Source organism: Pseudoliparis swirei, chromosome 9 (assembly GCF_029220125.1).
Source record: "Pseudoliparis swirei isolate HS2019 ecotype Mariana Trench chromosome 9, NWPU_hadal_v1, whole genome shotgun sequence".
In the NCBI taxonomy this organism is placed as follows: domain Eukaryota; kingdom Metazoa; phylum Chordata; class Actinopteri; order Perciformes; family Liparidae; genus Pseudoliparis; species Pseudoliparis swirei.
Genome location: NC_079396.1, coordinates 25747170 through 25816594, shown reverse-complemented (window position 1 = coordinate 25816594; position 69425 = coordinate 25747170). Strand labels below are relative to the sequence as shown.

Genomic DNA, 69425 nt, shown 5'->3' with positions numbered 1-69425 from the left:
CCAGTCCTACGAGGACCTGGTCCAGCGCCTGGAGCCGGTGATCATGGAGCTGGAGCGGCAGGAGAACGTTCTGGTGATCTGCCACCAGGCCGTGATGAGGTGTCTGCTCGCCTACTTCCTGGACAACACGGCTCGTGAGCGCGACACACAGACGCTCTCCTCGTGAGCTCACGACTCCGATGTCCGTCTCATATTCATGTGAAAATGATTCATTTGCTCCATCACAGCGGTACTAGCTAACGTCACGAGCTAACGCACTAGCTACCGTTGCTCGCCATATGTCTTTATGTGATGCCGTGGCTCCTCCCCCTCAGATGAGCTGCCCTACCTGATGTGTCCTCTGCACACGGTCCTGAAGCTGACCCCGGTGGCCTACGGTAGGTCCTCCACCCTCAGCTGCTCCACCCACGACGATCGCTACGTCTTCTCAGGCTCGTTTGCTTTCGCTCCCAGGATGTGAAGTGGAGTCCGTCTTCCTGAAGATAGAAGCTGTCAACACGCACAGAGACAAGCCAGAGGTACAGGAAGTAGTTAATGTACACACAGAGACAAGCCAGAGGTACAGGAAGTAGTTCATGTACACACAGAGACAAGACAAGCCAAGTACAGGAGTTATACACACAGAGACAAGCCAGAGGTACAGGAAGTAGTTCATATATACACAGAGAGACAAGCCAGAGGTACAGGAAGTAGTTCATATACACACATATAGCAGGGCTCTCAAGTGTCACGCATTGAGCGTGAGACTCACGCATTTCGGTCTTAAGTCACGCACTCCTGCCACACATCGTATTTCTCACGCTGAAAAAAACTCTCAGCTATTTAATGTTTTAATGTGCCGCAGCGCGCCAACATGAGCCGCGCTGCCCTCACCGTGGAGGAATCAAGCGCTCCCCTGGAGTTCTGCTGTGAGGAGCCACTTATCAGCCAATCAAAAAGAAGAAATGGGCTCCACAATAGCCAATCAGAAAAAACCTGTATCTATTGTATCTGGGTAAGATTTAATCCAGCAACCAATGAAAATAAAGCATCCTGGAATTGCGCGCGACTGATTGATATCCGAAAATTTCTTTCTTGAGAGCCCCGCATAGAGACAAGCCAGAGGTACAGGAAGTTAATGTGTGTGTGTGTGTGTGTGTGTGTGTGTGTGTGTGTGTTATCTCGTCTATTGTCCAATGTTCTGTGAGTTAGTTGATGAACTTTGAAGTCGTTGGTCTCTTCTTCAGAACGTGGAAGTGGACCGAGACCCGTCAGAGGCTTTGGAGACAGTCCCGGACCACATCTAGAGACCACTACAGACCACATCTAGAGACCACTACAGACCACATCTAGAGACCACTACAGACCACATCTAGAGACCACTACAGACTACATCTAGAGACCACTACAGACCACATCTAGAGACCACTACAGACCACAAGCCCACTATACCACATCTCAAGCCCACTACAGACCATATCTCAAGGCCACTACAGACCACAAGGCCACTAGACTACATCTCAAGGCCACTACAGACCACAAGGCCACTAGACCACATCTCAAGCCCACTAGACTACATCTCAAGCCCACATCTCAAGGCCACTACAGACCACATCTCGAGGCCACTGCAGACCACAAGGCCACTAGACTACATCTCAAGGCCACTAGACTACATCTCAAGCCCACATCTCAAGGCCACTAGACTACATCTCAAGGCCACTACAGACCACATTTCAAGGCCACTGCAGACCACAAGGCCACTAGATTACATCTCAAGGCCACTAGACTACATCTCAAGGCCACTACAGACCACATCTCAAGCCCACTACAGACCACAAGGCCACTAGACCACATTTCGAGGTCACTACAGACCACATCTCAGGAGTTGGGGCTCAGGGCGGCCATGTTGTTGCGCACCGCGGGCTAACTCCTCTCGTCGCGCCGTCAGAAGCTGACATTCACTTACGACTCGTAGTTTCCATCAGGATTCAACAAGCGATATTGAAAGAGTTCTTAGGGAAGCTTTTGGAACTCGTTGGATTGGGTTTCGATCTTCTCGTCTTGTCTCGGTGAAGGAAGCGAACGCGTTTTCCAAACTTTTCCTTAAATTAATCGTTTGTCCTCTTACCTGCAGCTCTATTCGTCAATCTAGACGGTTTTAATGTCAGTTGGAGATATCGGCCAGGGGGCGACTTCTGATAGAAGTCTTTGCTTCATGTGTTAAAGCTGCATTCTCTCTCCTGACCACCAGGGGGCGACTCCTCTGATAGAAGTCTATGCGTCATGTGTTAAAGCTGCATTCTCTCTCCCGACCACCAGGGGGCGACTCCTCTGATAGAAGTCTATGCTTCATGTGTTAAAGCTGCATTCTCTCTCCAGACCATAAGGGGGCGACTCCTCATGGTCTGGAGGGTCCCCCTGAGACCCTGACCCCCGTGGTAGAGGTCGTGACCCTTCATGTCAGGCCATATTAACGTCACGTTGCTATGAATTGTGGGTAATCCACTCGGGCAAGACTTACGGAAAGTGTTCATAAAGTGCTACAAAATGTCTGAACCACTGGAACATGGACGACGTGATTACCCACAATTCATAGCAACGTGAGACGTCATAATCATTGAGGATTAAAGATGGAACGTAGAAACATGAACTCAGTTTATTCAAAGAGGAAACATTTTATATTCTCTATATATCCATGTAGAGCTGTTCATGCCCAGGCCCCTGAGGGGTCAGGGGGTCTCTGGGGGATCCGGGTCCAGGTCAATAAAACCTTCTGAACGTTGTTTGTGTTTAACAGAGCAATGAAATAAAAAAAGGACACCTGAACAATTGTGTGTGGTTCTGAATGTTTTTAATAAAGAAAAAGTATGAACGTACAAGTATGTACAATCTGTATTATGGGATGTCCTCTGTTCACTATGAACAAGTGAACTAGGAGGAGGGGCATGGCTAAACATCTGGATCACCTCTGGCTGCTGCTGGCGGTCTGCGAGGAGCTGGACCCGGAGTGGGCCTCCCGGTGCTGCTGGGTCCAGGTCTGAGGGTCCTGGTCATAAAGCTGAGACACAGGTACTCTTATTGTGGAGTACAAGTACTCTGCTTTTCTAATAGACGAAGTATACATGAAGTATTCATGAAGTACAACATACTCACTTGACCCATGAACTCCAGGATTTTGCTTTTCGACACTTCCACATCGGCTCGTTGACCCCAACGGAACTCGTGTTCCACGGGTTCAGTGTGAGGGATCCTCCCGTACTCCAGGTACCTACAATGTTTAGATATATGTATATATACACATATTTATATACACACACACTATATATATATATTTATATCTCTGGTTCTTTCCTCTTGAGACTCGTAAACATCGTTCTCCAATGTAGAAACTGCATTTAAAAATGAGGTAATTGTTGGATGGTTCTGGTCCAGCCCACTGCGCTGTGGTGGTCTGGGTCCAGCCCGCTGTGGTGGTCTGGGTCCAACCTCCTGTTGCTCTGTGGTGTGGTATAAACCAGAGTCTATGGGCTGAGAGACTCTGGCTCTGATCACACCAGTACACACTGTAACACACTGTAACACAGTCACCCACAGCGGGGTTTGAACCGCCAACCTTCTGCTCACGGGTCTGGTAGTTTATGAACAAGCTACCGGAGGGAACTGGGTTTACAACGACTCATCTGGATCCTTGTGGGTGAGTTAGATCTGAACTCAAAGTTCTTCCAGTGTTTCCCATCTCTCATGTCCCGCCTCCTGTCAATCATCAGTGTTTCCTGTCTCATGTCCCGCCTCCTGTCAATCATCAGTGTTTCCTGTCTCATGTCCCGCCTCCTGTCAATCATCCCAGTGTTTCATGGTTATTTCTGCTTCAGAACATAATGCGTAACCTTCTCCCTTCACTCGCTCTGGTCCCTGAATCGATACTAAAAAGCGCTACACGAGTTGACGTGTTCGACCAATCGGTGACGTCGGTACTGCAAGCCCCGCCCCCGATGCAGGGCCTAAACTCAGACCTGTTCCTGTGGTCACAGAGAGTCCTCATCGGGTCCCTAGTGCGTCAGGAAAGTTCAACTGAAGATCTGTGTACTCAAACTACAGTATCTACAAGTACACAAAGTACAAGTACACAGAGTACACAAAGTACACAGAGTACACGGCTGATCAGTAGCAGCTCGTCTCACCTTTGACGCACAAACTCGTCTGTGACGAGTCGCTTCACGTCACCGAACTCCTCGTGTTTCTCCCTGGAGACGAAGAACACATGAGACACAAACACAGACACACACACACACACACACACACACACACAGAGACACACACACAGAGACACACACTCACCCAGGGTCAACGCGGAGTTTCTTCAGCGTGCTCCAGATCAGGTCTGCAGCACAAAAGTACAAACAGACGTCTTCATCACAGACTACAAGCAGACGTCTTCATCACAGACTACAAGCAGACGTCTTCATCAGACTACAAGCACACGTCTTCATCACAGACTACAAGCAGACGTCTTCATCAGACTACAAGCAGACGTCTCCATCACAGACTACAAGCAGACGTCTCCATCACAGACTACAAGCAGACGTCTTCATCAGACTACAAGCGTCTTCATCAGACTACAAGCAGACGTCTTCATCAGACTACAAGCACACGTCTTCATCACAGACTACAAGCAGACGTCTTCATCACAGACTACAAGCAGACGTCTTCATCACAGACTACAAGCAGACGTCTTCATCACAGACTACAAGCAGACGTCTCCATCACAGACTACAAGCAGACGTCTTCATCACAGACTACAAGCACACGTCTTCATCACAGACTACAAGCAGACGTCTTCATCACAGACTACAAGCACACGTCTTCATCACAGACTACAAGCACACGTCTTCATCACAGACTACAAGCACACGTCTTCATCACAGACTACAAGCAGACGTCTTCATCACAGACTACAAGCACACGTCTTCATCACAGACTACAAGCACACGTGTATTTCCTGCTGTCACTCACTCTCTCTGACCACGCCCCCTTTCATAAACACCACACTCAGGATGACGAACAGCAGCCCCATCTTGGGGTTGGTCGGGCTCCTGCACACACAAACGACATGTTTATCATCTCGTGACTGTTCTTGAATATTATATATTGTGGGGGGGTCACCCACCTGAGGGTGGGGGGTCCCTCTCCCGGCTCCAGCTTGTTGATGAGGATGTACATGTGGTTTTTGGCGTCGATCTCAATCATCTTAAGGCCAAAGACCTGAAAGAGGTTGTTGTTGTTGTTGTTGCTCTTGAAGTGTGACTCCAGCCTCCACTCACCTGGTCAAAGGTGCGTGCTGCTCTCTTCATGATCTCAGGGTAGATGTTTCTGTACTCCTTCACCACGTGTTTCACCAGCTCTGAAAACACACACGGCTCTCATTGACCCGTGACTGGCAAGGCGCTCCTACAGGCCACGCCCCTCCGCGTGAGGCCTACCTGCCCGGCGCACTGGGATCTTCTTCTGGTCCTTCACCAAGAAGTACTGCACCACCTCGGCCGTCTGCAACGCGGACACAGCCGTGAGACGAGTGTGTGTTTACGGATCTGAAATAGTGTGTGTGTGTGTGTGTGTGTGCACGTGTCTGACCTTCTGGTCCACCTGTGCAGGTGTGAGCTTCTCCATCCCCCTCTGCACCTGCGTGCTGCTCGGCTGGGTGAAGGCCGTGTCGTCGTTGTCCTCCCGAGCCGCCGAGGAGCTGGACGGCCTCTACGCGACACATGCGACATGACGTCATCACGACGTCCACTCGGCTGCTGAGGCTAGAGCCGTTGCCTAGCAACGCGACTCCCGTTGGCAAAAGAAATAACCCGCGCTCCAACAGACAGCTCGAGGCGTGTGCACGTGGTCTTCGTGTACACATGCAGCGTGTGCGCGCCTCGTGCACTCACCTTGCCCTGCGAGGGGTTCGGCGTGTTGGACAGCCGCTTCCTCTGCGACATGGCGGAAGTGACGCGGACCTGGCAGCTAACAGCTAGCTGCTGCTAGCAAAACAAAGAGTAACGTTCAACTCTCGTGAGACTATTTACTTAAAACCAGAGTAACGTTGAACTCTCTCGCGTCAGAGTATTCACTCACTTTGTAAAACAATTAAAACAGAAACTAGGGACACGTTTAACTCTCTGGTGTCAGACTATTCATTCACTTTGTGAAGCATCTCTTTTAGTCGCTCCTCGTCCCGCGTCTGCGCTCGTCGGCGCGTGTTGATGACGTAAAATATGCGCGCCGGAAATGAGTTTTCCTTTTCTTTGTTGAAACCTTTTATAAAATACAGTCTCAAGGAAGTAAACTGATAAACGGTCCGTGAAGTGTTCATATATTTTGTTTATCTTCATACAGTCAACATTAACACATCTGGAGATACGTGGTTTTACAAGAAGAGGATGACACACTGACATAATGTAGTAGAAGTAAACATGTGCCTCTGAGATGAAGTACAGTAAAAAGTACAATATAGGCTTTCAAAATAAAGTACTATGTGTTGGTACTTGATGTACTTATGTTCCTCATTGGATGCAGGAAGCGGGAGAGTAAGTAATATCACAATGGCAAACAAATACAAAAAGAGCAAATAACATAAATATTGATAATACAAGAAGTAAAATATATGAAATGGCTCATTACGGAATAGTATCTTATATTATTGGTATACTGTAATTAGTGATGCATAACTAATCAGCTTTTTTGGTAATGTGTATTAATCATCTTACAGTTGTTCTCCATTGCTTTGGCTCAATTCTTGAAACAGAAATGACATTCTCAAAACAACTCGTGCAAACCTCCAAACCACTGGGCACTTGTTCACAACAGATTTGAATTTCTCATTCCTTTAATCAAATTGCAATTGTTTTAGAAACTCCTTGCAAATGACAAGTACAATTGCTTACAGCTTGCACACATTTCAAATGAATTAGCACATCTGTGCAGACGGTTCGGTACAATTGCCTTCAGTTAGCCCAATTACCAATTGAATACATCTTGCTGGTCTAAACCGACTGTTGCTTCTCAGTCAAGTGGTTGTTCTCTGCAAAACATCTTGGCATACTTTCCTTGTGTACATCATCACCTGCACAATAGTTCACTCCACTGTCAAAATCGTTCAGGCACATAATACCATGAAAAACGTCATGGTATATTCTGTAATATGGATCTCTTGGATCATCGTCTTCATTTTCAGGTGCAACTAGAACTTTACTCATCAAGGGGGAGTTTCTCACATCCGATCACCAATCACACAGTAACTTTAGTTTGCTGACAGGTGCTATCCAGGGGTATAAATGCTTCCATCAAATATCTAGGGCTTGACAAAGTTCAGTACAGTTTACAGTATGAACATGTAAGCACCTGGCCAGGTAAACGAACAAGGGCAACTGCCTGTTCGAGGAAGAGGAGGAAGAAGAAGAGGAAGAGGAGCAAGGGTGTGTGGTGGTGGAGGGTGTATGAGCATCGGGCTCTAAACCAGAGGTGCCTTCTCCAGGCAATGGATGCTGCTTGTGCCGATGTCACAGCAGATGGTTGCGGCATGCACGGCGATTCTTCCCCCGTTGCATCGCAAGGGAGAACATCAGATGCGATGTTGACGAAAATCTGTGGCCAGACAGACGTGAGCGCGAGGATGAGCAGGAGAGTGAGGATGAACTCCAGCTTTGAACTCCAGCTTTGCTTTACTTTCCTACTGTATGTTTTGTTACAGTAGTGTAGGCTATACTTCATTTTATTTTTGATGTGCTTTTTGTTTGACACTATTTTTTGCTGTACACATTTTCTGTTTCTGTTTTTCAATTACTGTAATAATTTCCATGGCAGTATAAGTGCAATACAGTCTGTGATGTGAAACCTTGTTGGCTCCTCTTGAATTAATCTTTTTTCTGTTTGATACACAAAGTATTCTGGAAAGAAAACATCTCCTACAGTAACCATTCAGTGTCAAAGGACTAAGCCAAGATTGAAATGTGCACATGAGGGATATTTCTATGGTCCACTGCCATACTGACAAAACATCTAAACATTTTGACCTGCAGTGTTTAAACAATGACGAAGGGACTTTTCATTTTGGGGGCACTGACTATTTGTATGAGAAAAAGAATTAGTTTTGACTGATGAGTTGTCTGTTTTTGGGAGAGATATGGCCTTTTGCAGGTGTGCCATAGTGTTTTGCTAAACCATCTAGGTTATTTTGGCAAATGTATTTAAAGCTTTGAGAATGTCCTTTTTTTCAAGAGAGAGATGAGCCACAGCAATCGAGAAGGAATTTTTCATTTTGGGGGCACTGACTATTTTGATGAGAAAATGATTTGGGTTTGAAGCTTGAGTTCACTGTTTTGGGTGAGATATGACCTTTTGAAGGGGATCTATGGAGTTGTGCTGAACCATATATGCTATTTTACCAAATGCACTAAGAGCTTTGAGAATGTAATTTCTGTTTCAAGAATTGAGCCAAAGCAATGGAGAAAAACTGTAATGAAAAAATTAATAAATTATTTTATTTTTTACAGCAAAAGCAAAATATTGGTTTCTAAACTGTGGAATATGAGAATGAAATGGAAATACTTCAGTAAAGTAAAAGTACCTCTAAATTATACCTGAGTATTTGTAAGTGTACTCATATCACCGCCAGATAGCGCTGTTTGTATGTTCCCGTCGGCATGTATGTTGTTTACCTTCGCCTTCACAGAACAGAGTCAGAGTACACGTGTTTTGTATAAATACACACAGACGAGTACCTGGTCTAAAGAGTCAGAGTACACATGTTGCAGGGGCTGAGGGCAAAGTACACAACTCAAGAGAAGCAGACAGACAGAGAGACAGAAAGAGAGACAGACAGAGAGACAGAGAGACAGAGAGAGACAGACAGAGAGACAGAGAGAGAGAGAGACAGACAGAGAGACAGAGAGACAGAGAGAGACAGAGAGAGACAGAGAGAGAGAGAGACAGACAGAGAGACAGACATAGAGAGAGACAGACAGAGAGACAGAGAGAGAGAGACAGAGAGAGAGACAGAGGGACAGATAGAGAGAGAGAGAGAGTGACAGACAGAGACAGACAGACACACACACAGACAGACAGACAGAGGGACAGAGAGAGAGACACACACAGAGCGACAGAGAGAGAGACAGACAGACAGAAATAGAGATACATAGAGAGAGACAGACAGAGAGACAGAGAGACAGAGAGAGACAGAGAGACAGAGAGAGACAGAGAGAGAGAGAGAGACAGACAGAGACAGAGAGAGAGAGAGAGATTCAAGATTCAAGATGTTTTATTTGTCACATACACACACAGGGTGTGCAGTGAAATGAAAGTGGCAATGCTCAGCAGGAATGTGCAAGGGCAACAAGTACACACTATTTACAATAAAAAACAACACAATATTTACAGTAAGTGTGTGTGTGTGTGTGTGTGTGTGTGTGTGCCTAAGAGGGGCAGTTGTGTGGGTCTATGTGGGGGTCCTGGTGAGGTCGGAGTTCACAGTCCTGATGGCCTGAGGAAAGAAACTCCGTCTCAGTCTCTCTGTTCTTGCAGCGTGACTACGGAGGCGCCTGCCTGACCGCAGCAGCTGAAACAGTCTGTTGTTGGGGTGGTGAGGATCCTTCATGATCCTGCCGGCTCTGGTTCTGCACCTCCTGGTGTACAAGTCCTGCAGGGTGGGGAGTGTAGTTCCAATAGTGCGTTCAGCCGAACGCACTACTCTCTGAAACCTTCCTGTCCTGAGCGGAGCAGTTGCCAAACCAGGCTGTGATGCTTCCTGTCAGGACGCGCTCTACAGCTCCAGAGTAGAAGGACTGAAGGATCCACTGGGAAACTTTAAATTTCCTCAGCTGCCTGAGGTGGTAGGCGCTGCCTTGCCTTTCTCACCAGAGTGTCTGTGTTTGTTGACCATGTCAGGTCCACGGTGTTGTGGACTCCCAGGTATTTATACCGCTCACCCTCTCCACAGTAGTCCCGTTAATCCCCAGTGGTGAGTACGTCCTCTGTTGTTGTACCCTCCTAAAGTCCACAATCAGCTCCTTAGTTTTGGTGACATTCATGATGAGGCTGTTGTCCTGGCACCAGAGTGACAGATCAGCAACTTCCTCCAGGTAGGCCTTCTCGTCGTTGTCGGAGATCAGGCCCACCACCACTGTGTCATCCACAAACTTGATGATGGTGTTGGAGCTGAACCTGGCCACACAGTCATGTGTGTACAGGGAGTACAGTAGGGCGCTGTGGACGCAACCCTGGGGATCCTGTGTTCAGGGTGAGGGATTTGGAGGTGTGTCTGCCCACCCTGACCACCTGTGGCCTGGCGGTCAGGAAGTCCAGGATCCAAGCACACAGGGGGGTGTTCAGTCCCAGCTCAATCAGCTTGCCGGCCAGTCTGGAGGGGACTATGGTGTTGAAAGCTGAACTATAATCAATGAACAGCAGTCTCACATAGCCCCCCCTCTGGCTGTCCAGATGAGAGAGTGTGGTGTGCAGTACCTGGGAGACAGCATCATCTGTGGATCTGTTTGGGCGATAAGCAAACTGCAGCGGGTCCATGGAGGAAGGGAGGAAGGCGCAGATGTAGTCCTTTACTGAACAATGCCAGACATGCGGGTCGTACCATTGTGCCTTTCACTCTTTAGACACCTCGCATGTTTACACGTGTTTGCGGAAGCGCTGTGCCAACGGCTGCTTGTTTCAGTAGTGGCGTTTTGCTTTTATTTTATTGTCTTTTTTTTGCACTTTTCCTCTCTTTTTCTTTTTCTTTTCTTTCACGTTTGTCTTAGTTACGGTCGGACACTGGACCATAACTACTTTTTTCGATAATTCTACTGTGGCTTTTGTTCACTTTGTCGTGAGTATCGGTGAGCCACAGCAAAACAATGACGGGGACCGTCGTCTACTCGCGTGCTCAGCTGATCGCGCTGTGCAGGCCGAAGCTTCTGCCTGGAGACAGACCTGTGATCCCGCTGGAGCTACGGAGGAGGGCTCGCGGCTGCAGATCGGGTGTCAAGCGGAGGGCTAAAACGAGGAGATACAAACCCTCGGTACCGTCGATCATAACGGGGAACGTGAGGTCTTTGGCGAATAAGACGGATGAGCTCGGCGCGCTGGTAATGACCGAGAGGATCTTCCGTGAGAGCAGTCTCTTGTGCTTCACTGAGACGTGGCTACACGCGGACTATCCGGATCACAGCGCGTCTTTGCCCGGCTTCAGGACTGTTCGGGCTGACAGAGACGCTACACAGAGCGGTAAGATGAGGGGGGGCGGGATCGCTGTTTATGTGAATGAACGGTGGTGCCATCCGGACCATGTGTGCGTGAAGGAGCGCTTCTGTAGCCCGAACATTGAACTGTTGGCCGTGGGGATGCGCCCGTACTATTTGCCGAGAGAGTTCACGTCCGCCATTGTGGTTGTCGTGTACGTGCCGCCATCAGCTGACGCTGAGGAAGCTGTGGACACCATCCATTCCACTGTGTCTGCTCTGCTGAATCATCAGCCTGGAGCATTCATGGCTATCACTGGTGACTTTAACCACACCACATTGGAAAAAGCTCTGCCAACCTTCCATCAATACATAGACTGCCCAACAAGGAACAATAAAACTCTGGACTTGCTGTATGCTAATACTAAGGACGCATACAGCGCCACTGCCCTTCCCCCCCTCGGCAGGTCTGATCATGACCTGGTCCGGCTGACACCCAGGTATGTTCCTCTGGTGAAGAGGCTGCGGTGACCACCAGGACTGTGAGGAGGTGGTCTCTGGAGGCTAACGACGCTCTACAGGACTGCTTGAGTCAACGGACTGGGATGTGCTGTGTGGACCGCACGGGAGGACATCAACAGTATGACCGACTGCATCACGGAATACATCAAGTTCTGTGAACACACCACCATCCCATCACGGACTGTGCGCTGCTTCCCCAACAACAAGCCCTGGATCACCAGGGACCTGAAGGCGCTTCTTAACATGAAGAAAGCTGCTTTCAGGTCTGGAGACAGGGATGAGCTGAGGAAAGCCCAGCGCAACCTAAAGGTGAAGCTCAGGGAGGCAAGGACTCCTACAGGAGGAAGCTGGAGGCCAAACTCCAACTGAACAACACAAGGGAGGTGTGGTCTGGCATGAAGCAGATAACTGGCTTCAAGGTGGGAGGGAGACAGCCAGGGGCTCCCTGGAGAGGGCCAACGAGCTGAACTGTTTTTTCAATAGGTTCAGTTCACAGCCCTCCCCCGTCTCCTCCACATAGCACACCTCCCAAACACCTCCTCCCCTCTGTCCCCCTGCTGAGCTGCACATCGACCGAGCCCTCAATAACAATGGGCTCCTCCCCCCCCCCCTCTCTCTGTGACGACTGACCAGGTGAGAAGACAGCTGGAGAAACTACACCAGCGCAGAGCTGAAGGTCCTGATGGCATCAGCCCCAGGGTCCTAAAGACCTGCGCCACCCAGCTGTCTGGTGTCCTGCAGCGCCTCTTCAACCTCAGCCTGAGGCTGGGGGAAGTCCCGGTGCTGTGGAAGACGTCGTGCCTGGTCCCTGTCCCAAAGAAGTCAGCACCATCTGGCCTCAACGACTACCGACCGGTCGCCTCACCTCCCATGTGATGAAGGTGCTGGAGAGGCTGGTCTTGGCCCACCTCCGGCCGCAGGTGAAATCATCGTTGGACCCTCTGCAATTTGCTTACCAGCCTCATGTGGGAGTGGACGACGCCATCATCTACCTGCTGCGAGCTCAGTCGCACCTGGATGGAACCGGTGTCTCTGTGAGAGTCACTTTCTTTGACTTCTCCAGTGCATTTAACACCATCCAGCCACTGCTGCTGAGTGAGAAGCTGCGGTGGCGTGTGGACGCGTCCACCATCTCCTGGATCACTGACTACCTCACAGGCAGACCACAGTTTGTCAGAATGGGCCGTGTGCTGTCTGGAACGGTGGTCAGTGATGTTGAGCCCACAGGAACTGTTCTGTCTCCTTCCTCTTCACCCTGTACACCAGTGACTTCCAGTACAACACGGAGTCATGCCATCTGCAGAAGTACTCTGATGATTCTGCAGTGGTCGGGTGTATTAGGGATGGACGGGAGGAGGAGTACAGGGCAGTGGTGAGTGACTTTGTAAAGTGGGCGATGAGAACCACCTGCGGCTGAACGTGGCCAAGACCAGAGAGATGGTGGTGGACTTCAGGAGGGAGGCGACAGCTCCTACACCTCTGTGTGTCCTGGGTGTGGACGTGGACATGGTGGAGGTACAAGTACCTGGGCGTCTCCATCGACAGCCGACTGAACTGGAAGGCCAACATCAACGCTGTGTACAAGAAGGGATGAGTCGACTCTTTTCCTGAGAAAGCTTGATCCTTCAACGTGTGCAGCAAGATGCTGGAGTTATTCTACCAGTCGGTTGTGGCCAGTGTGCTGCACTTTGCCATTGTCTGCTGGGGAGCAGCATCGAGCCGGTGACACCAGCCGTCTTAACAAACTGGTTAGGAAGGCTGGCTCCATCATCGGCTGCCAGCTGGAGCACCTGGAACAGGTGGTGGAGAGGAGGTCGTTGAAGAAACTGGTGTCCATATTGGACAACCCGGACCACCCTCTCCACCACCTCCTACAGGGACAGAGGAGTACTTTCTCCAGACGTCTCCTCACGCTCCGCTGCCACAAGGAGAGATACAGGAGAACATTCCTGCCGACGGCTATGAGGCTCTACAACAGTTCACCTCTTGCCAGATCACCCTAACCCTTCTTATATTTTGTGTTTTGTTTTTTTATTCTTGTGTGTTGCTGCTACTGACTCGACAAATTTCCCCTTGGGGATTAATAAAGTATATATCTATCTATCTATCTATCTATCTATCTTTATCAGCCTCTCAAAGCATTTCATGACCACCGAGGTGAGGGCCACCGGTCGGTAGTCATTCATACATGCTGGAGAAGCATTCTTGGGCACAGGGACAATAGTGGATCTCTTGAAGCAGGCGGGGACCACGGACTCAGCCAGGGAGAGGTTGAATATTGTGGTGAACACTGGAGCTAGCTGGTTAGCACAGGTCTTCAGTACTCGCCCAGATATGCCATCTGGACCTGCAGCTTTCCTGGTGTTCACCCTCAACAGAGCCCTCCTCACACTGTGCTCGGTCACAGAGAGTGTGTGTTCGTCCCAGCGGTAGAACTCACCTCGGCTACGCTAACGGTGTTGTTGTTAGCGCGAGCTAGCGCTGTTGTTGCTAGCCTCAAACCGTGCATAAAATGAGTTCAGGTCGTCCGCTAGGGATGCGTCGGCACTCACCATAGCGCGGGGTCTGCTCTGGTAGTCTGTGATAGTCCGTAGCCCCTGCCATAGGTGCCTGGTGTCGCGCTGCTCCATCTGTGATTCCACTCTGTCTCGGTACCTCCTTTTGGCTTCCTTCACCGCCCTCCTCAGTCCATAGACCGCTGCCTTGTACTCGTCCATGTTGCCGGATACGAGACCGGAGTTATAGGCAGCAGTACGGGCGTTCACAGCTTCACGGATGGATCCATCAACCCACGGCTTTTGGTTAGGAAAGACCCTAACTTTTACCGTGGGGACGATGGTGTCCGCTAGCGTTGCTATGAGGCTCATTGCTACTTCATAAACTCGCTGGCGTCACTGGAACTGGATTGGATCATGTCCCAGTCAACGACACGCAGAGCATCATGTAGCTCAGCAACTGATTGGTCAGACCACCGCTTCGTTCCTCGTCACTACCGCTTCCCGCGATCTTTTGCGGTACCCGGAAGCAGAAAAATGGCGGCATGGTCTGATTTCCCTAACGGAGGAGAGAGACAGCCTTGTAGCCTCTCTTGAATGGCGTATAGCAGTGGTCCAACGTTCTTTGGCCTCTGGTAGCACACGTAATGTGCTGGTGAAAGTTCGGCATGACTTTTTTTAGGTTAGCCCTATTAAAGTCCCCAGCCACCACCACAGCCGCGTCGGGATACTTGTTCTGATGCCGACATAACACATCATGTAGGTCCGATAGTGCTACGTCGGTGTCCGCTTGTGGTGGTATGTAGACGGCTGTGGTGATGACCGAGCTGAACTCCCGGGGAAGGTAGAATGGACGGCATGAGATCGTCAGATGTTCCAGGTTCGGCGAGCAGGAACGAGAAAGAGTCTTAATGTTCTTGGGGTCGCACCACATGTTGTTAGTCATGAAGCAAACCCCTCCACCCTTAGATTTACCAGACTCTTCCATTCTGTCTGCACGGAAAACAGAGAAGGACTCGGTTGGGCATATGACTCGATCCGGCACCAGCGGAGTCAGCCATGTTTCCGTCAGACAAAAGATGTTACAGTCCCTCATGTCCCGTTGGAATCTGATCCTTGCCCTAACATCATCCATCTTATTTTCCAGAGACTGGACGTTAGCAAGAAGGATGCTGGGCAGAGGTGGACGGTGGGCTTGAACTCTCAGTCTGTTCCGAATTCCGCTCCGTTTCCCTCGATGTTTTCGTCTCCCCGTAGTAGCGGCTCCACTGTTGTTGATGTGGTTCGCTCGTACGATCTCTGCCGGCCACGCTGGATCGATGGAAAAAGTGGACAAAAACCCTTGTTTTGCGCAAAAGTTTATGTCCAAAAGTGTGCTGTGGTCGTATGTTGTTAGTGCCGATGTGTTTGTGGCAAAGAAAACATTAAAAATAAACACAAAAACTAAAAGAGCGCACAATCTCCGCGGAGCTACCTCGACGGCGTCTGGACACAGACAGAGAGAGACAGACATAGAGACAGAGAGAGAGACAGAGAGACAGAGAGAGAGAGAGACAGAGAGAGAGAGACAGAGAGACAGAGAGAGACAGACAGAGAGAGAGACAGAGAGAGACAGACAGAGAGACAGAGAGAGAGAGAGACAGAGAGACAGAGAGACAGAGGGGCAGATAGAGAGACAGAGAGAGAGAGAGAGTGACAGACAGAGACAGACAGACACACACACAGACAGACAGACAGAGGGACAGAGAGAGAGACAGACAGACAGACAGAAATAGAGATACATAGAGAGAGCCAGATAGAGAGGCAGAGATAGAGAGGAACACAGCCAGACACACAGAGAGACAGATAGTTATATAAGCAGACAGACAGACAGACAGGCAGACAGACAGTCCTAGAAGCAGGCAGACAGGTCCCGGGGCGCTGCAGCGGGTCTCAGGATGCCGGACGAGGAAAGAGTTTCTCCGCTCAAGAACTTCGTGGCTGGGGGGGTCGCCGGAGCCTGTCTGCTGCTGGCCGGACACCCGCTGGACACCATCAAGGTACTAATACACATACGACTGAGTACTAATACACATAATACTACTACACATACGACTGAGTACTACTACTATACTACTGAGTACTAATGCATACACGTGTACCTGGCGGAGAGGACATGCTTCAGGCTTCTGGTTTTAATCCGTTTAAAGAGTTTGAAGTCAGTGATCAGAAGAAGATGTTGAGATTATCGATCAATTTACCGCGTCCGAAGGTGCGCGCGCAACTGCGGGTCATAAAGAGGATTATTTACCATAATGATAGAAGCTCGAGGGATGTGGTTCTAAAGGAGATATGTTTTATATGTGAATATAATATTTACGAGAAGCAGAATAACACAAAACTCTCTTAAAGGGGACGTCAGTCTGTGTAGTTCTTAACGGGGACTGTAGTTTCAGTCCATGTGTAGTTCTTAACGGGGACTGTAGTTTCATTCCATGTGTAGTTCTTAACGGGGACTGTAGTTTTAGTCTGTGTAGTTCTTAAAGGGGACTGTAGTTTTAGTCTGTGTAGTTCTTGAAGGGGACTGTAGTTTTAGTCTGTGTAGTTCTTAAAGGGGACTGTAGTTTTAGTCTGTGTAGTTCTTAAAGGGGACTGTAGTTTTAGTCCATGTGTAGTTCTTAACGGGGACTGTAGTTTTAGTCTGTGTAGTTCTTAAAGGGGACTGTAGTTTTAGTCCATGTGTAGTTCTTAAAGGGGACTGTAGTTTCAGTCCATGTGTAGTTCTTAACGGGGACTGTAGTTTTAGTCTGTGTAGTTCTTAAAGGGGACTGTAGTTTCAGTCCATGTGTAGTTCTTAACGGGGACTGTAGTTTCATTCCATGTGTAGTTCTTAACAGGGACTGTAGTTTTAGTCTGTGTAGTTCTTAACGGGGACTGTAGTTTTAGTCTGTGTAGTTCTTAACGGGGACTGTAGTTTTAGTCTGTGTAGTTCTTAAAGGGGACTGTAGTTTCAGTCCATGTGTAGTTCTTAACGGGGACTGTAGTTTTAGTCTGTGTAGTTCTTAAAGGGGACTGTAGTTTTAGTCCATGTGTAGTTCTTAAAGGGGACTGTAGTTTCAGTCCATGTGTAGTTCTTAACGGGGACTGTAGTTTTAGTCTGTGTAGTTCTTAAAGGGGACTGTAGTTTTAGTCTGTGTAGTTCTTGAAGGGGACTGTAGTTTTAGTCTGTGTAGTTCTTAAAGGGGACTGTAGTTTTAGTCCATGTGTAGTTCTTAACGGGGACTGTAGTTTTAGTCTGTGTAGTTCTTAAAGGGGACTGTAGTTTTAGTCCATGTGTAGTTCTTAACGGGGACTGTAGTTTTAGTCTGTGTAGTTCTTAAAGGGGACTGTAGTTTTAGTCCATGTGTAGTTCTTAAAGGGGACTGTAGTTTTAGTCTGTGTAGTTCTTAAACGGGACTGTAGTTTTAGTCTGTGTAGTTCTTGAAGGGGACTGTAGTTTTAGTCTGTAGTTCTTGAAGGGGACTGTAGTTTAAGTCTGTGTAGTTCTTAAAGGGGACTGTAGTTTTAGTCTGTGTAGTTCTTGAAGGGGACTGTAGTTTTAGTCTGTAGTTCTTGAAGGGGACTGTAGTTTAAGTCTGTGTAGTTCTTCAAGGGACAGTGTTGTGTTTGTGAGAACCCTCTGAGCGGGTCAGGGTGAGAACCCTTTGGGACCTTCATGTTTGAGTCTTTTCTCAGAATGTGAGCGCTTCATATCTTTAACTGTCAGACGCCTTATCTCACTTCTCATTGGTCCTCCCTCCAGAACACACACGTGTTTGTGTATATCCGTGTATGTGTGTGTGTGTGTGTGTCCGTGTGTGTGTGTGAGACCTTTATAACACCTCCTGTCCTTCAGGTGAGGCTCCAGACTCAGCCCAAAGCCTCCTGCGCTCAGTATGAGATCTACAGAGGAACGTATGACTGCTTCTGCAAGACCGTCTCCAAAGAGGTGAACACACACACACACACAGACACACACATACACACACACTACTTATTAAAGTTTACAGTTAAACCCTGAAAATCTGAATACAAAATGTGTGTGTCTGTGTGTGTGTGTATGTGTGTGTCTGTATGTGTGTGTCCAGGGTATCCTGGGCCTCTATAAAGGAATGGGGGCTCCCCTGTTAGGCGTGGCTCCCATGATGGCCATCAGCTTCTTTGGGTTCGGCCTCGGGAAACAGCTCCAGCAGCCAGACCCCGACCAACCCCTCACGTTAGTAACACACACACACACACACACACACACACACACATACACACACACACAGTGGGTAATACCTGGAATGACAGCTATATATATAATTGTCCGTCACACTCAGCTCTCATTGGTCGATGTGAAGCAACACCCCCCTCTCCTCATGCCCCCCCCCCCGACCCCCACCCTGACCCCCACCCTGTCCTCAGCTGCTTCTCTATAAATATGACACCCGACCAGTGGCTGTAGACTCTTCCTCCTCCTCTTTATACACATTGTTTATATTTTTATTAGTGTCTTTATAAACACTGTTGTTGTTGTCTACTTGTTTGTAAACATCGTTGATGTTGTTGTTGACCTGTTCATAAACATGTTTCCTCTGCAGCCTCATGCAGCTCTTCCTCTCCGGCTGCCTGGCCGGCGTCTTCACCACCGTGATCGTGGCTCCAGGAGAGAGGATCAAATGTTTACTACAGGTGAGCTCCTCGCTGTGGACTCAGAGGGTCACATGTTTACTACAGGTGAGCTCCTCGCTGTGGACTCAGAGGGTCGCATGTTTACTACAGGTGAGCTCCTCGCTGTGGACTCAGAGGGTCACATGTTTACTACAGGTGAGCTCCTCGCTGTGGACTCAGAGGATCCTGGTTCCAGTGAGCCCAACATGACACGCCCACTTTCTCTCAAGCCAATCAGGAACCTGGTTCTGCCTGAAGCTGCTCTGGACTCGAGAGGTTTCCTGTAAAGTCCAACGTGTACTGACAGGACTGCAGTACCTGAACCCACCACCGGAGAGGAGTTCTCTCTGTGTACTCCGTGGCCTGAGGATGACGTTGTGTGTTGTCCAGGTGCAGGCCAGCCGGGGGGAGTCCAGGTACGCGGGTCCGGTGGACTGTGCGGTCCGGCTCTATAAGGAGCAGGGCCTCCGCAGCCTGTACCGGGGCACGGTGCTGACCCTCATCAGAGGTGAGCTGCGTCGTCCTCATGGAATAATACTTTAATAATAATTTTTGTTTGTTCACTTTTTGGAAAACACTTTGAACTTTCACACCTGTGTGAAGACTATTTAAATATATATTTTGTTTTGCCTCTCTCTTCAGACGTGCCGTCTAACGGTCTGTACTTCCTGACCTACCAATGCCTCAAAAGCTTCCTGACACCTGAGGGTCAAAGGTGAGTCCTCATCTCAAGAACTGGCGTCTCCTTTCCGGCCCGTGAACCTCACCTTTGTCTCCATGCCTCAGCGTCTCTCAGCTCAGCACTCCTAAGATCATCCTGGCCGGCGGCGTGGCAGGAATCCTAAACTGGACGATCGCTCTTCCTCCCGATGTCCTCAAGTCCAACTTCCAGACCGGTGAGAGACCAGAGTCCATAGTTTACACTTTAAAATACTTTTATAGTGATACTTTTATTATTAATGTCCATACCGTCATCAGAAGACCACACCACTACCACTTTAGTCCACAGGGGGCGCCAGAACCAACACTACCACTTTAGTCCACAGGGGGCGCCAGAACCAACACTACCACTTTAGTCCACAGGGGGCGCCAGAACCAACACTACCACTTTAGTCCACAGGGGGCGCCAGAACCAAAACTACCACTTTAGTCCACAGGGGGCGCCAGAACCAACACTACCACTTTAGTCCACAGGGGGCGCCAGAACCAACACTACCCCTTTAGTTCAGAGTGTGCATGTGTGTGAATGTGTGTGTGTGTGTGTGTGTTGTGAGCGGGTCAGTGGTTAGCGGTTTGATTACATGTAATATAATGTGTGTGTGTGTGTGTAGCTGCAGACGGGAAGTACTCTGGCGTGGTCGACGTCCTCAGGACTCTGCTCTCAGAAGAAGGCCCTAAGTCGCTCTACAAAGGGTTCAACGCCGTCTTCCTCCGAGCCTTCCCTGCCAACGCGGTAAACTCTTCTTCTGTTCTCATATTATACTAATAGATATATACATTTATATATATACAGCATATATAAATATATATATATATATATACCACATGAGTACATTCTCCTGGACTTCCCGTCACTCAGGCCTGTTTCTTGGGGTTCGAGGTGGCCTTGAAGGGGCTGAACTGGCTCGCGCCCACCTGGTAACTCACAACACATCAAAGTGTTCGGGCCAGTCGGGACCAGTTTTGATCACTTTGGACGAGTCGGGACCAGTCTGAACTGGTCCGGACTAGTCTGGACCAGTCTTGGACTAGATTGGACCAGTCTGGACCGGTCTGGACTAGTCTGGACTAGATTGGACCAGTCTGGACCGGTCTGGACTAGATTGGACCAGTCTGGACTAGATTGGACCAGTCTGGACCGGTCTGGACCAGCCTCTCGTAGACCCATTCATGAAGTTGTTAGATGTTGCCAATCAGCCAATCAGGAGCTCTCTGTAAACACTTGAATGAATGTATGATTTTGAGATATTGCGTAATCATGAATATATATTTGAGCCTTTTCTTCTTTTATTTATGATTTTGTAAAGTGTCAAATATATATATATACACTACCGTTCAAAAGTTTGGGGTCACTTAGAAATGTCTTTATTTTTCAAAGAAAAGCACTGTTTTTTCAATAAAGATAACATTAATCAAAAATACCCACTATACATTGTTAATGTGGTAAATGACTATTCCAGGTGGAAACGTCTGGTTTCTAATGAAATATCTCCAGAGGTGTATAGAGGCCCATTTCCATCAACTATCACTCCAGTGTTCTAATGGTACATTGTGTTTGCTAATCGCCTTAGAAGACTAATGTCTGATTAGAAAACCCTTGTGCAATTATGTTAGCACAGCTGAAAACAGTTATACTGGTGATATAAGCTATACAACTGGCCTTCCTTTGAGCTTGAAGTTTGAAGAACAAAATTAATACTTCAAATATTAATCAATGTCTTGACTATATTTTCTATTCAATTTTCAATTCATTTGATAAATAAAAGTGAGTTTTCATGGTAGACACGAAATTGTCTGGATGACCCCAAACTTTTGAACGGTAGTGTATATATATATATATATATATATATAATGTATTAATTATATAATAATTGGTTTATTATTTATTATTTATATACCAAAATAAATCTGACATAATTTATGATGGATGTTTGGATTCTTTTGGAAGATTTATGATTAAATAAAGGACTACACTGAGGTCTCTAGAGGACCAGGACTACACTGAGGTCTATAGAGGACCAGGACTACACTGAGGTCTATAGAGGACCAGGACTAAAGTATATTTCACATCGTGAGCTGCTGCTTCAAGAGGAGGTGAAGACGCTCCTCAGCAGGAAGGTCACATGATTACAGGCTAATCACGGTCAGCCAATCAGGGCTGAGCGCCCTTGAACACAACACACGGAACACGGGAGCGTCTGCAGCCGCGAGCGAAGACCTTCACAGCATGGACCGGAACCAGAGCGGCGCGCCCCCCCAGAGCGGCGCGGCCTCCTGCTTCTTGGTATTCAACTGCGCGGTGTTGACCGTGACCTTGGTGTTGGGGTCTCCCGGGAACCTGTGGGTCTGCTGGGTGGTCTTCAGGACCAAGAGCCTGCAGACCTTCACCAACGCGCTGCTGGTCAGCCTCGCCGCCGGCGACCTCCTGAAGTGCGCCGTGGACACGCCGCTGCTGCTCGGCTCGCTGCTGGTCAGCATCAGCGTGGAGCGCTTCCAGGCCGTCGCGTTCCCCTTCCAGGCCGAGAGGAGGAGGACCCGGGTCCGGCTCTGGATCCTGTCCATCTGGGCGTGCGGCGCCGTCCTGGCTCTGGCGTCCCTGGCGCTCTCCGAGAAGGCGCTCTTCTACACGCTGTGCCGTCCGCACCTGGGGGCGCGCCTCCCGTACTCCGACCCGTTCGGGCCCTGCGTGCTGGTCCCGCTGTGGGGGCTCTCTCTGGCGGTCATCGTGGTCCACTACGTGCGGATCTTCAGAGTCGTGAGGCGGCACCGGAAGAAAGTGTTCAGTCGGGGGGTCCAGCTGAGGCCCACGGTGTCGGAGAACGTCTGCGGGTGGCTGAGCGTCCCCGCCTCCGACCGGCGGACCGCTCCGCCGGGCTCCTCTGGCCCGCCGGTGCCGCCCCCCCGCGGAGCGGACCGGAGATGGTGGGGGCGGTGTGTCTCCTGACGCCCGGCGCCAGGGCGCGGGGCAAGAAGCAGGTGGAGGGCCGGCTGGCGCTGCGCTTCGGTTACATCATCATCGCCTTCACGCTCTTCTGGGTTCCCCTGGTGGCGGTTCTGCTGGTGCACGTCGTCTCGTGGAGGGAACCGAACACAGTGAGTGTCGTGAGGCAATGAAGGCAATGCATTTAAATTAATGCAATACATTTAATCAATGCAATGTTTGCAATACATGCAATGAATGCAATCAATGCAATGCATTTAAATGAATGCAATACACTTAATAAATGCATTAAATGCAATGAATGCAATAATTTCAACGGATGCTTGTTTCTCTTAACTCCTGAAACACGGCGCGTTGTGCAGAATCTGATGAATGACAAACAGTTCTAAGAACTTTAAAGATATCAAGTCTGCATCTGGTATTTTAGATTAAACAATGAACAGATCACCCAGATGAACTCCGTCTCTTGTGTCTCCGTCTCTTGTGTCTCCGTCTCTTGTGTCTCCGTCTCTTGTGTCTCTGTCTCTTGTGTCTCTGTCTCCTGTGTCTCCATCTCTTGTGTCTCTGTCTCTTGTGTCTCCGTCTCTTGTGTCTCCGTCTCTTGTGTCTCCGTCTCTTGTGTCTCCGTCTCTTGTGTCTCCGTCTCTTGTGTCTCCGTCTCTTGTGTCTCTTGTGTCTCTGTCTCTTGTGTCTCTGTCTCTTGTGTCTCTGTCTCTTGTGTCTCTGTCTCTTGTGTCTCCGTCTCTTGTGTCTCCGTCTCTTGTGTCTCCGTCTCTTGTGTCTCCGTCTCTTGTGTCTCCGTCTCTTGTGTCTCTGTCTCTTGTGTCTCCGTCTCTTGTGTCTCTGTCTCTTGTGTCTCCGTCTCTTGTGTCTCCGTCTCTTGTGTCTCTGTCTCTTGTGTCTCCGTCTCTTGTGTCTCCGTCTCTTGTGTCTCCGTCTTGTGTCTCCGTCTCTTGTGTCTCCGTCTCTTGTGTCTCCGTCTCTTGTGTCTCCGTCTCTTGTGTCTCCGTCTCTTGTGTCTCCGTCTCTTGTGTCTCTTGTGTCTCTGTCTCTTGTGTCTCCGTCTCTTGTGTCTCTGTCTCTTGTGTCTCCGTCTCTTGTGTCTCCGTCTCTTGTGTCTCCGTCTCTTGTGTCTCCGTCTCTTGTGTCTCCGTCTCTTGTGTCTCCGTCTCTTGTGTCTCCGTCTCTTGTGTCTCCGTCTCTTGTGTCTCCGTCTCTTGTGTCTCTGTCTCTTGTGTCTCTGTCTCTTGTGTCCCCGTCTCTTGTGTCTGTGTCTCTGTCTCTTGTGTCTCTGTCTCTTGTGTCTCTGTCTCTTGTGTCTCCGTCTCTTGTGTCTCCGTCTCTTGTCTCCCCGTCTCTTGTGTCTCCGTCTCTTGTGTCTCCGTCTCTTGTGTCTCCGTCTCTTGTGTCTCCGTCTCTTGTGTCTCCGTCTCTTGTGTCTCTGTCTCTTGTGTCTCTGTCTCTTGTGTCTCCGTCTCTTGTGTCTCCGTCTCTTGTGTCTGTCTCCGTCTCTTGTGTCTCCGTCTCTTGTGTCTCTGTCTCTTGTCTCCCTGTCTCTTGTGTCTCCGTCTCTTGTGTCTCCGTCTCTTGTGTCTCCGTCTCTTGTGTCTCTGTCTCTTGTGTCTCTGTCTCTTGTGTCTGTCTCTTGTGTCTCTGTCTCTTGTGTCTCTGTCTCTTGTGTCTCCGTCTCTTGTGTCTCCGTCTCTTGTGTCTCCGTCTCTTGTGTCTCCGTCTCTTGTGTCCCCATCTCTTGTCTCCCCGTCTCTTGTGTCCCCGTCTCTTGCGTCCCCGTCTCTTGTGTCTCTGTCTCTTGCGTCCCCGTCTCTTGCGTCTCTGTCTCTTGCGTCTCCGTCTCTTGTGTCTCCGTCTCTTGTCTCCCTGTCTCTTGTGTCTCCGTCTCTTGTGTCTCCGTCTCTTGTGTCTCTGTCTCTTGTGTCTCTGTCTCTTGTGTCTCTGTCTCTTGTGTCTCTGTCTCTTGTGTCTCCGTCTCTTGTGTCTCCGTCTCTTGTGTCTCCGTCTCTTGTGTCTCCGTCTCTTGTGTCTCTGTCTCTTGGGTCTCTGTCTCTTGTGTCTCCATCTCTTGTGTCTCTGTCTCTTGTGTCTCTGTCTCTTGTCTCCCTGTCTCTTGTGTCTCCGTCTCTTGTGTCTCCGTCTCTTGTGTCTCTGTCTCTTGTGTCTCTGTCTCTTGTGTCTCTGTCTCTTGTGTCTCTGTCTCTTGTGTCTCTGTCTCTTGTGTCTCTGTCTCTCTTGTCTCTCTGTCTCTTGTGTCTCTGTCTCTTGGGTCTCTGTCTCTTGTGTCTCTGTCTCGTGTCTCTGTCTCTTGTGTCTCTGTCTCTTGTGTCCCCGTCTCTTGTGTCTCTGTCTCTTGTGTCTCCGTCTCTTGTGTCTCTGTCTCTTGTGTCTCCGTCTCTTGTGTCTCCGTCTCTTGTGTCTCCGTCTCTTGTCTCCCCGTCTCTTGTGTCTCCGTCTCTTGTGTCTCTGTCTCTTGTGTCTCTGTCTCTTGTGTCGTCTCTTGTGTCTCTCTCTTTGTCTCTCTTGTGTCTCCATCTCTTGTGTCTCCCTGTCTCTTGTGTCTCTGTCTCTTGTGTCTCCGTCTCTTGTGTCTCTGTCTCTTGTGTCTCTTGTGTCTCTGTCTCTTGTGTCTCCGTCTCTTGTGTCTCCGTCTCTTGTGTCCCCGTCTCTTGTGTCTCCGTCTCTTGTGTCTCTGTCTCTTGTGTCTCCGTCTCTTGTGTCTCTGTCTCTTGTGTCTCTGTCTCTTGTGTCTCTGTCTCTTGTGTCTCCGTCTCTTGTGTCTCCGTCTCTTGTGTCTCCGTCTCTTGTGTCTCTTGTGTCTCCGTCTCTTGTGTCTCCGTCTCTTGTGTCTCCGTCTCTTGTGTCTCCGTCTCTTGTGTCTCCGTCTCTTGTGTCTCTGTCTCTTGTGTCTCTGTCTCTTGTGTCTCTTGTGTCTCCGTCTCTTGTGTCTCTGTCTCTTGTGTCTCTGTCTCTTGTGTCTCTGTCTCTTGTGTCTCCGTCTCTTGTGTCTCCGTCTCTTGTGTCTCTGTCTCTTGTGTCTCTGTCTCTTGTGTCTCTGTCTCTTGTGTCTCCGTCTCTTGTGTCTCTGTCTCTTGTGTCTCTGTCTCTTGTGTCTCCGTCTCTTGTGTCTCTGTCTCTTGTGTCTCTGTCTCTTGTGTCTCTGTCTCTTGTGTCTCTGTCTCTTGTGTCTCCGTCTCTTGTGTCTCTGTCTCTTGTGTCTCTGTCTCTTGTGTCTCTGTCTCTTGTGTCTCTGTCTCTTGTGTCTCTGTCTCTTGTGTCTCCGTCTCTTGTGTCTCCGTCTCTTGTGTCTCTGTCTCTTGTGTCCCCATCTCTTGTCTCCCCGTCTCTTGTGTCCCCATCTCTTGTCTCCCCGTCTCTTGTGTCTCTGTCTCTTGTGTCTCTGTCTCTTGTGTCTCTGTCTCTTGTGTCTCCGTCTCTTGTGTCTCCGTCTCTTGTGTCTCTGTCTCTTGTCTCTGTCTCTTGTGTCTCCGTCTCTTGTGTCTCTTGTCTCTGTCTCTTGTGTCTCTGTCTCTTGTGTCTCTGTCTCTTGTGTCTCCGTCTCTTGTGTCTCCGTCTCTTGTGTCTCTGTCTCTTGTGTCTCTGTCTCTTGTGTCTCTGTCTCTTGTGTCTCTGTCTCTTGTGTCTCCGTCTCTTGTGTCTCCGTCTCTTGTGTCTCTTGTGTCTCCGTCTCTTGTGTCTCCGTCTCTTGTGTCTCCGTCTCTTGTGTCTCCGTCTCTTGTGTCTCTGTCTCTTGTGTCTCCGTCTCTTGTGTCTCCGTCTCTTGTGTCTCCGTCTCTTGTGTCTCTGTCTCTTGTGTCTCTGTCTCTTGTGTCTCTGTCTCTTGTGTCTCTGTCTCTTGTGTCTCTGTCTCTTGTGTCTCTGTCTCTTGTGTCTCTGTCTCTTGTGTCCCCATCTCTTGTCTCCCCGTCTCTTGTGTCTCTGTATCTTGCGTCCCCGTCTCTTGTGTCTCTGTCTCTTGTGTCTCCGTCTCTTGTGTCTCTGTCTCTTGTCTCCCTGTCTCTTGTGTCTCTGTCTCTTGTGTCTCCCCCTGCAGCTGCTGCTCCACCTGGAGACGTCGGCCGTGGTTCTGACCTGCGTGCCGGCCGCCGTCGACCCGATCATCTACACTCTGGTCACCAGACAGTTCCGCTCCGAACTCGGCAAGATCCTCTCCTCCGTCCCGAGGTGTCCCCTGAAAGGGAGGGTCTGAGGGTCTGAGGGTCTGAAGGTCTGAGGGTCTGAGGGTCTGAGGGTCTGAGGGTCTGAAGGTCTGAGGGTCTGAGGGTCTGAGGGTCTGAAGGTCCCTCCTCCCTCTACTGGCCACTCCCTCATGGACTGGTCTCCTGCTTCCTTCTGGTCCAGACTCTGTTCCAGGAGTTTTAAATAAAGTCTTTGCTCCTCTTGTGTGTTGCATCTTCAAACCAGCTGTGAAGACGAGGAAGAGGAAGAAGGAGATCACACGCTGTCTTTGTGGCAGATATAGAGGTTTTTTTATAGTCAGGGACAACGAGTCATAAATAATATCCATATAATAATAACCTGGAATATACGCACAGGAGGGCGACTGACCGAGCCCATGAGCAAACAGGAGAACACATAACATTACACACACACACACACACACAAAAATACAATAATAATATAATCATACAAAAATGCTTTGACACTGAACGGTGCACATAATATTAATAACAATAACAATAATAATAATAATAATAATAATCCAAACTGAGCAGCGGACACAATACGACCTGGAGACCGAAACCAGGAGAACATAAAGTCATGACTGCTTCAATTATTTAAATATTATTATACAGTTGGCCTAAGTACCACAGTACTGAAGCACCAGTAGAACCAGTGGAACCAGTAGAACCAGTGGAAATAATAGAATCAGTAGAACCAATAGAGCCAGTAGAACCAATAGAATCAGTGGAACCAATAGAACCAGTAGAACCAGTGGAACCAATAGAACCAGTAGAACCAGTGGAACCAATAGAACCAGAAGAATGAGTGGAACCAATATAATCAGTAGAACCAGTGGAACCAGTCGAACCAGTGGAACCAATAGAATCAGTAGAACGAGTGCAACAAGTAGGACCAGTAGAACCAGTGGAACCAATAGAACCAATAAAATCAGTAGGACCAGTAGAACTAGTAGAACCAGTAGAACTAGTGTAACCATAGGACCAGTAGGTGGTTTTCTTGGGGGGTCAGAGGGAACCCAAGCCGCCCCAGAGGAGTCTTGTGATGACATCACACCAATGGCTGGTCGCCGTCTCCATGGAAACAGCTCTTCATACTTAGGTAATTAGTTAGGAACATTAATCTGCTACATGACACGATGCCCCGTTACAGTATTGCTCGTTGATCTATACGTGTGCTCGTCATCTTCATCTTCATCTCCGCAGGACAAACGGTGAAGTTCAAGATGAGGAACCACACTTTAAAAGGGACGCGTCAGCTAAAAGAAAGGTCACAAAGGTCACAAAGGTCACACACACTTTCCCTGGAGTCCAGAAGATGAAACACACAGGACGAAAAGTACAAACATCAAGTTTCCACAACACATAGAAGTACACACTCAACAATGAGGAAAGAGAGAGAGAGAGAGGGACATATAGAGAGAGGGAGAGAGACATAGAGAGGGAGAGAGAAAAAGAGACATAGAGAGGGAGAGAAAACGAGAAGACAACTTCACTGGTTCTGCCAAACGATGGGCCAATCTTACAAAATATTCTATTAACAATATTCACACACACACACACACACACACACACACAACACACACACTATCTAAAAGCCTTCTGTGTGTAAAGGGAGTCCATGTCGTTACAGTACATGACCAGCAGAGGGCGGGCTCCACCGCAGCCGGTCTGTCTCCATGAGTGTCTCTGAACGGTCCCTCATAGTGCGGACACCTTCACAGCGTTCTGGTGGGCGGGGCCTGCGGGCATGTGGGCGTCGCCCTCGGGGGTGGTCACCGGCGGCGCGGGGATGCTGATGACGGCCGTGGTGATGTGGCTGCTCCGGCAGTTCAGGGAGGCCGACTCGTTGAGACTGGAGCGGCTGCAGGGAGAGACTCGATCTCATCATCTGGTCCGCAGAGACGGCTTCAAGGAAATCACCAGTTCTAACGAGGAGAGGAGAGACCTTCTCCCTCGTGTTGCTCCCCAAGAGGAGACCTGGCCTCAAGGTGACCTCAACGTGACCTCACGGTGACCTCTGGCATCAATATTTCTCTTTTTAATGCGCAATATTTTTAAACTTGGTGCGCATACTTCTCTCTTTTCTTAACTCTGGTCTGTATACTTCTCTCTTTTCTTAACCCTGGTGTGCATACTTCTCTCTTTCTTAGCCCTGGTGCACATACTTCTCTCATATAATGTGTATCCATAAGTGAACATGTCACATGTCCTGGGGAGGAGACTGAAGACATTTGATCTTTCCTGTGATGTCTTTGTAATAACCGAGTACAGAGCAGCCACTTGATGGACAGCTCACAAAGTCTTGTTGATGTTTACGAGACATTATTCCACTTCCAGAACCTTTGATGTGTGACATGTATGACAGCAGGTCTCTGGGTCGTCATCTGGCGTCAGCTGTAATGTTTAAACCAGGCCTGCCGCCCTGGAGGTCTCTCTCAACACGTTGCATCCATCAACACAACACTTCTAAAAGCCTCATAAATGATGCATTATCGTTAAGATGTTGCTCTTAATTGAACTCTTGTTTTGCCCGGACAGGAAGTGGATCAGGTGAAAGCGTCACGATGGGCATGAGGCCGGTTGGGGGAACACACCGTGAAGTGGCGGTGTACCTGTTGCTGAGGGGCGGGATGTGGATGGTGCTGAGCCCCCGTTGGGGCCCGCTGGCGTTCTGTAAAGGGGCGTGGCGGTTCTTACTGCGGCGGGTGCAGCACGTGCCCGTGGCGCTGGAGAGGGAGGGGCTTCGAGACGGGCAGGTCTGCAGCCCCGCCTCCAGGTAGCTCTGCTGGTAATACTGCGCGTCTACAAACTCGTGGTTCTAGAACGAGACAGAGAGAGAGAGAGAGAGAGAGAGACAGAGAGAAAGAGAGACAGAGAGAGAGAGACAAGCATCATTAAGAAGATTCCACACATACAGCGAGCGTCTTTGTTTTCTTCTGATTGATGGTTTCTTGTGGTATCATGTGACAACAGCCATGTGACAACAGTCATGTGACAACAGGCTGTGAAGGAGAGGCTATCATACAAACAAATACTTCTGGTTCTCTCCTAGTCCTGACTAGCCCTAACCCTCTAACCCTAACCCCACCCTCACCTAACTTTAGTCCTTACCCTAGTCCTAATGCTAATCCTAGTCCTAACCCTAGTCCTAAATCTAACCCTAGTCCTAACCCTAGTCCTAAACCTAACCCTAGTCCTAATCCGAGTCCTTACCCTAGTCCTAACCCTAGTCCTAAACCTAACCCTAGTCCTGATCTGAGTCCTAACCCTAGTCCTAACCCTAGTCCTAAATCTAACCCTAGTCCTAACCCTAGTCCTAAACCTAGGCCTAATCTGAGTCCTAACCCTAGTCCTAAACCTAACCCTAGTCCTAATCTGAGTCCTTACCCTAGTCCTAACCCTAGTCCTAAACCTAACCCTAGTCCTAATCCGAGTCCTAACCCTAGTCCTAACCCTAGTCCTAATCCGAGTCCTAACCCTAGTCCTAATCCTAGTCCTAAACCTAACACTAGTCCTAATCCGAGTCCTTACCCTAGTCCTAACCCTAGTCCTAAACCTAACCCTAGTCCTGATCTGAGTCCTAACCCTAGTCCTAAATCTAACCCTAGTCCTAACCCTAGTCCTAAACCTAACCCTAGGCCTAATCCTAACCCTAGTCCTAATCCGAGTCCTAACCCTAGTCCTAACCCTAGTCCTAAACCTAACCCTAGTCCTAATCCGAGTCCTTACCCTAGTCCTAAACCTGACCCAGAACGTGAGGGAACTCAAGAGAACACGTGACAGAGCAACAAGCTGCTTCAGAGCCAGACTCACGGTGGTCTTCTCCAGACAGTGAAGCAGGTGGTGGTGCTGGTTCTCCAGGAGAGACGTGGGCTTACGTAACTGTTGCTCCTCCTCAGGGCTCTGTCACACACACACACACACACACACACACACACACACACACACACACACACACACACACACACACACACACACACACACACACACACACACACACACACACACACACACACACACACACACACACACACACAGAGTTACGCTGCTGGTCTCTCAGGGGTACCTTGAAGGACTTAGACCAGTCGGTCCGGACCTGATCTGAGAGGTTCGTCTTGTACGGAAGTTGCTTCGATTGCAGAGGGAGACAGAAGAGACGGGTAGAGTTTTACTCTATATATATGTCACTACTAGTTAAGATGTTGCACTTTAACTCTTCTTTTGTCAGAAAAGGAGAAGCTGATCAGGGGGGCGGGGCTTACCGTGAACTCCAGGGCTTCATTGAACAGGCCGTTCTTCTTGCTGTCCAGGAAGGCATTGGAGCTTCCTTGCTTGGATATTCGTATCTTGGCCAGGCGAGCTTTCTGCAACGAGACCAAAGAGTCAGTGAATGCACCACCTGACACACCTTGATGATTATTGGTGGATTATTTGAGGCCGACCCAAACTCCTTCTCCATGGCCTCCAGAACTCCTCCCATGCTCGAGTTTTAGCATCCGCGACCACCGCAGCTGCTTCAGGAGACCCGAAAGGCCTCCTGAAGCAGCTTGACGGCTTCCCTCACCGCCGTGTTCTCAGGTTGCCGCCATGACAGGCACCGATGACCTTCCGATGTAATGGTACCAGGTCCACTTAGGAGCCACCTTGTCAGAGCCTTCCTCCCCGTAGGCCCAGGGAGGCGACCCTCTGGTTCTCTGGGGAAACTCCAACCCAGCAGCGCTCAGCCGGGGTCTCGTGAGGATCCCCACTCCCGCCCCGCACCTCTCACACTGGTCCACTTTCAGAACAGAACAGAGTCCAACCTTCTCCATTAGCTTGGTTCCAGAGCCAGTGCTGTGCGGGGAGGTGAGCCCAACTCTAGCTAGCTGGTACCTGCTGCTCATGGAGCAGGTCTGTGATGGTCTGGAGTTCTGGAGGTCGGACCCTCGTGCACTCACCTGTAATTTCTGCGCTCGCCGCTTGTCCGTCCTCTGGTTCTGGTGGTAGATGCGGCTGAAGTTGGACACGATGACGGGCACCGGCAGCGCGATCACCAGCACGCCGCTCAGGGAGCAGATGGAGCCAAAGATCTTTCCAGCGATGGTCTTCGGGACCATGTCTCCGTACCTGTGGGAGGGAGGAAGAGGGAGGAAGAGGAGGCCTTCACGTCTAATTGTGCTTTTAACATGAATCACACTTGCAGCGCTCGGAGAGACCCAGAAATGACAAATACAGGTGTGAACATCGGCCAGAAATGACGATGCAAAAAACACCACAAGTCGTAGCAGGCTTCCATTGTTATTGGCAACCTGTCGCGGCCGATGAGCCTCTCTGGGTGGAGCAAAGTGAAAGTCTCTGGAGGACTTAAACCCTCAACCACTCAGACCATATCCGACTCTTCATCAAGGAAAGCAAGAGAGGAGGAGGAAGAGGAGGAAGAGGAGGAGGAAGATGAGGAAGAGGAGCACGAGATAACCAACGAGGAGCCAGATAGCGTCAAAGTGAATATGAAGAGGGATCGGATGTGTTTTATTACGCCTTAACTAAATCAGATAATATGGACCCGATGCCCATGCCCCCCCCCCCCACCCCCTGAGACCCTGCTCCCTCAGAGATCATTCATCCCTGAGGTGTTCTGGGTAAAATAACTACTGAGCTGGTTGGTCTCCTCTGGTTTGATCCATAGATATAATTGAGTATCATCTGCATAACAATGAAAGTTTATGCAGTGTTTCCTGATGATATTGCCCAAAAGAAGCATGTATAAGGTAAATAAAAGTGGTCCAAGCACAGAACCTTGTGGAACTCCTCGACTAAAGTTGGTGGTTATTGAGGCCAATTCAGTTTTTTGTAGAGCCCAAAATCACAAATCACAAACTCCCCTCAGAGGGCTTTACAATCTGCTCACATAGAAATCCCTGACCTTTGACCTCAAATCGGATCAGGAACAACCCACAAAAAACACCTTTCACCGGGAAAGAGAAGAAAATGAAGACATGAAGCTTTTCCTCAAAACAATTATATTCTACATGTCTCATTTATAATATTGCCCCTTATGATTCGCTAAAAAACATTAAATGCGGAGCTCCTCAGTGAAGCTATGACGTCATGATTGATTCATGACCAACAGTCATGTGACAACGAGAGGAGAAACTTTGACTGAACGGAAAAATATATCACAGAAATTCAAATTTTGGTATGATTCATGTAATTTTGTGTTATTCTAAAGATGTGTTCCAGTTCTCTGCTTCTAGTCCTGATGGTTCTGTTTCCAGAGAGAGTGGAACCTTGTTTTACAGAGAAAATCAGAGACACACACACACACACATACACACACACACACACACACACACACACACACACACACACACACACACACACACACACACACACACACACACACACACACACACACACACACACACACACACACACACACACACTAACATTCCTTCCACTGAGCTGTGTATGCTGCGTCCATCTATCTGTCAAAACATGCCAGCACTGCAGGGGAAAGAATATACAAGACCAAGAACTGACACACACACACACACACACACACACTTATAATACACCTCCAGCCACGAGACGACGCAGATAGCCATCGCTCCTGTCTGCGTCTGTGAAGGAGCTCCATGAGGAAGAGATGCATGCTGGGTCTCACATACCGGTGAACCTCAGGGACCTTGAGGTTCACTTTGACTATTTTAGAGCTTCCACGTTCAGAAAATTGAGTTTTTCACTGGTGACGTCTCCGTGGAGACATTGGCGAGGTTCAGTAGTCGAGTTTTTGCAGAGGTCTGTGGCCCCAAGGAAAGAAAGGCTTATGATCACTCCTGTTAATGTTGTCCATGATGGGGCCGCTCCCCCAGCAGCCTATTAGCCTATAGCAGCATCTCTAGGGGCTTGGAGAGGATCTGGAGAGGTCCCCTCCTCTTCCTCTCACTATGGGGTCACGGCTCCATCCTGGGTCCCCTCTTCTTCCCGTCACTATGGGGTCCCTCAAGGCTCCGTCCTGGGTCCCCTCCTCTTCCCCTCACTATGGGGTCCCTCAAGGCTCCGTCCTGGGTCCCCTCCTCTTCCCCTCACTATGGGGTCCCTCAAGGCTCTGTCCTGGGTCCCCTCCTCTTCCCCTCACTATGGGGTCACGGCTCCATCCTGGGTCCCCTCTTCTTCCCCTCACTATGGGGTCCCTCAAGGCTCCGTCCTGGGTCCCCTCTTCTTCCTCTCGCTATAGGGTCCCTCATGTCATGTGTCTATCTGCTCACATGACATCTATTGTTCATCTGCTCACATGACATCTATTGTTCATCTGCTCACATGACATCTATTGTTCATCTGGTCACATGACATCTATTGTTCATCTGCTCACATGACATCTGTTGTTCATCTGGTCACATGACATATAGTGTTCATCTGGTCACATGACATCTATTGTTCATCTGGTCACATGACATCTATTGTTCATCTGGTCACATGACATCTATTGTTCATCTGGTCACATGACATCTGTTGTTCATCTGGTCACATGACATCTAGTGTTCATCTGGTCACATGACATCTAATGTTCTGTACATCCTGGACAGGGATCCTCTGTTGCTCTCCTGAAGGTTCTTACTTTGAGGTCAAAGGTCAGGATGTCTATGTGTACAGATTGTAAAGCCCTTGAGGGGATTTTGGGATATTTGATTATGGGCTTTAAAAAATAAACTGAAACGAATCAATTTGATAGTAAGGTTATTGTTTGTTTATTAAAAAGGAAAAACACAAAAGTCAGGTTAACAGCTGACCATTCTAATTATAAAAATACTCTCCTGCTCTGTACTATGGTAACAGATTGTAACCGTTAAGCAGCGAGGCGGATGCATGGATGTCATATCATATTCAATATAATGACTGACATAAAGCTCCAGCCACGTACAGACCATAATATATGAAGGGTTAGGGGAGGGGCCGTCCAACTCCTCATCTCAGAGGAGCCTACAGACCTCGGTCTTTGGACGGTCCTTCATTCGTAAATGTTTTCTGTTAATGTTTGTCAGTATGTACACGTTATATATGTACTTATGGAAAATAAATTACTTACTTACTTACTAACTGTGGATTTGGCCTTTTAATAATTAACAATGTAGGGACAAAACAAACCCAATTAAGAGCTCAGGTACATGGCTCCATGTGGTTGTCATGGTGATAGATGGCTTTACAACGCAGCCATGAAGCCGGTAATTACCAAATGATTCATAGTTCATGTCACTGAGAACTATTCAGCCAATCACAGCGCCGCCAATTCAATATGTGGACTGGAACGGCATTAACATGAACATAAGTTTTACTATGGAGATCAGACACACCATAACCATAACATCATCCGTCGAAACATGGATTATTATTTAGAATATGAAGTATATCTGCAGTCTATCATAGAGACTAAAGCAGAGAGAGGCAGACGCCACAAACAAACATATGGGCTTGAGTGTGTGTGTGTGTGTGTGTGTGTGTGTGTGTGTGTGTGTGTGTGTGTGTGTCCTCCATGCTTCACTTACTTTAGAGTCCTGAGTGCATTAGCAGAGTGGACAGCAGCAGCTCGGAGGCCACAGACGAGCTTTAGAGAAGGGGCTTGTTTCAACTCTACCTGAGTGTGTGTGTAGGTGTGTGTCTGTTCTGTGTTTATGTGTTTACGCTCTGCAGTCATAGATAATTACCGACACCCCTTCAGTCTGTAAAGAGGGAGGCGAGCCTCTCTCGTCTGGACTCTCCCGACAAACAACCGGCAGCAACCGATTGTTGATATTTCGTCATATTCATTATTCCTCGGGCCGTGAATTCCATAGAGGGAGAGAGAGAGATGTAGCCGGCCAGCAGCCATCACAACAAGCCATATCAAACAATCTGTTACCCACCGCACTGGGCCTAACATTCGTCTCTCACTCCCTCTCACTCCCTCTCACTCCCTCCTTTCCATCTTTCTATGGTTTCATTTTCAGACAAAGGATTAGACATGCGGTTTGCCAGGGAACACGAGTAAAGGCTGATTAAAGATGAAAAGCCATCGACTGACTCAAGCTGTCTGTCTCCGGGCTGGAGAGAAGTAAACAGTGAACAACGGGAGCTGAAGTGACTTATGTACTCAATCTTCTTTAAATACAAGAAAATATGTTGATGAAGCATCACCTCGGGCTCAGAGTTATGAGCATCGCTCAGTAACAGCTGTTGTTTCTCACGTACCCACTCAGAAAGGAACACTACATGAGCAGAGCTGCCAACTTTTCAAAAAACCTTGGAGTGAGATTTTGTCGGGGGTGACCACAATGTTGCCGCGCACGCAGCCACACATGTTGGTGGCTCAAATATCAGGAAATTTGAATTAATTTGGCATTGTACCCATGTTGTACCCATGTTGTCCCCATGTTGTACCCATGTTGTCCCCATGTTGTACCCATGTTGTACCCTGCATTCTGGTCTGGCAAAGGTCTTTTACGAGGCATCTTTGCTACCTTAAAGAAATAAAATGTTTTTTAATAACTCTACTCTCATTTACAAAAACATGCCTAATTCTATTGCACAAATGTCCTGTCTTTATGTTAAATTCTTTAGAATACATCTTACTTGTTCAAAGTGCTGTTTGGAAACATTTTTAGAGGGTCCTTTTCCTAGGCCTGTAAATAAAGTGATACATGCTATGTGGGCAGCCTTAACAAACAATGCTCTGATGTGTTGAGCATGCAGGATACCAAGAGGTTAACAAGGTGCTCTCCTGATGCTCGTTATGACAGCTGAGTTTACATCACCACACAAAATCACACGCACAAACACAACAAATTATTTCAAGATTTAAAGTTTAAGAGAGTGAGAACTTAATTGAACCACATGTCATTAACACACCGTAGTCTCTGCTCGTTGTGTCTGTTTGAAAATCTTCTTCTATTGCTAACTTCGGGACTCTTTGGGGTAAATATGTCTTTGCAGCGAATAGGTTTATAGATGCGCTCCTTAGCGCCGTCTATCGTCGCGGAGTTTGAAAAGGAACCAACGCGCTTCGGCCCAAATCAGAATTTCTTTTGCTGTGAGAAATTGGTTGTGTGGCGTGAGAGCGTGTCAAAACATGCAAAAGCGTGTGTCACATGGCGAAACCGTGAGAGTTGGTAGCTCTGCATTCGTGTTACTCTGAGACTGTAGCTGTGACACGCGGCGCCACCAACCCTCTGCATGCTGGATCCGTAATGCTTGAACCAGCTTTATTTTAACAGCTACTTTCCATCACTCCCGTCCAACTGCTACTTTCCTCACTCCCCCCTAATTGACCAGAAGGGGTGCAGACAAAGGCTCCAGAGACTAGCCCGCTAACTAGCCAGTTCTAGAGATGGAGAAGCTAACCAGCTAACTAGCCAGTTCTAGAGATGGTTTGACTGAATACAACGCATCATCAAACCAGCGTAGAAACAACCCGCCTAGTCACTCCTTCTGCCTAGTCACTCCTTTTCTCCTCGTCCTTCCTCATCACTCCTTCCCTCCTCGTCACTCCTTCCCGCCTATTCACTGCTTTCCTCCTCATTACGCCTTCCCTCCTCATCACTCCTTCCCTCCTCATCACTCCTTCCCTCCTCGTCGTGTTAGCCCAACACCACGTCCACCACACTAACTGTGCATGCCAGTAGTCATGACTACCAGACCATTTACAAGCCAGATAAAGATGTTGAGCAATAAACATGACATCACATGCAGAATGCAACCAATCACAAAGGAGGACGTGAAGCGCATGTTTCTGACCACCAGTGTGTGTGTCTGTGTGTGTGTCGGGGTGTGTGTGTGTGTGTCTGTGTGTGTGTCTGTGTGTCTGTGTTTGTGTGTGTCTGTGTGTGTGTGTCTGTGTTGGTGTGTGTGTGTCTGTGTATGTGTGTGTGTGTGTGTGTGTGTGGGTAAAACAAACAGCAGATGACACGTTTAGAAATATGAAGATGAAAAAAACAGAAATAAAGAACTGATCCCACCTCGGGGGAGAGAATAGAGGGGGAGGGGGGGAGGGGGGTGGGGGTCTATTTATAGCCTGCATGTGGGATAGAAGCCAATGGGGTTCAAACCACAGCGACAGCCCATAATAACCCGACAGCAATCTAAGAGAACCGTTGATAAAAACCCATGAAACAAAATGAATTGAATAAGGAGATATTAAATAGATATTATATATATTAAACTGAGAGCTACAGAAAAGAGAACGAGGGAGAGCGAGACAAAGAGAGAGAGAACCAGAGAGAGAGAGACAGAGACACAGAGAGAGAGAGACACAGAGAGAGAGAGACAGAGACATAGAGAGAGAGAGAGAGAGACATAGAGAGAGAGAGAGAGAGAGAGAGAGAGAGAGATGTATTATATCACAATGACATCAGGATTATATCGATAAACCATTCAATCACTCACTAAACCCAAAATGATTGTGAAGAAAAGACACCACACACACATACACACACACAGACACACACACACGCATTATTACAGAGCACAGACACACAGACACATTATTACACACACACACATTAATCCCCCAGATTTAGTGTAGCAGAACAATTGCTTCTGTCACCCTGGGTAATCACTGTTTGTGTGTGTGTGTGTGTCTGTGTGTGTGTGTGTGTGTGTAGTCTGTGGTAGAATAATTATCTCGATGCATCTAAAACTATCAGATGAAATTGAAATCAACGTATTATTTATGGAAATAACATGCTTCCATCATTTAGAATGATTTCTAGAATGGATAGCGGTATACATATATATATTTACATGAGACATATAACATATACATATATAAATATATATATATATTTGTATTTATATACACATATAAATATATACATATATACAGTATATATATATATGTAAGTATTTATATCTTGTTTAATCATAATAATATCATCCCACTCACCTGAAGGGAATTAAAGCTGCAGGACAATTCAGTTTAATTTGTTTCTCAAACATTAAGTACTGTTGGCTACATTAATAATTATCACAACGAGACTTATAATATATGTACTTCATATAATTTATAATAATATGTAAAGATAGATACATCTGTATTTTAAAGATAGTGTACGGAGCATTTCCGTGTTTTTAAACCTGAGCCATGAAAGCCTCTGAACAGACGATTTATGGACCGCTCTCTTTATGAGTTATCAGAAAGAACAAATCATCTCACCACCTGGGACCCAGAGCCCCAGAGCCTCGAGCGGGAAGCAGCTCGGCCTCCACGGCGCTCCGAGGACAGAAAGTGGTACACCTGTGACAGGGAAGTGCTGCTCCCAGTGACAGGGAAGTGTTGTTTCCGGGAGGACAGAAAGTGCCGCCTTCAGAGAACAGGAAGTGCCGCTTTCCGAGGGAAGGAAGTGCCACCCTCCAAAGACAGGAAGTGTGTCATTCCGAGGACAGAAAAGCTTTACCGAGGAGTTGGTGGGGTGCTGCTCCTCTGAGGGACAGGAAGTGCTGCTCTCCAAGGACAGGAAGTCCTGCCCTCTGAGGACAGAAAGTGCTGCCCTCCAAAGACAGGAAGTGCCGCCTTCCGAGGACAGGAAGTGCCACCCTCCAAAGACAGGAAGTGCCGCCCTCCGAGGACAGAAAGTGCTGCCCTCCGAGGACAGGAAGTCATGCCGTCCAGGGACAGGAAGTGCCGCCCTCTGAGGACAGAAAGTGCTGCCCTCCGAGGACAGGAAGTGCTGCCTTCTGAGGACAGGAAGTACGGGTGGGTCAGCCGGGGTCACCGCTTCACAGTGAGTTTATTAGGACTGGTGGACGCTGCCACTGAGATGATGTCTTCCCTTGGGAACGGACCAGCGGCGGGTGGATCACACGCCCAGTCCTCCCCAGCAGAGGAGGGTCAGAGAGGACCTATGATCTAGTTCTGCAGTCAGAGCATGCCAGATTTAACTCTCCTTGGGCAGCCCCCGCGGATCCCGGGAGCCAGCATTTGGAACTGGTCGGTTGGGTTGGATCCGGCTGGCCTGACGGGGGGAGGTCGACCCCACCCCCAGGTGTTCCACCCGGCACCCAGCGTCCACCGCGCCGGGCGCGATAATGCCGTCGCCTTGGGCTGTTTTCCGAGAGGCCCTCCCTCAGGTGCTCGAGGCCAAGGCAAGAGGGGCAAAGGTCATGGCCTTCCGCAGGCTGGAGAGGGGCCGCTAAACACAGCCACGACTCTGGGGGTACCCTGCTTCCCTAATCTGAGTGGCCTATCTAAGTCCGTCGGAGCGGGGGCGCTCTGCTGACTGCTAGAGCGGTCGTTGAGAGGGAGTAAGGAAACTCTCCTTACACGCATGGCAGCTGTGTTTGCCGAGTGCTAGCAGTCGCTGGAGCGGGAGAACTCTGCTACTGAGGCCCGGTTCCTGTGCAACAGGTCGGAGACGGTCCGTCGAGAGTTTAGGACAATTTCGCTCTCAGGAGAACGCATGTGACTATTAAGTCCAACCAGTAACTTTGTTGAGCACTTGTTGACGTGGGAAACAGTTTAGAAAACAGCCCGTCTTCGTGAGAGGAAGTAAAGACACTCTCCTCACGAGACTGGGAGCAGCGATGTCCCAGCAGTTCACCTCAGTGAGAGCACTCTGCTACCGCCTGCTATACACCTAGCGGACACGCTCGTTAGCAATACCCCAGCGGACACGCCGCTAGCACACCCAGCTGGGACACGCCCGCAGCACACCTAGCGGACACGCCGCTAGCACACCCAGCGGACACGCCCGCTAGCAATACCTACGGACAAGCTCTCCTTAGCACACCTAGCGGACACGCTCTCGTTAGCACACCTAGCGGACACGCTCTCGTTAGCACACCTAGCGGACACGCTCTCGTTAGCACACCTAGCGGACACGCCTGCTAGCACACCCAGCGGACACGCCGTTAGCACACACCAGGCAGGGAGCGAGCGCTCATGGACTGTGATCTGCAGTCATAGACAACACCATTCGATTCACCCGATTGACGCCACGGTCAGCGCTTCGGTGAAGAGCCAGATAGACTCCGCAGGCCTCTTTGTGTCCCGACTACCGTCCGCCGGAGAAACGCCACGTATTCTCCGGAGGGCGAGACATCGTAACTCCGACCAGTCGGTCACGAGACTCCCCGCGACGAGCTTCGGTTAAACTTCCGTACGAGTAAAGCTTTAGCTGATGCTAACGTAGTCACCTCGTTAGCATCAGCATTAGGATCTCGGGATGACACCGGAACTTAGACCCGGCGGGGGGTCATCCGAGGTCACAGGTGACTTTGTTGTTATTAATACTCGCTCATGTGATGCGCGACGGAAGATATCCAGTTAAGCTCCCGGCCTCTGGGGGCTGGGGAAGGATGAAATAGTAAGTACATATATATATATTAAAAGTATAAAATATATATGCAGAGTATTTCATATGAGAAGCTCTATATTATGTCAAAAGAAACTTTAGGAAGAGGAGGAAGAGCAGGAGGAAGAGGAAGAGGCTCTACGTTAGAACAGAATGCAGTCCCACTTTCAGCTCATCACAGTTTTTAACCTCTCTCTCTCTCAAGGTCGTCTCATTACCATAAGAATACTGCCAGACCATGGGTAAGAGAAACGCGAGGAACAGTTTCAACGTGATGCATGACTTAACGTGTTGGCAACCGCGACACACACACACACGTCATCATTAAAGAGGTGGGGACTGCTCACCCAGCTAGTTCGCGAGACCTATGGCGTACCAGAAGGAGGTCGACAGTGAACTTAAGCGAGCTGGATCCCTCATGTAGAACACGACGGTATGTAAGATGATGATGGCCATGGTGAGGCTGAAGACAGGAAGCCCAGCTCCAGGCGCCTTCAGCGGTAGCCCAGATGCGAGGTACCGCCGAAAGTGCCGCGAGATCTTGAAGATCCTGAAGACCCTGATGACCCTCAGCGTGACGGTCACCACGCCGTCATGTCGGTCACCAGGCCGTATGTGGTGAATGCATGATGGCCACCGCCGATGATGCTCATGACCGAGCCGAGGAAGCGGAATGCCGGGCGCAAGTAACAGGCGCATCAGGTACTCCACGGTGAAGATCATCACGCAGGCCGTGTCCATGCAGAAGAACGCCACGGTGTAGCGCTGGCCGCACGGCACCTCCTCCTGGTTGAGCGCCGAGCCGCAGGGCACCGTCTCCACCACGTTGGTGAGGACGGACACGGCGATGAAGAAGCCCGTGACGTAGTAGAAGACCAGCGCCATGGTGGAGGTGTGGGGGTTCTCGAAGGCCCGCCACATGGCTTCCCGAGAGGTCATGTTGGGCGGCTTGGCGTCTTTGTTGTCCTCCTGGTCGTCCATCAGGCGCTCGGCGTTCTCCCTCTTCCGGTCCTTGTACTCCTCGTAGCAGCAGTCGCCGATGATCTCCCAGATGTATGCCGACATACAGCTCGTCAGAGGAGTGTAGACAAATCGTGAATGGTGGGAAGCGCAGCCTTCATAGTAGAAGCGAGCACGCTGGCGGAAGAGGGTCGGGTTCCGGCCGGCATACTTTGGCCTGTAGAAGAACTCTCCAGCCCCTGCAGCAGGGGTGTCCGGTAGCGTCCAGCTGCACCTCTCAGGGGTCCCGGGTTGCCCGCTGACGTTGAGGATGATCATCTCGTCCTGGCGCTTGGTCTTCTGGGGGGGCGCCACCGGCATGGGCAGGTTGGCCACGGGCATCCACCTGGATGGCTGGCCAAGCAAGGAAGCCACGTCATCTCCTGTTGAATCTGCCTGGCTCAGGGGTGGGAGAGTCCAGCACTTTCACAGTCAGCTTGACTTTAGCTCATTCATGGGGGTCCTTCAGCTGGGAGACCTCGCTCATCTGCATGGGGGTCCCCCTTCAGGCTGAGACCTGCAGCTCATTCACAAGGTGGTCCCCCTTTAGGCTGAGACCTTATCATCTGTGGTCCCCCTTTAGGCTGAGACCTTCAGCTCATTCACAGCAGTGGTCCTCAGGCTGTTGAGACCAGCTCATCTGGGTGGTCCCCTTCAGGCTGAGACCTGCAGCTCATTCACACAAGGTGGTCCCCCTTCAGGCTGAGACCTTCAGCTCATTCACAAGGTGGTCCCCCTTCAGGCTGAGACCTGCACCCAAGGAGTCTCGTAAGAAGCTTTTCCGGACGGGATGGTGAATCTGGTCATCTAGATTAAAATTCATTGCTACAAATCCGAATTTTAAACATGTATTTATGTGTTCTACAATTAGATGATATGGTTTATATATATATATATTTACACATACATATCGTAACCTCAACACAGGGAACAACAAACTGCTGCATCTTTGGAACTCACCGGTTCAAAGCGCTCCAGAAGCAGCCGGCGTCCTCCGGAGCAGCTCAACCAGCCGGAGGGCTCGGCAAGAATTATGAAAATATACATTTCATTATGTGTTGAGTTCAGTTATTGAGCAGCGGAGACGCAGCAGCTTTAGTCCTGTTCCCATCCTGGAGGAGAGTGTTGTGAGAGGAGGAGAGAGAGTGTTGTGAGAAGAGAAGATCTCCCGCTTTCTCCTCCTTCTCTCTCTCCCTCTCTCTCTCTCTCTCCCTCTCTCTCCCTCTCTCTCTCTCTCTCTCTCTCCCTCCCTCCGATCAAACTGCATTCATGGAAAAACCCAAAGAACGCTCCGTGTCCCTATAGGTCTAGACTATGCCAGTCTTTCCTGTCAGGAATACTTTTTTTAAAAACCACTGAATATTATAAAATGTCATTCGTTCCCGGATTTTTTAGAGGCATCGACCAATCACGTTCTGCAGGAAATATTTAAAAAATGTACACTTGCTCAGAACTCTGGATGGCGCCCGTCGCCATGTTGTGTCTTTTGCAGCCAGAGAACAGGAAGTGACCATATCTGGACCGAGGAGGAGCGACTACTGTGACTTGTCAATCACCTTGTCGCCTGTAATCTAAAAAGCAGAGATGAACGGGTTATCCAGGGCAACGGGTGACGTCGCCATGACTACGCCCACTTGGCCTGTGGTCTGACCCTCGGAAGTCACATCTGTAGCACGCAGTGGCGTGAGCTGGTTGTCGACTCATTTAGAGGGGCTCCTCCAGTTGGAAGGCTTCAGTTCTTCTTGTGCCTCAGACTCAGACCATGTCCTCACATTATTCAGTGCTTTGCAGAACTAAAAGAAGCCTTAATGAAGTCAACAGGGATCCTGTCCCAGCGATACGTACAGCCCACACCGGAATACCAAATATGAAACACGAATACTCCGGCACAACTGATGTCTAAGCTTCAAGGTGTTGAAGCGTATTTACTGGCCACCAGGGGCGACCTTCACATGTATAGAAGCTCATGCTTCCACGTGTTAAAGCTGCATTTCCTCTCACTGCCACCAGGTAGACCTCTGGTTGTATAGGCCTGTGCCTGCGGACAAAAGCCGCATCTTCCTGACCACCAGGGGGCGACCCTGGTTGCATAGCATATGCTCATGTGCAAGCTGCATTCTCTACCGTCCACCAGGGGCGACTCCTGGCTGGCATAGAAGTCTATGCTCATGTGTTAAAGCTGCACTTCACTGTCCAATGAAGCGACCTTCCGGCTGTATAGAAGTCTATGCTCATGTGTTAAAGCCAGCATTCTCTCTACTGCCTAGGGCGACCCCATGGTTGTAAGGTAGTAGCATATGCCTAAGGGGCAAAGGCATTCTCTACTGTCCACCAGGGCGACTCTTCAAGGGTTAGAAGCTCATGCTCTAAGTGTTAAAGCTGCATTCTCTACTATTACCAGGGCAACTCCACAGACAAGCACCCCCTCTGCCCCCCCACACACTCACACACAAACTCACACACTGAGAGCGACCATACAAGGTACTGACTGCCAGAGGACTCAAGGTGAAGGTGACCTCTGGATCCTTCAGAAGTTTGACAACACAAACAACAGAAAGCGTTTCTGTTGCTAGGCAACGTCTCCAGAGGCTCTGCGTGATCCCCGAGGAGGTGAAACCTAACGGATGAGTGACAGGAAGAAGACAGGTAACACAAAGCAAGGTGTGCTGAGGCGTTAACGTCCCCTTATGTGTTGTGAGTAACTCATCCTAAATGTTCTGTCTAACTTCCTGTTATGGACACACACTCACAGACACACACACACACACACAGACCCCCACACACACAGACACACACACACACACACACACACACACGATAGTATTGATAATAGTATTGATTTAATCCCATGGTACAATCTCTATTGACGTGTGGAGCCATACATGTGTGTCTCCTTCAGGTGTGGAGGTGGAGGCGTAAAGTATACACATGTATATATATATATACATATGTATGCATATATATTTATATACAGTATATGTATATATATACATATATATACATATATATACATATATATACATATGAAGGTATGTATAGTTTCATATAAATATATACATAGTCTATATATATGTGTATATATGTACATATATACACATATATATATATATATATATATATATACATACATATATATGGATAGATAGATGGATGAGTAAATGCACTAACATAAAGCTGTTGCACTGACCCAATTTTCGATGTGTCTGGGCATCTAAGTGTCACATCTGTCCTGTCTGCTGATTGGACGAGGGCTGTCCCAGGTGTTTCCAGGTCAGGGTGGTTCAGTGGGGACCAGTTCTATATGTAGCCCGGCTTTGAGGAGCAGTCGTAAGATTCCAGCCGGAGGGAAAGGGATCTTTCTTTTGTTCTGGACCAACATGGTAATATGCAGAAGTCATGCTCCACTTAAGGAGAGATGCAGTGACCTCAAATAATAAAACACAGATTTTTATCTGTATTGAAGCTCGGAGTTCCCAAATTGGATGTCACTATCTTTGGTTTGGAGTTTGGAGCTAAGAACAACCCAATAAAACATGACAATGAACCTTTATGAAGTGAAGACAGGATCGCCCTGGCGGTCAAGGAGAGAATGCAGCTGCCATCAATACCTAAAGCATAGACTTATACAACCAGGAGCCTCTGTACGGGAGAGAATGCAGTTTAACACATGAAGACTTATACAACCAGAGGTATTTTCCAAGGCCGGGAGAGAGGAATGGAAGCTTTTAAACACACAGCTACAGACTTACACAACCAGAGGAGCCCCCCTGGTGGCCAGGAGAGAATGCAGACACACACGGGCGAGACTTTACAACCAGAGGAGTTGCCCTGAAAATGGGAGAGAATGTATTAACATGAAGCGAGACTTTATACAACTAGAGGTGAATTCAACACCAAAGGAGACAATGTCTGAAGGTGTTGTTCCTCTCTCTCGCGGTTGCACTGCTCATGTCAAGGAACATGATCTATCTTTAGTGACACGCACCCACTGAAGAGGAAGATTTCTATGTGCAGGAGAGATAGGAGGAGTGAGTGTGTGTGTGTGTGTGTCTGCAGCCAGACCCCCAGGGCCTAGGGGCCTGTTGGCACCCCTTGAGGACATTGAGCGGGAGGGAGCATACCCTCCCCCAGGTCTCGAGGGCCACTTTCAGACTCAGGCTTCACAAGCTGCCCGTACCACAGAGGGGACTTGGTTCCAGGTTCATCCAGGTCTGGACCAGGTCTGTCAGGCGAGGAAGTGAGCCGCCTTGGAGAACCCGCCCACCACCGTGTGATGGCCATCTTCCCTAGACAGCAGGAGACACAGGCCACTGTGTCCGCCTTCAAATCAGGGGTCATGCCTGATTCCTCCTGGTTTCCCATACACCCAAGAAGGTCTTGATTGAGGCTGGCGGAACGGCTATCTGGCAGTCACTGCATCTCAAAGATCTCTGATCCGTCTCCACAGACCAAATGTGAATTTAGTGATCCGCTCCATTCCATGTTGAAGGAATGTGACTTTGATGCAGGTTATGGCTATCAGATATTATCGCGAATTAGGATAACTAAAGAAAACCATATGAAGATCGTTTGATCAACAGCAATAATCCAGAAAGAATGATCAAAACACACGATATGGTAAATGCATGTCTGCTTTTAGAACAACAATTACAACGTCCTCAACTCAAACTGTGTCTTTGATCTTTTAGTGTTCTGGAGTAGCGTCACTCTGCTGTCAATACATCTTCAGCCTATATGTTACTTATTACAGCATGAAAAGTGAAGGGAATTAATTATGACTTGTGATATGAAGAACTATTCTGTTAAAACTATTGCTCCTGATGTCTTTGAAAAGAAATGTGTGAGGACGTGAGCATCTTCACTTCCTGTTCTCCGAGTCAACAGGAAGTGATCACATTACCATGTTTAAGAGTGAGCGATTTGGATGTTGACGGCCATCTTTGTTTCTGCCTTTGAAAAGGGTTTTCAAACAGAACAGTCACATCATTACTCTGCCGCAAAGGGTTCCTCCGCTGTAACACTTACTGTACACGTCACATATTTTGTGATGCCCAAGAGACGCGCAGCAAAATGAGGGTATTGTCTAATTATCTGGTTGCGAGCCTCATGTCTTATGAAAAATGAATCATAATCATATGTCTCCCAACTCTGAGACTCATTCTACATCAGGAGAGGAATAGCTCATCAATCTCGAGGACATTATATCTCTGGCAATGTCATGGTCTATTCAAGAGTTTAAGAACGCAAAGGAAAATGACAGATAGAACAGAGTGTGAGTTCAGGAGATAACTACACCACAGGTTTGAAAACGCAGAGGAAGCATATCAGGATAGTAGGGATATACAAAGTCATACGAAAGTGATGAAATTTGGTCAAAGGGTCAACATGTTTGACAATCTCCAGTTTAAGGGACACCAGTGAAGTCCTGTGCCGCATTATCTTCCACCAGGGTGGGAACCTCCACAGTAGAAGTCTATGTCGGCGCAAAGCTGTATCTTCTCCTGTAGTATGAACAAAAGCTGGTTCTCACAGCCATTTCAGACTACTTAATGCAACTCTCATATCATTGTTTTAACAAGTCTTGTAGTACCATATTAACCCACCAGAGAGCCAGGAAGTACCCACATGCACTAGAGCTTAGAATATATTACCCACTAGAGGAGCTTAGAAAATATGGCTACCCACTAGAGAGTCTCTGTAATATATTACAATCATCAGAGCTTAGAAAATATATTACCCTACTAGAGAGAGCTTGTAGTACCATATTACCCAACAAGAGGCATGTGGTGCCATATTACACCACTAGAGGCTTGTAGTACCATATTGCCCCACTAGAGGCTTGTGGTACCATGTTGCCCCACTAGAGAGCTTGTAGTACCATGTTACCCCACTAGAGGCATGTGGTACCATATTGCCCACTAGAGGCTTGTGGTACCATATTACCCACTAGAGGCTTGTAGTACCATATTACCCCACTAGAGGCTTGTAGTACCATGTTACCCCACTAGAGAGCTTGTGGTAACATATTACCCCACTAGAGAGCTTGTGGTACCATGTTACCCACTAGAGAGCTTGTAGTGCCATATTACACCACTAGAGGCTTGTAGTACCATATTACCCAACAAGAGGCATGTAGTACCATATTACACCACTAGAGAGCTTGTAGTACCATATTACCCAACAAGAGAGCTTGTAGTACCATGTTACCCCACTAGAGAGCTTGTAGTACCATATTACTCCACCGGAGAGCATGTAGTACCATATTACCCCACTAGAGAGCTTGTAGTACCATATTACCCCACTAGAGAGCTTGTAGTACCATATTACCCCACTAGAGAGCTTGTAGTACCATGTTACCCCACTAGAGAGCTTGTAGTACCATGTTACCCCACTAGAGAGTTTGTAGTACCATGTTACCCCACTAGAGAGCTTGTAGTACCATATTACACCACTAGAGAGCTTGTAGTACCATATTACCCCACTAGAGAGCTTGTAGTACCATATTACACCACTAGAGAGCTTGTAGTACCATATTACCCCACTAGAGAGCTTGTAGTACACTAGATATGCTGCTATAGGCTTATAGAATGCTGTGATGAGGTGAGCCAGACTCTATCTCGTCCGGCCCCCTGACACAGCACCGGTCTACTATTCTTTTCCATGCAGGTGGTGACATCACAGGGTCGATTTCCCCATCTATAAAAAATACCAATGTAGTTTCCAGTACAGAAGAAGAAAAAAAACTTCACAGCTGTTGAGTCAGAGTCGTTGTGAGCCGATCGATGTTTATGATCAACAAACGTCTTCTTGAACTCTGATCTCAGGGAGAGAGCTCTCTCTCTCTCACACACACACACACATCAATGGTTTGATCACACACACACACACACACACACACACACACACACTCACTCACACGGCTCTCAAATCTGCAAACAACCAGATTATTCAAAGCACCAATTTTTTAAATCGTGAAGACAGCCTCCTCTACGCCTCCTCCTCCTCTTCCTCCTCCTCTTCCTCCTCTTCCTCCTCAGTCAGGAAGCTTCAAGCACAATCGATGCTTACCAACATGTTGCCTAGCACCAGTTGCTTAGTAACCGCCAGGCCTTTGCTTTCCACGATACCGCGGCTCACTAATTCTATGCCAGAGCTAAATTTAGAAACGTCCTTTTATTTATCCCTCGCCGGGTTGACGGGAAGAGTCGGTCCTGATGTTCAGCCTCGGCATGTGAACTCAACGCGCCTGCAGCTGTTGGGTCATCACACCAGCTCAGAGACCAGATCCAGATTATATCATCTACTCATGGATCTCCGGCAGTGTGTTCCCCTCACCTTCACACGTTGACCCTGGGAGGTGAACAGAATTAAGAATGATTGTGGGATGTGTTTAGGTAAGTGATAGACTGGTTGAGTTTAGTAAAAGGGATTGGGTTAGAGTTTCATTCCATATTAGGATTTGTTTTAAGGCAAATAGAACTAGTTCCAAATAGATAAAGTGGAATAAAGAGGAACAGAATTAAGAAGAGGTGGCGTCTAACGCCAAGAACTCTTCTCCGCTCGGAAAAGCGCTTTGTTGACCTGTCCGACGCTCCTTTTGAGGGGAGCGTCGGCAGGAAGGCGGGGCTTAAATAAGAGGAAATTACAGTTCATTTTTTAAAATAATGATTAATTATAGTATTATAAAGGTAGACATTTTTAATTACAGTTAATAAAGAAAACCTCGATGTAAAATAAAGAAGGAATAATAAGGGTTAAGACCAGAGGGCCGAAGAATGACCAGCAGCAGGGCAGTTGGAGAGGAGATGTTAAGGGTAAGAGAGAGGGAGGGGCTCCCCGAGTATCGATCTTATTTGAACCTTTATGAGTATTAGTGATTAGATAATGTCTAATATTATAAATCTGAAGTGATTCTTTCTCTTCAGACTCTCCAGAAGGCACACGTCCTCAGGGTCAACAAGCGTTTCGGCCATCATCACCAGACACGCTGGCCTGAGGGAGGCCCTCCCAGGTGACCAGGTGTATGAGTGAAACCTCTGGAGGGGTCACTGGACAAAGTGTTTTGACATCATAAGTTTAGTTTCCTCAGGTACGATTTTTTAGGATATTGTTCTTAATTTTAGATTCAGCAGTACGGGGTGTGTGTTCTGAGTCATGGCTGAGGCCAGTACATAATGCCAATGTAGAGATGTGTTCCCCTGAAGAACTCGGGGTTCATAGCCCCACAGAGTGGCGCTCACGGAACAGTCAAAAGGGTCGGTGTTCAATCCAGCTGCATGAAAACTACGCCACCTGCTGTCGTAAAGGTGTAAATGTGTACTTGCACTTTCATAACCGGGCTTCTGGTCGCAGTGCTCACTCCTCTCCGCCTCCACAGCTGCAGCCAGGACCAGAACCCGGGTCACGTGGCAGAAGGCCAGAACCCGGGTCGGGATCTCACCGCAGCAGGCCGACCTACAGCTGCTGGCCGAGTGTGTGCGTCAGTTCACCTCGGAGGAGTTCTGCTTCACACACGACAGCCCGAACATGTGACCCGAGTGTGTGTGTGACCCGACTCTCACACACACACACGCACACACACACACACACACACACACACACACACACACACACACCTATACAGGTATACATGACATAGCCAGTCTTTTTCGCTATACAGGCCCGGCTATGGTTTAGATGGACTACCCTTTCCCGAGGTCCCACAGCTTTGGCAGTTAGGTTCAAACACTTTTAAAAATCTGAAAAAAATTCAGCTCACTTTAGATTTGAGATACACAGTACACAACTTCATACACAGCCACCTACTTATATGGTGGTATAGGCAGACATTTCTTTTTTGACAAAAGTGTGGTTTATAAGGACTAAAAAAACACTGTTGGGTCTTTAAAGGGACAATAACCCCGCCTCCTCATTAACATAATACACACTAACCTGACAAGACACAGTATTACTGGAACAGTCAATTTAATATCAAAATTAATCTTATTAGATGACCAAATTGGAGGCATGCACGTTGCCCCCCTCCAGAGTGAGCCAGTACGTGGATAAATAGATGGATACATCTCTCCATCTACGCAGAGAGAACCAGCCAGTGACTGAACACCCTGGCTTCAATCTCTGGCTTTCATTAAACATGAAAAACACAACGAAGAGCTGGGGCGCTTTATCATTTAGTTTATTGATGTATCCATACTTTAGTGGTTTGTAAACAATACTTTTTTAAGATACAAACAATCGAGGAACAAGCCTATAGTGGGATGTAAACAATACTTTTTAAAGCTAGAAACAACCGAAGAGAATGACAGAGCGAGAAAGAGTGAGACACAAAGACAGTGATAGAGACACACATAGACACAAAGAAAGAGAGACAGACACAGAGACACACATAAAGATAGAGAGACATAGACAGTGAGGAGACAGAGAGACATAAAGATAGAGACAGAGAGGAGACAGAGAGAGACATACATAAAGACATTGAGACAGAGACAGTGAGGAGACAGAGAGAGAGACATACATAAAGATAGAGAGACATAGACAGTGAGGAGACAGAGAGAGACATACATAAAGATAGAGACATAGACAGTGAGGAGACAGAGAGAGATACATAAAGATAGAGAGACAGAGAGGAGACAGAGAGAGAGACATACATAAAGACAGAGAGACAGAGACAGTGAGGAGACAGAGAGAGATACATAAAGATAGAGAGACAGACATACATAAAGACAGAGAGACAGAGACAGTGAGGAGACAGAGAGAGAGACATACATAAAGATAGAGAGACATAGACAGTGAGGAGACAGAGAGAGAGACATACATAAAGATAGAGACAGAGACAGTGAGGAGACAGAGAGAGAGACATACATAAAGATAGAGAGACAGAGACAGTGAGGAGACAGAGAGAGACATACATAAAGATAGAGAGACAGAGACAGTGAGGAGACAGAGAGAGAGACATACATAAAGATAGAGAGACAGAGACAGTGAGGAGACAGAGAGAGAGAGACATACATAAAGATAGAGAGACAGAAACAGATACATAAAGACAGAGACAGTGAGGAGACAGAGACATACATAAAGATAGAGAGACAGAGACAGTGAGGAGACAGAGAGAGAGACATACATAAAGATAGAGAGACAGAGACAGTGAGGAGACAGAGAGAGACATACATAAAGATAGAGAGACAGTGAGGAGACAGAGAGAGAGACATACATAAAGACAGAGTCAGAGACAGTGAGGAGACAGAGAGAGACATACATAAAGATAGAGAGACAGACAGTGAGGAGAGAGAGAGAGACATACATAAAGACAGAGAGACAGAGACAGTGAGGAGACAGAGAGAGACATACATAAAGATAGAGAGACAGAGACAGTGAGGAGACAGAGAGAGAGACATACATAAAGACAGAGAGACAGAGACAGTGAGGAGACTGAGAGAGACATACATAAAGACAGAGAGACAGTGAGGAGACAGAGAGAGAGAGACATAAATAAAGATAGAGAGACAGAGACAGTGAGGAGACAGAGAGAGACATACATAAAGACAGAGAGACAGTGAGGAGACAGAGAGAGAGAGACATACATAAAGATAGAGAGACAGATACAGAGAGAGAGACATACATAAAGATAGAGAGACAGAGACAGTGAGGAGACAGAGAGACATACATAAAGATAGAGAGACATAGACAGTGAGGAGACAGAGAGAGAGACATAAAGACAGACACAGAGGGACATAAACAATTTGGAGACAGAGATAGACATAAAGATACAGACAGACACGCATAGAAAGTAAGGATACAGAGAGAGACATCAGACAGACACAGAGAGACATATCCATGGAGGAGACAGAGAGAGAGAGATACATAGAGACATAGACAATGAGGAGACATAGGGAGACATAAAGACAGACACAGAGGGACGTAGACAATAAAGAGAGAGATATAAAGACAAGAGACAGACACATCGAGACGTAGACAGTCAGGAGAGAAAGACACAGAAAGACATAGATAATGAGGAGACAGAGGGACATAGAGACAGACACAGAGGGACGTAGACAATAAGGAGACAGAGATATAAAGACAGACACAGAGACATAAACAGTGAGGAGAGAGACACAAAGAGAGACAGAGAGAGACATAAACAGTGAAGGGACAAAGAGAGAGACATGGAGAGACATAGACAGTGAGGAGAGAGAGACAGAGAGAGATCGATAGAGAGACATAAAGACAGTGAGAGACAGATAGTGTTGCTTTGTGGTTTACCATAAACATAACAGTAATCGTTTGTGGTTACTTGTTGTCTGTTAAGTTCAACTTCACACTTTTCCTGTGTTGAGTCGTTGGTAACTCGAGGTTTCAGCAGCATTGGAAGTGATTTGAAGAGTTGGGCGATCTTTTGACGACTGGGATGCTTGTGTCTGACCCATGAGATGCTCCAGCGTCAGGTAGTACTGGTTTCACTTGAATCCGTCCTGGTTTCAACTGATGAGGCGTAATGGGGATGCTTGCATCGGAATCATCATCATCATAATCATCATCGTCATCTTGTGTTTCCGAGTCCGGTGTGCATTCCTCATCGGACATGCACTCCAGAAACTGGTAAGAAAACAAAGGATTTAAAATGATAGACAGCTAAAGACCAACAACAAACCACATGTGCTCTGTTCTGTGTTCCACTCACCTGTGATGGGTGTTGGTTATCATTTGTAACTCTTCTGAGGATTGATGCCAGAACAAACTGGAAGACATTTTGAATATACAGTACAAGTTTAAATACCACAGTTGTTCCTGTCAGAGCAATACAGAGATCTGGAATACATGAACATGCAAAAATGTCCCCTTTTATAGAGATAATTGTTGCCCATGTTTACACTTTTAAGTGTAACAGCTGGTGTATTGGAAAAGAACCTCTAGCATTAAACCATAAGAGATCTTGTCAGTACCAATAAGGCAAAAATAAAACACTTTTAAGTAATTTCAATGATATACTTAAACTTCACAATTTTGGAAATAGTTGATATAGCATCCTATGCTGTGAATTAAGGATTATTTGTCATAAGTGTTTCATAATAGAATGGTTTGTACATTTGAACACAGCAAATATACCGACCTAATACCCCAAGACGCACTTTGTACCAATCCACGAAATATCTTATCTCTGCATTCATAGCCACGCCACTTGAAGGAGGATACAGGTCCCAAACATTGAACATACTTGTCCAAGGAGGATATTGTTGTGCACACCAGGTGATGCTTGACACTGGTCCAAAAAAAGATTTTATGACATTTGATTAAGAAGACACCAAAAGAGACTGGGTGGACCGTTATAATTACAGATGTAAAAGGGTTTTAAAAAAGATCCCGAGGTAAAGATATTTATCAAACTTCATGGAGGTTTAAGATATTCCATAGAGTTTGTTCAATGTCATCTGACTCCAGAGATGAATGAAAGGCAGAATAGTGTTTAGAGTAGTTCACAGTTATAGAATGTCAATTCTGACTGTCTCGTGTCCTCATATATCATTGTCCCTATATACCATATGAGGTGGTCACACACACACACAGTAGTTATAGAATGTCAATTCTGACTGTCTAGTGTCCTCATATATCATTGTCCCTATATACCATATGAGGTGGGTACACACACACACACACACAATAGTTATAGAAGGTTGATTCTGAATGTCTAGTGTCCTCATATAACCCTGTCCATCCAAACCATATGAGGAGACTACACACACATACACACACAGACGCACACATGAAGAGGATTTAATGTTTTGTTCACACATAATGTAATGAAACTTAAGTTTAGACTTGCTTACCTCTTCAACCCAGTTGAGTAGACCAAGTTGTGTGAATGTTGGATTCAGGCCATCCACAGAGGTCTCAAGCTGGTCAGTTTCGCCCCTCTGAGCAGACTCAATCAGCTCACTGTTATCATCTGGAGCAGAAAAGGGGTAGAAAGAGACAGTAAATAGGATGTGGAACTGTACCATCAAGTGTTGTAATAGATGATCATCTCAGGAATCATGAACGTGAGAGGTCCTCCGCTCCGACTAAGTCAGTGCTCGGGCCCTAATAATAATAAAAATATACATTTTCAAAATGTACAATCTGGTTAAAGTCATTTATGAACCAACATCCTTTTGTGTCCTGAGCAAGTCCTTAAAGGACTCATTTGCTCTGCTTAGCCATGAGCCTTTTCCCGACAGTCTTTTCTGCCTCTTGCTAGGGTTGTCACAATACCAACATTATAACTACGATACCTGCCATAAATATCATGATAACCGATACCACGATACCAGAATTTTATACAATACCACACATTTTGATACTGGTAAATTGATCTATAATAGTAATCAAAAAAAGTGGGCTTTCCTTCACTGTCTGCAATTTAGACATAGTACTTCCAAAAAGCCACGGACGGCCAGCAAAAGCGCCTCTGCACTTGATGCCATGTCTCCCATCACTTGCTGTGAGTGATCGCTGCCTTGTGTGTGTGTGTGTGGGCACTGGGCAGTCCACCCCCTTGCAGTCAATGCGTGCTGGCAGTGTCACAGGTAGCGGAGCAGTGAATGCGCTCTGATCTACACGATTCACGTTGACATATTTTGATTTAAAACGGCAAATTTTGAATGAGAACCATCCTACTGTTGACAAAAAGAATCAGGAACAGGCCCGATTCTACTGTTGGTTCTCTTTGCAAAGCTTGGAAATGTACATCTGACACATCTCTATTTGTTACTAATATTGAATTTAAAAAAAAGATACAACTAAATTAATCTTATGACGCATTTGATTAAAAAAAGAACAAAAGAGACTGGGTGGACCGTCATAATTACAGATGTAAAAGGGTTTTAAAAAGATCCCGAGGTAAAGATATTTATCAAACTTCATGGAGGTTTAAGATATTCCATAGAGTTTGTTCAATGTCATCTGACTCCAGAGATGAATGAAAGGCAGAATAGTGTTTAGAGTAGTTCACAGTTATAGAATGTCAATTCTGACTGTCTCGTGTCCTCATATATCATTGTCCCTATACCATATGAGGTGGTCACACACACACACAGTAGTTATAGAATGTCAATTCTGACTGTCTAGTGTCCTCATATATCATTGTCCCTATATACCATATGAGGTGGTCACACACACACACAGTAGTTATAGAATGTCAATTCTGACTGTCTAGTGTCCTCATATATCATTGTCCCTATATACCATATGAGGTGGTTACACACACACACAATAGTTATAGAAGGTTGATTCTGAATGTCTAGTGTCCTCATATAACCCTGTCCATCCAAACCATATGAGGCGACTACACACACATACACACACAGACGCACACATGAAGAGGATTTAATGTTTTGTTCACACATAATGTAATGAAACTTAAGTTTAGACTTGCTTACCTCTTCAACCCAGTTGAGTAGACCAAGTTGTGTGAATGTTGGATTCAGGCCATCCACAGAGGTCTCAAGCTGGTCAGTTTCGTCCCTCTGAGCAGACTCAATCAGCTCACTGTTATCATCTGGAGCAGAAAAGGGGTAGAAAGAGACAGTAAATAGGATGTGGAACTGTACCATCAAGTGTTGTAATAGATGATCATCTCAGGGAATCATGAACGTGAGAGGTCCTCCGCTCCGACTAAGTCAGTGCTCGGGCCCTAATAATAATAAAAAATATACATTTTCAAAATGTACAATCTGGTTAAAGTCATTTATGAACCAACATCCTTTTTTTGTCCTGAGCAAGTCCTTAAAGGACTCATTTGCTCTGCTTAGCCATGAGCCTTTTCCCGACAGTCTTTTCTGCCTCTTGCTAGGGTTGTCACAATACCAACATTATAACTACGATACCTGCCATAAATATCATGATAACCGATACCACGATACCAGAATTTTATACAATACCACACATTTTGATACTGGTAAATTGATCTATAATAGTAATCAAAAAAAGTGGGCTTTCCTTCACTGTCTGCAATTTAGACATAGTACTTCCAAAAAGCCACGGACGGCCAGCAAAAGCGCCTCTGCACTTGATGCCATGTCTCCCATCACTCGCTGTGAGTGATCGCTGCCTTGTGTGTGTGTGTGTGGGCACTGGGCAGTCCACCCCCTTGCAGTCAATGCGTGCTGGCAGTGTCACAGGTAGCGGAGCAGTGAATGCGCTCTGATCTACACGATTCACGTTGACATATTTTGATTTAAAACGGCAGATTTTGAATGAGAACCATCCTACTGTTGACAAAAAGAATCAGGAACAGGCCCGATTCTACTGTTGGTTCTCTTTGCAAAGCTTGGAAATGTACATCTGACACATCTCTATTTGTTACTAATATTGAATTTAAAAAAAAGATACAACTAAATTAATCTTATGACACATTTGATTAAAAAAAGAACAAAAGAGACTGGGTGGACCGTCATAATTACAGATGTAAAAGGGTTTTAAAAAGATCCCGAGGTAAAGATATTTATCAAACTTCATGGAGGTTTAAGATATTCCATAGAGTTTGTTCAATGTCATCTGACTCCAGAGATGAATGAAAGGCAGAATAGTGTTTAGAGTAGTTCACAGTTATAGAATGTCAATTCTGACTGTCTCGTGTCCTCATATATCATTGTCCCTATATACCATATGAGGTGGTCACACACACACACAGTAGTTATAGAATGTCAATTCTGACTGTCTAGTGTCCTCATATATCATTGTCCCTATATACCATATGAGGTGGTTACACACACACACAATAGTTATAGAAGGTTGATTCTGAATGTCTAGTGTCCTCATATAACCCTGTCCATCCAAACCATATGATGAGACTACACACACATACACACACAGACGCACACATGAAGAGGATTTAATGTTTTGTTCACACATAATGTAATGAAACTTAAGTTTAGACTTGCTTACCTCTTCAACCCAGTTGAGTAGACCAAGTTGTGTGAATGTTGGATTCAGGCCATCCACAGAGGTCTCAAGCTGGTCAGTTTCGTCCCTCTGAGCAGACTCAATCAGCTCACTGTTATCATCTGGAGCAGAAAAGGGGTAGAAAGAGACAGTAGATAGGATGTGGAACTGTACCATCAAGTGTTGTAATAGATGATCATCTCAGGGAATCATGAACGTGAGAGGTCCTCCGCTCCGACTAAGTCAGTGCTCGGGCCCTTATCAAGAGGCTCTGGAATCCTTCTTTGAAAAGGCCCGAAAATCCACTGCAGTGACAAATGTGCACCCTTTGTTGTGGTCATGAAAATAAATGAACACCAAAATGTTTCAAGTGTTTGTGTCGGTCGGTCTGGTCCCCCCCCCCTGAAGCTGTAAACCTAGGGGAAACACTGACACCCATTAGTAGTAAGTGAGGTAAAGGAAATGTATTCTGAGATAAATCGTGATTCTCTTTTGAAAGAATGACAACACGCAGAAACTAAATTGTCAACGTTATGATCTCCTGTAATAAACCTGTGACCCCGGGATGTCCGTTCCTCACCGCTGCCCCTGAACGCAACAGACGTAATACATTTGCATTCCTTGATTACACTCTAAACGAGGCTAAATACTAGCAGCGTTTTTGTGAGGGCTGCTGAGGTTGAGCAGTCGAATATGGATACAATCTTACACCGTGTTTCTGACCCCTAGGCTTACAACTTCAGGGGGGAGGGACCGACAAACACAAACCAGTGTTTCCCATACCATTATAACAGGGTGGCCCCCCTGAAATTGTATCTATAGTGCCAGATTACAACAAGAGTAATTTAAGGGTCTACACCAGGACAGGGCAATTATTTTTCCCAGAGGGCCACATGAGGAACAGAAAATATTGTGGAGGTCCAGGCCAATCGCCTAATAGGGCGGTGCAGTCACATGGGTCTGATGTTCCTTATGCCGAGGAGCAATACTCTGGATGCAGCTGTCAGTTAATCTTACAACTCTAAAACTCTTGTAGTACAAACCCTGTCTCCGGCGACAGAAAGTGACATGCCAAATTCAAATTAAAGTTAACACTTTCCGACGTAATTCCAGAGGATTCGGAATGCTAAGAAGCGGAGCGTTTCAGTGGTATGCGGTACATTACGGTAATCGTAAGACATTTGGCGAGCTTGCCTGTGAGGGGAGGGGTGGAAGTGAGCAGAGAGCAAGCTGGAATCGCAGCCTGATACGTCGGCAGAAAGCATGGCACACGTTCCCGAAGCACAATGACGGCAACAGAGCAGCATCTATGTTTCTTAATGCTTATTTATTGCTCAGCGCTCCTTTAAGCTTTGTGTGTGCGCTCTTCTGCAGCAGAAGGCGTTACAGCGGTCTTTACGTAAAGTCGGAGGATACCGTGTGTATCTGCCGTGTTCTGCTCCAGGAGAGTGACACACACAGCCTCAAAGAGCGCTGAGCAATAAATAAGCATTGAGAAACATAAATGCTGGTCTGATGCCATCATCTTGCTTCGGGAAACTCAAGTCGGGAATGGAGAAGCGTTACAGCGGTCTTTACCATAACTTATAATAAATATAATAATTATAATACTCGGGGGCCCGGATTAAAAGCCCAACGGGCCTTATATGCAAAGTTTGGAAATGTAACCCTCCATTTGATATATCTCTGCAATTTATTAACAATATTGAATACAAAAAAAGATAAATTAACTAAATTAATCTGTTTTTTAATTATGAAGAATCAGATAGCCACAGTGAGAAAAAAATAAATCATGTGTAGAAAGATGTTGACGCATAAAGAGGAATTTACACCCGTAATATGTAGCTTAAAACATAAAACTACTAATATGACTTACCTTTTCATATCTTTTGAGCAGACTAGTTGATGCACCTGGAGATCTCTTTTCTTGCCTCTTACTTGTTGACACCTTTTGAGTACTCTGAGAAGGCTCGGATGTAGATGGACCCTCACCGTGCTCCCCGTCCGAAGACTTTCCTTCAGATTTCTGAAGATATTAACAATAAACATCAATCCAACGGGATCAGGTCAAAACTGAATAATCAATACAGCAGAAACTTTGATATTTGTAGGTAGCAACATTTCTTTTTTCACCTCATCAACCAACAATGTCAATAACCGTTTTAATACTGTCAAAGATAATTGTAAATTAATGTAAAATCAAAGCTACTTGGACATCATTAAGCATTATTCATGGATGTGACATATCATATGGTATAAGCATTTCCTTTAGAAATAACTTTAAAAGTAACATTTTGACTACCTTGCATCTCCACGGCCAATCCGAGTCACCATAATTATAGGTGACCTCCTCTCCTTGACTGATGTCTCGTGTTGCAAACAAACACAGATGGGGCTTCCCTTGTATGTTTAGGTACTTCATCTTGGCATTGGGGTTGACATTATTATCGTTCACAAGTCTTCCAAGTGACCCATCCTCTTTTGCTGCATCAAAACTACAAAAACAAAAGTATATCAGTTTCATAACAGTAAATATATAAAATAAAGGCAAAGTGTCATTGAATTTGGATTAGACGAAGCATTGACACAATACGCACCACCATAGTTTTCCATTAAAATGGAACTCGAACATGAACACCTTCAGGCAGTCGTGATGAAGTCTCTGTCTCCGTTCACATTCTTGCTGGCTTATTAATTCACCTCTATATTCCAACAGAAATTCTCCCTTTTCAAATAGAGCAGAGGTGAAGATGCCATGACCTATTCCACACACAGAGAAAAAACGTTTGTTAAGTTTATTCCTACTTTAATCATGGTTACAAAATTAGAACATTCAATTTACCTTTGAAGGCATTGATGTATTTGATGTCAAGTCCCACTTTGTCCCCTCCAGTATCAATGTCAAAGTTGGCATCAGCCTTTGGATTTAGGCGTCTTCGTCGGTGCATATTCTCTTGCTGAAATGACCAAAGAAGATGGTTGTCAGGATTATTATCTTCAATTATTGTACATGCATGTCTTCATTTATAGAACATGCATGATCAGAACATATTCTATAGCCATTTAAACCAGTAATAAACTTGGATAAAATAAGAAAATGAATAACTGCTCTATTCACATTTTTATTTGACACTGCTTCACAGATTTACATATTAAGAATATCTTTAGACTATCTAAGATTAACTGTAGAAGTAAGGTAAGCCCCTTGCTTTGTTTGTTTCTTCCAAACCTGTCTACATGGACTGCTAATCATCCTCTCTGAAGGCCCAGAGTAAACATACCATCAACATTAGCTTAGTGCTAGCAGCTCAGGGAGCAAGCTGCAGGTGATTCAGTCAAGACTGGTGAGGAGATGTGTGATGTAAGCTACAATGGCATGCTAACGTCAACCTTTTACCTTGTATCAAGCCACATAGTATGTTCACTAGCAAGCTAACGTTAGCAAACGAGCGCTAGCTAGCGTTAGCACGTTCGTGAGCTAGCGGTTAGCACGGTCGCTAACGGCAGCAAGCTAACACGCCATGTGGCTCGACACAGGCCGTGACAATGATAAAGCACGAGATAACACGAGCTAAACCACCACGTGAATCGACTGTCCTTAACCAGAGGGCCTGCTAGCATAGCTCACCTCACACTGATCTCCTTCAGTCTTCACCACCTGGAGCTAGCTCCGTTTTATACTTACACATATAAATGACACGTTCTCATCTACTGCAGTCTTAACCGAATCACCTGTAGCTAGCTCCGTTTTATACTTACACATATAAATGACACGTTCTCATCTACTCGTCTTAACCGAATCACCTGTAGCTAGCTCCGTTTTATATTTACACATATAAATGACACGTTCTCATCTACTCGTCTTAACCGAATCACCTGGAGCTAGCTCCGTTTTATATTTACACATATAAAAGCTTACCTGGTGGTGTTTAATCCTTCATCCTTCATCGGTGCATGCTCTCTGCCTGTCTGTTTAAAGGTCCACGCACCTGGTCCTTGACGTTGGTACGCCCCCCCCGACGTCACTCCCACGCGGGAAAAAACAGCCAATCACAAGAAAGGGCGTGAAATTGTCACGTGTGTATCGAAATGTGTATGAAACTGCACCAGCATCCTCACGCCGATAGATGTCGCTGTTCTATACACTGGGATACACAAAAACTAGGTCAGGTGGTAAAAATGGACTTTGCACGAAAAGAGGGATATGTTAGTTAGACAGTTTTAAGACGTTTAAGCTCTTTGTTTTAGCCGGACCTCGGCATGGTCCGGCTAATACCAATAAGTCCGGCTATCGCTGGTGTGTATTCAGGTGTAAAGTCCGGACATACCATATCCACCTACACACACACACACACACACACACACACACACACACACACACACACACACACACACACACACACACACACACACACACACACACACACACACACACACACACACACACACACACACACACACACACACACACACTCACTCACTCATTCATTGTTACGCCCGGCTTAGGGGAGCCTGAGCGTGACATTAATACGGGTCTCCCCACCTCCCGAATTAGGACCAATGCGGCAGATTATCCTAAACTAAATGTTTTTATTGTGAACACAAGTGTCCTCCATTCTTCAGGGTGAAGCCTGGACCAAAAATAACAAACACAACAATCTGTGAAAGTCACCTAACTTCCCTCGACCACAAAAGGAACAAAGAAAGTGCCGATGTCTTCCTGTCTCCCTCCCAGAGAACAGGAGAACACAGGGTTAAACAAAATGGCCGCTCACCCCTACCGACACGCTAACTCACCCCACGACCCACGGAACTGTGCGGCGCCGCACGGCCCGGTTGGAAGCTGGAGAGGAAAGGCCGGCGACACGGGTTCCCTCCTCGCCGGCCGATTACCTGAAAGAAAGAAAAAGCACAACACATAACACACAGCACCCCCCTCAGGCAGGGAGGTGAACAACACGACTAATCCCCTTGACACTCTGGGCCATAACACACACACACACACACACTCACACTCACACACTCACACACTCACACACACACACAGAGAGAGCTCATTAGCCATGTATGTGTCTGTGCGAGAAGTCATTTGTTTGTCTTTAAGCAGCTAAACTTTCTTTTATCCTGCTGATAATAGAACGATTAGCATCTCAAAACCACAAAAGGGCTTTTGAATCCGACCTCAGGCTCACACTTACACACACACACACACACACACACACACACACACACACACACACACACACATAGGCAGACTTAGGGTCCCAGGCCTCCTGTTGTGTAGCATACGGTGATTACAAAGACGCTTGTGTGTGTGTTCCCTGGCTGGTGGTTAACACACTAATGAGTCAAACTGTGTGTGTGTGTGTGTGTGTGTGTTGATATAGCAGAGATGCTAATGAGTAAAGTCGCTTGAGAAGCTGAGGACTCAATCTTCTCCACTTGGACTCTGAACATTTAATTAGTTATTTTCCATTCAGATAACTACGTTCTTTACAGTCACTACAAGGACTAAAGGGGTAGTGTTGGTTCTGGTGCCCCCTGTGGACTAAAGTGGTAGTGTTGGTTCTGGCGCCCCCTGTGGACTAAAGTGGTAGTGTTGGTTCTGGCGCCCCCTGTGGACTAAAGTGGCAGCGTTGGTTCTGCTGCCCCCTGTGGACTAAAGTGGTAGTGTTGGTTCTGGTGCCCCCTGTGGACTAAAGTGGTAGTGTTGGTTCTGGCGCCCCCTGTGGACCAAAGGGTAGTGTTGGTTCTGGTGCCCCTGTGGACCAAAGGGGTAGTGTTGGTTCTGGTGCCCCCTGTGGACTAAAGTGGTAGTGTTGGTTCTGGTGCCCCCTGTGGACTAAAGTGGCAGCGTTGGTTCTGCTGCCCCCTGTGGACTAAAGTGGTAGTGTTGGTTCTGGTGCCCCCTGTGGACTAAAGTGGTAGTGTTGGTTCTGGCGCCCCCTGTGGACTAAAGTGGTAGTGTTGGTTCTGGTGCCCCCTGTGGACTAAAGGGGTAGTGTTGGTTCTGGTGCCCCCTGTGGACTAAAGGGGTAGTGTTGGTTCTGGTGCCCCCTGTGGACTAAAGGGGTAGTGTTGGTTCTGGTGCCCCCTGTGGACTAAAGTGGTAGTGTTGGTTCTGGTGCCCCCCTGTCGACTAAAGTGGTAGTGTTGGTTCTGGCGCCCCCTGTGGACCAAAGTGGTAGTGTTGGTTCTGGCGCCCCCTGTGGACTAAAGTGGTAGTGTTGGTTCTGGCGCCCCCTGTGGACTAAAGTGGTAGTGTTGGTTCTGGCGCCCCCTGTGGACTAAAGTGGTAGTGTTGGTTCTGGTGCCCCTGTGACTAAAGTGGTAGTGTTGGTTCTGGTGCCCCCTGTGGACTAAAGGGGTAGTGTTGGTTCTGGTGCCCCCTGTGGACTAAAGTGGTAGTGGTGGTTCTGGTGCCCCCTGTGGACTAAAGTGGTAGTGTTGGTTCTGGTGCCCCCTGTGGACTAAAGGGGTAGTGTTGGTTCTGGTGCCCCCTGTGGACTAAAGTGGTAGTGTTGGTTCTGGTGCCCCCTGTGGACTAAAGGGGTAGTGTTGGTTCTGGTGCCCCCTGTGGACTAAAGTGGTAGTGTTGGTTGTGGTGACTGAACGGAGGTCTTTAGAGGACCAGGACTACATTGAGACTGGTCCAGGACCAGTTAAAGGTTCCTCACAGTAAATGTAATAAAAAGAACCTCTCGGTGCGTTGAAGAGTTAATACTTTGGGTCAGTGGGAGACACGAACAGAACCAGATCACCTGTCTGCCTGTCTGCCTGTCTCTGATTAGTTTGTGCTCATGAGACATTTTTCCCACAATGCAACATCATCTGACCGTCCTGCTTCCATTTAAATCAAATTTTTTTGTTTTATGATTGCAACAAGACAAAGAAATAAATCAACACATTGCAACACAGCGCACACATCAAACGACATCAGCATGACAACATCGCCCCTGAGTGACAGGCCGAGGTGGTAACCGGTGGCAACAGGTTGTCAGAGCGGGGGATGATGTATCTTTAGGAGGAGGTGTGCATGTGTAGTTAGTGTGTGTCTGTGTGTGTGTGTTTGTGTGAGTGTGCCTGTGTTTGTCTGTGTGTGTGTTTCTCTGTGTGTGTTTGCGTGTGTGTGTGTTTGTGTGTGTGTGTCTATGTGTGTGTTACTGTGTGTGTATGTGTGTGTGTGTGTGCATGTGTGTGTGGAGGTGTGTGTGTGTGGAGGTATTTGTGTGTGTGGAGATGTGTGTATGTGTGTCTGTAGGTGTGTGTGGAGGTGTGTGTGTGTGGAGATGTGTGTGTGTGTGTGTGTGACTGTAGGTGTGTGTGTGTGGAGGTGTGTGTGGAGGTGTGTGGAGTTGTGTGTGTGTTTGGAGATGTTTGTATTTGGAGGTGCGTGTGTGTATGTGTGGAGGTGTGTGTGTTTGGAGATGTGTGTGTGTGCGTGTGTCTGTAGGTGTGTGTGTGTGTGTAGGTGTGTGTGTGTGTGTTTGGAGATGTGTGTGTGTGCGTGTGTCTGTAGGTGTGTGTGTGTGTGTGTGTGGAGGTGTGTGTGTGTGTGTATTTGGAGATGTGTGTCTGGTTTCGGTCATTACGGCGACAGTAGAACAGACACTGTGACCCTTTTTATGCGACTTTAACAAAAGAGGAGGATTAGGAGGAAGAGGAGGAGGAAGAGGAAGAAGAGGAGGAGGAGGAGGAGGAACAGAGCATTCTCTCATCTCTCAGACTTTAACTGCAGGCATTTTGGTTTGAGTGCTTTGTTATTGTCATGAATGGAAGCGGTTCTTGATGACGTCATTGACAGGAAGTCGAGTCAGACGAACATGTAGTCATGACATGTAGTCATGACATGTAGTTATGACATGTAGTTATGACATGTAGTCATGACATGTAGTCATGACATGTAGTCATGACATGTAGTTATGACATGTAGTCATGACACGTGTGTCATGTGATGAACATTGTTGACGTTCTGAATTAAACGTGTTGCTGCTCAATACTCAGTTTGAAGTATTTTTAGATATTTTGATAAACGTACATTGAGTAGATTTCTGGAAGGTTCTTGTGAAGCATGATGATGATGAGGAGGAGGAGGAAGAATATCCATTAAATAGAGATGAAGAGATGGAGGAGAGAGTGAAGAAGAGGAGTAGGAAGGTGAGAGCTGGAGGTGACGGTGGAGAGAGGTGACCTCTCCAAGCATTGATCACAGCATCTCAGTCATCAATAACCTGATAGAGATCTGATAGGAGGCTGTCTGGACACAAACACATGCACACACGCACACACACACAGTCTTCAGTAAGATCTTCTTCAAGGGGTGTTGTTGTGGAAAAATAAGAAAATGTACTTCTTGTTGGGATAATATGATAAACTTCATATAAATATATATACTATGAATATGATATAAAAACATAAAAGCTGGAGGACTGAGATGATGAAACTGGTTTAGTTTGTAATCAAGAGTGAAAACTGACATTTAGAAACATGTTTCAGGTGAAACGCTAGTGTGTGTGTGTGAGAGGTGATGGAGAGAACACAAGCTTCTTGAGGAAGAGGAGGAGGAGGAGAGGATTTAGATAAACAGCTGATGGATTCATACTCTGCACCTAAACTCTGAATATCTGTGTGTGTGTGTGTGTGTTTGTGTCTGTGTGTGTGTGTGTGTGGTCCGACAGCAGCATGAATATACAGAGAAACCACAGATGTATGTTGGAAACCATGGCAACAGAGAGGGTCCAACCTGTGTTTGAATGCATTTGTATTGAGCACACACACACACAAACACATACACACCTCAACAACAAAAACCTGAAGAAGTTCATGTGACGATGTCAGAGAATGCAGAGAAATCTTTTTGTTGCTTCTGTTTACAGCCAAGATGTGTTTGTTGAACAACAAGAACAATAAACAATCCTCGAGTCCAGTTGATGAACTCAAAGAAGAGTCTGAGCCTGAAACCTAAACCAAGGTCCAACAAGACCTCTATCAGGACTAAGGTCTAACAAGACCAGTAGATATGAGTCCTCTATCAGTGTTATGTGTTGGTGTGGAGATTGAACCCAAACGCAGACGGACACCAGCTTGAATAGAATCAGTGCTCTTTATTCCAAAAACAAGGCAAAACAGAAATAACAAAAAGGCAGGGGTCTCAGACCAAAGTCTCTTGCTCCGAGGTCGGGAGGGAAGCTCGACCGAACACTCAACAAAAAGGAAAGAATAGTCAAAGTGGGCTCCTCACTCAGGTGACGACCGTGTCTCTACACTGAGCGAAAAACAAAACAAAGTACCGGTCTACAGAGTAACGACGAGAAGATGAACTCACAGGGCGAGTGAACGTACGGACTGGCCTCAGGTTGGTAAACCAACGACCTGACAGTGAGTAAGAGCAGGGCCGGGGTATTTAAGCCAGCTGGAGATGATCAGGTGAGATGAGCCCCAGCTGGCTCTTCTGGAGGAAGGCGTGACCGTGGGCGGAGTTCGGAGGAGGGAAACTGCAGGGGAGACAGAGATCCTAACAGTACCCCCCCCCTCAATGGGAGCCTCTTCGCAAACCGCCCGGTCTGCCGGGGGTTCTGGTGATGATAATCACGGATCAATGCCGGATCCAGGATCCGAGACCGAGGCACCCAGCAGCGCCTCGGGACCATACCCTCCCAATCGACAAGGTATTGAAACCCTCTGCCACGTCGACGAACCTCCAGGAGGCGGCTCACCGTATAGGCCGGGCCTCCTCCAATGAGTCGGGGGGGTGGAGGGGGTTTGGACGGAGGGTTCAGCGGGCTGGAAACCACGGGCTTGAGGAGGGAGACATGAAACACCGGGTGGATTCTCATGCAGCGGGGTAACTGAAGCTTGACTGCGACAGGGTTGATTATGGATGTGATGGGAAAGGGGCCGATGTACCGGGGGGCGAGCTTCTTGGACTCGGTATGAAGAGGGATGTCTCTTGTGGAGAGCCACACTTCTTGTCCGATGCGGTAGACGGGGGCGGGAGCACGGCGTCGATCCGCCATCCTCTTGTTCCGGTCTGCCGTGCGAAGCAGGGCAGCCCGGGTCTCTCTCCATACCCGCCTACACCGACGGGCATTGTGCTGGACGGAGGGGACCGCCACCTCGCGCTCCTGGCTGGGAAAAAGAGGTGGTTGGTAGCCTAATGAGGCCTCAAATGGGGACAGTCCGGTGGCCGTAGAGGTGTGGGCATTGTGGGCATATTCCACCCATGATAGGTGCTGGCTCCAGGAGGAGGGGTTGGCAGCAGTCACGCACCTGAGCATGGCCTCTAGTTCCTGGTTCAGCCTCTCCGTTTGGCCATTAGTTTGTGGGTGGAACCCGGAGGAGAGGCTGACCGTGGTGTCGAGGGTCCGGAAGAACGCCTTCCAGACCTGGGAGAACTGCGGACCACGGTCTGAGACGATGTCCGCAGGGATGCCATGGAGCCGGAAGACGTGCAGGGTGAGGAGATCCGTGGTCTCTCGGGCAGACGGGAGCTTGGGCAGTGGGATGAAGTGTGCAGCCTTGGAAAACCGGTCCACCACGGTTAAAATCACAGTGTGACCATTAGAGGGGGGAAGGCCAGTGACAAAATCCACTGCAATGTGGGACCACGGCCGTTGGGGAACGGGGAGTGGTCTTAGCAAGCCTGAGGGAGGCCGGTGTGAGGTCTTGCTGCGAGCGCACGTGGTACAGGCCTGGACATACGCTCGGGTGTCCCTTTCGAGGGAAGGCCACCAGAAGGCACGGCGCAGCCAATTTATTGTACGCCGTATACCGGGGTGGCCGGAGAGTCGGGAGTCGTGAGCCCATCGCAGAACCCGGGAACGGACAGGCCGGGAACAAACAGGCGGTCTGGAGGTCCCTCCGGGACCAGGTTCGTGAGCTGGGCTTCACGAACTGCCGTCTCGATCTCCCAGGTGACGGCTCCGAGCACGGATGAAGCTGGCAGGATCGTATCCGGAGTGGGGGTTCCATTGGCACGGGTAAACTGACGGGAGAGAGCGTCTGGCTTAGTGTTCTTGTGGCCTGGGCGGTAAGTGATTAAAAAATTGAATCTGGTGAAGAATAAGGCCCAGCGAGCCTGGCGAGAGTTGAGGCGTCTGGCTGAGTGGATATATTCCAAGTTTCTATGGTCAGTCCAAATGATGAAGGGGTGTACCGCGCCTCCAACCAATGCCTCCACCTCCAAAGCCAGTTTAATAGCCAGCAACTCCCGGTTGCCAACATCGTAGTTCTTCTGCGCAGAGGAGAGTTTACGCGAGAAGAACGCACAGGGGTGGAGCTTAGAGTCGGACCCGGACCGTTGGGATAGGATGGCTCCGACTCCGGTGTCAGAGGCATCCACCTCGACGACAAACTGACGGGTCTCGTCGGGGTGGACCAGGATAGGGGCTGAGGCAAACCGCTCCTTAAGGGTTTGGAAAGCCCTGTCGGCCTCAGGAGTCCAGGTATACTCC

The 69425-nt window shown here is 47.6% G+C and overlaps 5 protein-coding genes and 1 pseudogene across 17 annotated transcripts in view; 3 read left to right on the top strand and 3 right to left on the bottom strand.

Moving 5' to 3' along the window:
• si:dkey-96f10.1 (6-phosphofructo-2-kinase/fructose-2,6-bisphosphatase) overlaps positions 1 to 2808 on the top strand; it is an 11137-nt gene extending 8329 nt beyond the window's left edge. The window contains exons 11-14 of one of the 10 annotated variants that reach the window (XM_056423229.1): positions 5 to 134; positions 315 to 377; positions 454 to 518; positions 1227 to 2808. In XM_056423229.1, coding sequence (XP_056279204.1) covers positions 5 to 134; positions 315 to 377; positions 454 to 518; positions 1227 to 1286 — 318 coding nt within the window. In that variant the 3' untranslated portion in view covers positions 1287 to 2808. The other 9 variants (XM_056423228.1, XM_056423230.1, XR_008832862.1 and 6 more) reach the window with 9 other exon arrangements.
• On the bottom strand, positions 2809 to 6208 carry ndnl2 (necdin-like 2). Of its 2 annotated transcripts, none has more exons than XM_056423236.1 (11): positions 6100 to 6208; positions 5913 to 6002; positions 5611 to 5730; positions 5460 to 5523; positions 5301 to 5380; positions 5147 to 5241; positions 4993 to 5072; positions 4318 to 4360; positions 4161 to 4223; positions 3133 to 3247; positions 2809 to 3037 (listed from the first exon to the last, which is right to left on the bottom strand). In XM_056423236.1, the coding sequence occupies exons 2-11, from the start codon at positions 5961 to 5963 to the stop codon at positions 2942 to 2944; spliced, it is 807 nt and encodes a 268-aa protein (XP_056279211.1). In that variant the 5' UTR covers positions 5964 to 6002; positions 6100 to 6208; the 3' UTR covers positions 2809 to 2941. The 2 variants fall into 2 exon arrangements, with proteins under 2 accessions (XP_056279211.1, XP_056279212.1); XM_056423237.1 differs by having other exon boundaries at positions 5913 to 6005; positions 6100 to 6201.
• A 9821-nt stretch (positions 6209 to 16029) lies between these two features.
• Positions 16030 to 21620, top strand: si:dkey-150i13.2 (mitochondrial carnitine/acylcarnitine carrier protein). Of its 2 annotated transcripts, none has more exons than XM_056422134.1 (9): positions 16030 to 16248; positions 18084 to 18176; positions 18316 to 18443; positions 18811 to 18901; positions 19271 to 19388; positions 19523 to 19595; positions 19667 to 19776; positions 20212 to 20333; positions 21549 to 21620. In XM_056422134.1, exons 1-9 carry the CDS (start codon positions 16147 to 16149, stop codon positions 21558 to 21560), a joined length of 849 nt encoding a protein of 282 aa, XP_056278109.1. In that variant the 5' UTR covers positions 16030 to 16146; the 3' UTR covers positions 21561 to 21620. The 2 variants fall into 2 exon arrangements, with proteins under 2 accessions (XP_056278109.1, XP_056278108.1); XM_056422133.1 differs by lacking the exon at positions 21549 to 21620 and adding an exon at positions 20460 to 21522 and having other exon boundaries at positions 16032 to 16248.
• A 191-nt stretch (positions 21621 to 21811) lies between these two features.
• On the top strand, positions 21812 to 26954 carry LOC130198985 (uncharacterized; annotated as a pseudogene).
• Positions 26955 to 27407: 453 nt separating this feature from the next.
• On the bottom strand, positions 27408 to 42399 carry LOC130198904 (potassium voltage-gated channel subfamily D member 3-like). The gene is made up of 10 exons (XM_056422007.1): positions 41435 to 42399; positions 40495 to 40548; positions 40393 to 40418; positions 35281 to 35320; positions 31696 to 31864; positions 31021 to 31122; positions 30855 to 30887; positions 30572 to 30661; positions 29371 to 29576; positions 27408 to 28619 (listed from the first exon to the last, which is right to left on the bottom strand). The coding sequence occupies exons 1-10, from the start codon at positions 42397 to 42399 to the stop codon at positions 28457 to 28459; spliced, it is 1848 nt and encodes a 615-aa protein (XP_056277982.1). The 3' UTR covers positions 27408 to 28456.
• Positions 42400 to 56209: 13810 nt separating this feature from the next.
• Positions 56210 to 61951, bottom strand: LOC130198986 (N-lysine methyltransferase KMT5A-A-like). 2 transcript variants are annotated; one of them, XM_056422132.1, is made up of 7 exons: positions 61892 to 61951; positions 60815 to 60929; positions 60570 to 60732; positions 60275 to 60467; positions 59849 to 59998; positions 57976 to 58080; positions 56210 to 56587 (listed from the first exon to the last, which is right to left on the bottom strand). In XM_056422132.1, the coding sequence occupies exons 2-7, from the start codon at positions 60918 to 60920 to the stop codon at positions 56570 to 56572; spliced, it is 735 nt and encodes a 244-aa protein (XP_056278107.1). In that variant the 5' UTR covers positions 60921 to 60929; positions 61892 to 61951; the 3' UTR covers positions 56210 to 56569. The 2 variants fall into 2 exon arrangements, with proteins under 2 accessions (XP_056278107.1, XP_056278106.1); XM_056422131.1 differs by lacking the exon at positions 56210 to 56587 and having other exon boundaries at positions 57641 to 58080.
• Positions 61952 to 69425: the final 7474 nt, after the last annotated feature.

Excerpts from the sequence above, each read along its gene's own strand:
- ndnl2 (XM_056423236.1), bottom strand. The coding sequence starts at position 5,963 with ATGTCGCAGAGGAAGCGGCTGTCCAACACGCCGAACCCCTCGCAGGGC. Across the intron at positions 4,224-4,317 it reads AAACTCCGCGTTGACCCTGG|GGAGAAACACGAGGAGTTCG; the intron begins GTGAGTGTGTGT and ends CTTCGTCTCCAG. Across the intron at positions 3,248-4,160 it reads GACGAGTTTGTGCGTCAAAG|GTACCTGGAGTACGGGAGGA; the intron begins GTGAGACGAGCT and ends TAAACATTGTAG.
- si:dkey-150i13.2 (XM_056422133.1), top strand. The coding sequence starts at position 16,147 with ATGCCGGACGAGGAAAGAGTTTCTCCGCTCAAGAACTTCGTGGCTGGG. Across the intron at positions 16,249-18,083 it reads ACCCGCTGGACACCATCAAG|GTGAGGCTCCAGACTCAGCC; the intron begins GTACTAATACAC and ends CCTGTCCTTCAG. Across the intron at positions 20,334-20,459 it reads GAGCCTTCCCTGCCAACGCG|GCCTGTTTCTTGGGGTTCGA; the intron begins GTAAACTCTTCT and ends CCCGTCACTCAG.
- LOC130198904 (XM_056422007.1), bottom strand. The coding sequence starts at position 42,399 with ATGCCCGTGGCCAACCTGCCCATGCCGGTGGCGCCCCCCCAGAAGACC. Across the intron at positions 40,549-41,434 it reads TCACTGTCGACCTCCTTCTG|GTGTGCTAACGAGAGCGTGT; the intron begins GTACGCCATAGG and ends CGTGTCCGCTAG. Across the intron at positions 31,123-31,695 it reads GGCGAGCGCAGAAATTACAG|AAAGCTCGCCTGGCCAAGAT; the intron begins GTGAGTGCACGA and ends GTCTCGTTGCAG.
- LOC130198986 (XM_056422131.1), bottom strand. The coding sequence starts at position 60,920 with ATGCACCGACGAAGACGCCTAAATCCAAAGGCTGATGCCAACTTTGAC. Across the intron at positions 59,999-60,274 it reads ATTGGCCGTGGAGATGCAAG|AAATCTGAAGGAAAGTCTTC; the intron begins GTAGTCAAAATG and ends TAATATCTTCAG. Across the intron at positions 58,081-59,848 it reads TGCTCAAAAGATATGAAAAG|CTGATTGAGTCTGCTCAGAG; the intron begins GTAAGTCATATT and ends GATAACAGTGAG.